At 39.4% G+C, this 68309-nt stretch overlaps 1 non-coding gene across 1 annotated transcript; it reads right to left on the reverse strand.

Annotated features, from left to right (window-relative positions):
• Positions 1–38300: 38300 nt before the first annotated feature.
• Positions 38301–38437, reverse strand: LOC120101323 (small nucleolar RNA SNORA17). The gene has a single exon (XR_015679449.1). It is a non-coding gene; the product is annotated as a small nucleolar RNA SNORA17 (small nucleolar RNA).
• Positions 38438–68309: the final 29872 nt, after the last annotated feature.

Raw genomic sequence — 68309 nt, forward strand, 5'->3', positions numbered from 1 at the left:
CTCTCAATAGCCAACATTATCATCACAAAACCTGTCACTACCAAATCCTCAATATCATTTTTACCTGAAAAAAACATTAACACTTGAATTATATGAATTCATACCAAAAGGATTTTTTTTACTATATTTAAAGAAACAAAAGATGCTTTAAGATCAAGGTCTATACCCTCAGTGAAGGAACAAAAGAGAAGTGATTAAAGATGAACTGATTTTGAAAAGGTTATCCATATATCAAAAGCTTGGAACATCAATATCAAAGAGTCAGTACAATTTGGGCACACTGTAGGATACAATTAGCTTGTCCTCAGAGTATTAGATATTCTCCCACAAACCTAATTGTGTAGTCTTGCCGTGGCTCCTTGGAGTCGCAATAGAGATTAGGAAATCATTAGCTTAGTCGTTAATTGGTAAAGATTTCTGCCTACCAGTGAATTTTCATTGAGTTTTAACACATGATAGACCCCACCTGAAGTAACAAGAAAAGCCATGTGAAACCATGTAAAACCCTGGAAATGTCCTGTGCCTTTGAAACCTATGAAATAATTCCAGGCCAGGTTTCCAGTGCTTTTCTGTACACATGATATTGATGTCCTTGCATTTTATGGGAGATACACAAACCATGCAATTCTGGAGTTTATCAGTCTCTGGATAGAAACAAATCAGTAGAAACCTACTTGAGTCCTTATTTCTTTTTTTAAAGTACGTAAAGCAAGAGAATTTGAGTTATATATGGTCATGTATTTTTGACTGACACCATGAGGTTTTCATCTAAATTTCAAACCTGTCTGTTTGGATACATTTGAAAATTGTTATGTGTCTAGTCATGAGATTTAAATCCTGATAGGGTAATACTAGAATATATGATGTGGCTAGATCAAATGAGAAACCTTTGAAATTCATTTGAATCAATCGCAGTTTTCAAAGGCAGTAAAGCCAATTTTTGCTGCAATTTTGTTTTGAAATAAAATCAAAACACTCCAAATGAAGGCTTCTTTCATCTAAAATGCAATTTGCAGTATATGCTAAATATGTAAGAGAAATAGATAGCAACTCAAATAGACAGATAAAAAACCAAGCAAAGAGGCTAAAGGCAAAAGAAAGCAGCCCTAGAAACAGAATTTTGGACAGCAGGCATCGCAGCCAGTACTGTGAGGATGTGAATAACCCTGTTCAGTAGCTAACCTTCAACTGCACACCTGCTGTACAGGATGCTTCCTTCTCATTAAATGGCTGAAAATGGAATGCTTACTTACATCAGGGAGATGCAGAGTGAGTATCTTGTCAAAGAGGTTCCCACTCACTCTTTAAAGGGAATAGGACTGAGTGGTGGCAGAGAGCAAGAGCTTAGGAGGGTGGATTGCTAATGCTTGCTCTTCCTTATTCTGTGTCTCACACACCAGGGGGATAGCAACTGGAAAGGTAAAGTCTGGGGACTTATGATTTCTAGAACTTGGACCTTTTCTTAAAGAGCAAAATGATAAAAGAAAGGAAGGAAGGAAGGAAGGAAGGAAGGAAGGAAGGAAGGAAGGAAGGAAAGAAGGAAGGAAGGAAGGAAGGAAGAAAAAAGAAAGAAAAAAAGAAAGAAAGAAGGAAGGAAGGAAGGAAGGAAGGAAGGAAGGAAAGAAAGAAAGAAAGAAAGAAAGAAAGAAAGAAAGAAAGAAAGAAAGAAAGAGAGAAACCACTGGGATGGAGGATGTGAAGTTTATCTTAACAGTGGGGATCAGGAATACGTCGGACTTTAATGGGTTAATCATGCAAAGCTGTTAGTTCTGTGTTATTAGTGGTAACAGAACTTCAGAGGTGATCCTTCCATGATACCACTTCCCATGAACGTACACCTTTAAAGATGTTTGCTCAAAAGCTTCCAGCCCTTTGTCTCCCTGGACACAGCGTTTATATATATATATATATATATATATATATATATATATATATATATATATATATATATATATATAAAGGCTCTCAGGCCAGAGTGATGGCTTAGCCAGTATGTGTACTTGCCACCTCGCCTGACAAGCAGCATTTGATTCACAGATCTCACACGGTGGAAGGAGAGAGTCATCTTCCGATCTCCAAACAAGGCATGCACACACACCCGACACATACAAATGGAATAAATGCAATTAAAACTTATTTCTAAATAACTTAAAATCCTGATTAGGTAGGTTACTTCTCAAGAAAAAAAAGAAGCAGAGGGAGAGAAGCAGAGAGTTGGGGTACAGCTCTCCACTGCCGTCTTCAACAATCCAAGAGCTCGGAATGAAGCGCAGAGCAATGGGGAAGGAAATAAAAGGGAAGACTTGGGCAGTCAATTTTCCACAAGAGCATCAACACCTTTCAGCCACGGAAAGTCCCCTCAGATTTACTTGTCTACCTGGCATTAGCAGCCAAGAGGCTAGAGGAACCAACTCTGTCCTCAGACTCTATTGCTATTCTGCTAGTATGGATGACGAGTTCTCACTTTCCAGCCTGACACACCACAGTTCTTCTCCACTGAGGATGTCTTCAAAAGTCCCTCTGCCTAGACAGACTCCTTACCCCCTTTCTCTGATACTTTAGTGTCTCAGAATGCGTTCATGTGAGCAAGTTTACAAGTTGTTTTACTCAACTATTTTTTTAAGACCAAAAGCAACGTGTAGATAATTGTTAGTTTAATCAGTTATTTTTTTTCCATTCTTAAGAACAAGCACATTATAGGTGGTCTGAGATGTTAACATTTTAGTGAACACCTCTTTCTTTTATAATATTTGATGCCAGTTTTCTTCTGTGGAGAAAGTCTTTGTTGATTAATTCCGAGTGAAACAGTCCATGTTTCAGCCTTGACTTAGTAAATCCCTCCCTCACTCTGTTTGCAGAATACAGATTTTTATTCTGGATATATTCAGAATAATATCCAGGCTGGTAACTTTCATGGAAAGAGTGAATTGTGTATATGCTTCTCTGTATTTAAGAATGTGTTGGTTTTTAATGACCTGTGTGTTTGCACTTGAGTGCAGGTGCATGTGGAGGCCAGAAGAGGGTGCTAGATCCCCTGAAGCTGGAGTTGAAGGTGGTTGCAAACTGTTCAAAGAGAGTACTGAAAATCCAATTTCTATGCCCTGCAAGGGCTCTTAACCACTCAGCCATCTCTCCAGACCTTCTGTTTCTATTTAAGTCATGCTTTTCCTGAGTCCTGAGTTCGGTTCAAGAATCTCAAATTCGGTTCAAGAATTCTCAAAATTCCTTCTCTTCAAGAACAGCGTCTCCTCACCTATGGGGCCATGACCCCTTTGAAGGTTGAACAAAACTTTCACAGAGGTCACCCAAGACTATGCTCTACATCAGATATTTACATCAAAATTCATAACAGTAACAAAATTACAGTTATGAAGTAGGAACAACAAATAATTCTATGGTCGGGGATCTCTACAACGTGAGGAATTGTCCAAAGACAGTACCAGTAGGGGCCTTCCTGATTCTCAGAGGTGGCATAGAATGCACAGAAGCAAATCCATGTCCCAGACAACAGTGTGGGCAGTGGCTCACTCAGTTTGAGCTAATTCAAATGGCACCAGGTAAACACTGAGGCTGCTCCCATTTCTAAACATAATGTCTGATATTACAGGGCTGGTAAGAGTCAATTGGGTTTTGCTTCTTCAAATGACATTTTGTTATGAAAAACAAAAGGAAAATGGTCTTAATTTCACTTCTCTTTACGTCCTAAATCAATCAATCTCTCTGTGTCTCTCTCTCTCTTGCTCATTTTGTCTCATTAAACACCCTTTCTCATTCATTTAGACCAAGAAGTAGCCCAGGGAAAAATAAGGGTTTCCATTTATCCAAACACAGTAAGCTGAGGTGATTTTACTAAAATAGTAATTAGAATGTCCAAATGCATGTCTTTGGCATTGATGGGCAAGAATCTTCAGCACACAAGTTTCATCATTGTAGCTGGGAGCAATGCTGCTGGCCCATAGAATTAGGATAGATTCGTCATAGGCAGGGGAGAATGAGTGAGTCTGGTCACTCTAGTGGCATACAGTGGTGTTTCCCAGAGTTCTTATACCTGAGAAGGCACAAGTGAATGCAGCTCCATTAAAACACAGTGTCCAGTGACTGAGGAGTGTCTCAGTAGGGAAAGTGATTGCTGTGCAAGCCTGAATATTTGTGTTCAGAGCTTCAGCACCTATATCAAAGTCAGGTGTAATATGAGCATCTGTAACCCCAGTTCTGCATAGGCTGGGGCATGTGAACCCCAGAAGTTTGCTAGCTAACCAATCTAGCTGAAACAGCTAGCCCCACTTCCAGAAAGTGTCTCTGCCTCAAAAAAAAAAAAAATGAAGCAAGATGTGACAGAGAAATGTACCTGACATTGACCTCTGCTCTCTAGACATACACATGGGCAAGCATACTTGCCCACATATGTGCATAACAGAACACACACATGTACACATACACTCTCATACACACACACACGCATATGTGTGCACACACACAAACAGAGAGAGAGAGAGAGAGAGAGAGAAAGGGGGCGGGGGATAAAAGAAGAGCAGTTTCCAAAGTCTCCCTTATAACTTTTCCCAACAATGGTGTGACTCACTGATGCATTTGGTAGCTAGAAGATGTTGCTATCTATCACTCTATACCCCGCCAGCATCAGAGTGATCACAAGGGTTTTAATGATACACAGTAATAAGCTAGGAAGTATATCTATTGATCTGACCACAGATTACTGGAATGGGGGTGAAATAGACAGATCTCTCAAACAAACGGCCGGAGTGGTCCTCTCAGTCCACTGCCAGAGTTATTCAATAAGTTAACACCTTGCAGAATCCTCATTGAGATCTCACAGATTTCTCTCTCTGGCCCTGTGCGTCAGCAGAGCAGAGTGTCTGTGGAACAGGTGGTCTCCGTGTACACACCCCATTCTTAGCACTGTGCCAGGCTTCTGCTCTCTCACTCTCTTCATGAAAACAGGCATGCTGAAAATATGTTTGCAGATGGCACAGAAATGCTGTGCACATTTTAGCCATCATGTCAAAGCAGGAAAAACTCAGCCATAACAAGTAAAAACAAAAAACACTGAAAAGATCCCCCCTGCACACTCTTCCACCGAACATAGTTATTCCCATGCCAAGATACGGTGAGTCACCAACACATTTTGTTCAGCATCTTTCGAAGAGGAGAGGGGTGGGTGTGACAGGCATAACGACAGGGAATCTTGGAGTAGGATCAGGAGTCGCATGCTGGAACAAAGGCTTTTCTGTGCTTGTCGCTTACAAAACGGGGAGCTTTTTCTTCTGTGGTAAAGGAGCGGAAGAGTGAGAAGAGAAAAACGAGGGATGTAATAAATGTCACCCCATTCCCACTGGGATGTCTGCTCAGAAACTTGATTTGTCTTGTTTTCATTTTAGTGTTTTAAATTATTGTTATGAATAGCCTCATGAAGCAAGTGAAGCTCATGAATTTTAAAAAAATGGCCTGATTAAAACAGTAAACATTAAAAGTAATTAAACCGTGCCATTAGTTAGCTTGCCTGAACATACTACCTTTGAGTCTTACTGAAGACTCCATCCACAGATTTTGGATTACTCAAACATTAAGAAGGCAGGCTTTCAAAAAATAAGGCATAGATACTCTCATATTCTACACAGTAAATACTTAATGTGTACAAAACATTGTAAAAGGCACCATGCTGGCAAGGGTTTTCCTTTTGGTCATAAGCTCTGTGGATAACTAGCCTACAAAAATATTTAGTGTTGAAAAAACTTGATAATTAATTAATTCAGTTTCTCTTACATATGAGAGTTTCTTCAGTCTTGCCACCTATGCCATTAGGTGTAATGGTGATACAGACAATCAACATCCTTCTTGCATCCACACATGACAGGCAATGGGTATTTCACTCACCCAAGAAACCTAGTGAGGCTCATGGATACTTTTTTGAGAATTGAAAAATATAAAAGAGAAAATCAGAAGTCCCTGTCCTCACAGAGCTCATAGCCTAGCTAGGGCATTTGATAAACCATTTCCAGACAAGATGCAGATTCCTGTGAGAGAGGCAACCGACCAGAGCCATTTGTAAACTCACTCTTTACGTTCCCTTTTTACCTTTTCCCCAGCTTGTAATTACATATTTATCAGTATAATTATCACTTTAATTACTGCCTCTCCCTCTCAACTCTAAGCTTCATGCAAGAAAGGACTAAATTTCTCCTGCCCAGCAATTATCTCCAGAGCCCAGACAGTGTCAGAAACATATAATCAATAGATGTGGAATAAATGTGAGCAAATGATTAACTTTAAGAAAGTCACACTTGCCAAGTGAGACTTAGATGGGCTATGGGTGTCTGAAGGGCACACGGAATGTAGGTAAAGGCAGGGGGTAAAAGAGCAAAGAGCACAAGCAGGGCCTGAATGCTTGGCTTGGAAGAAACTTAGGGCAAGACAGGAGAAGGGCAACAGAGAAGAAGGCTCTGTGGACAGTGTGCATCATGAAGAGTATTCTATACTGTGTTAAGAGCTATGTATCTGCCCTCATGGCAGATTGCAAGCATTATGGTGAAAGTGTAACTTCACACCTTAGAGAGACTGGTCTGGCAAGACTGTGGAGCCTGGTTTGAGGCAGAATCAAGGTTCCTGTGCATGAAGGAGGTGAATGTGGAAGTCAAGAGCGTGTGCTTCCAACACGAGAGAGATCATGGAAGTGGTTGTGTGAAGATGAAACTCTGCCTTCCGGATTTTTGGAAGAACTCCACTATGAGATAAAGGACTAGAGGAAAAGGAAATAAATTTTTCTTGGGAGATGATATTATGTAGATGCTACAGTTGACATCCAGATGCTAGCAATTATATAAGTCTGAGTTGAATAGAAATTTCAACTACAGATGGCGCCTATGGAGGGGGCAATATATACATAATCATTAAAACTCAAGCAAGAGTAATTGCTCAGAAGATAAACTATGGAGAAAGAGAAGCTAAGCATGCTGCAAAATGACAGCAAAATGGCTGTCACGAAAGAATAAAGAGAGCAGCACAAAGACTGAACGAACCATCGGGAAATCATGAACTTCTGAAGACAGACAGCAGTTGGAAACAGTTAGTTCTGCCAATATGGCAGTGGGAAGGCAGGAACAGAGCTGAGAAACGTCTAACATATATTTCAAATTTAGCCCCCAGGTGGTTTTAACATGAGTCATGGAAAACGATGAGAAGTTGAAGCCAGAATGCTGACTCTCATTCCACGGTCACCTCTGGATAGTCTAATATTTTCTGTTTATTACTGTGAATCAAGCTTCTCCCTTCTTGTAGATGGTTAAGTATCTAAGGAAGAAGGAAGTGCAAATTTCATGTTTCAATGAAGAATGGAGGTAAATATTTCACTTTGTTTCCACAAATATTTGCCAAGCATCTGCTGTGTGTCAGGCTCTATGCTGGGTGTTAGAGACACAAAGATGGATAAGTCGTGATCTTGGGGGCTCAAAATATGTTTGGGGAGACAGACAAATCCACACTGCTATGTGGTTAAGTGTCATGGTAGAGATGCATAAATGGAGGCAAACACATGAAATGAAGCAGCTAGTTTTGTCTGCATTAGTCAGGAACAGAGGTTACAAAGAAGCGACACTTTGAATGGAACCTTCAAAGCTGGAGAATAATTGGCCATAGTATTGTTTGGTGTAGGTTGTGCTTCTAAAAATGAATGAACTGCCAACAGATGAAGCAATACGAGCCGTATTCTCCTCTTGAATGCTATTAGGAGAATGGTATCACTACTTATTTCTGTAGTACATCATATACCAAAACCAATTAAAATGTTGTCTCTGCTTGAACTGAATGAAGATATTAGTTGTGCGTAAATATGTGCTCTATGTAGCTAAAGGAATATCAATAGGGGAGATTGCGATTTTAGCATTAGATTCTATTAAGTAAAAAAAAAGTATAAAGCCTATTATGTTAATTCTGCTTTCAGAAACTAACAAACAGTTATAGATAATAAAAACAAATAAGCTAGAAAGAGAAAAGTAAAGATCTTATAAGAAAGTTTAAAATTTGGGGATAACTAGTCTTGGGGAAAACATTAGCAAATCATAATTGAGAAAGACCTTGGACCCAAAACACATAAAGAATCCTCAAACTCAATATGAATTTCACAGCCATAAAAAATGAGTTGGTAAAACATCTAAATGTAACTTGGATAAGATCAGTCAGTGGATGGTGATGAAGCACTTAAAAATACTCAACATTAGTCACTAGGGAAATGCAAATTAAAACGAAAGTAAAGGGGGCTGCCATGGTGGCGCATGAACCACTTGTAAAGGCATCTTTTAAGAGGCAACGTGAAAAACAAGTTGAAAGTCACTCTTAGATACCCAGTGAGTGTAAAGCTACCCCATGCTATATGCCGTCCTGTATCCAAAGAAAACTAAGACTAAACCAAGAAAAGGTACCGTTGTATAGCTAGTATAATGGCTACAATTCAATATAGTGATTATAATAATTGCTGGAAAGATGCAGAATGATTGGAGCTCTCATAAAGGAGAAGGTCTTATATGGTGGATATAAGAAGTTACACCTACAGATTTATTTATAAAAAAGGTTAAGAATTGAAAATTATAATGACAGAATAGGATGGTGTATGCTGGGCTGTAGTAATTAAAGGATGAATTGGGAAAGTGGAAGGAGGGGCATCATGAATGCTTTGGGGTCAAAGGCTACGTGTGTTATTTTTGCCTACTAAGATAGTTTCATTATACATGTAAATATGTATGTGTTTATCAAGGTTACTTATACACAGGTCCATCTAAAATCTCTCATGTTTTCCATCATAAATTTGTAAGTGAGCTGACTATCAGTTTGTACTACACATTTCTGCCTATTTGAGCCACAGCTCATCGGAGAGTATGACTGGAGCATGACAAGTGGTCTATCCTAGACACACACAGCTTCTCTTTCCTCTCAATGCACTTCTAACTTGGTGTGTTAGCTGCTGACAAGAAGCAAACCTCCCACAGCCCCTCCCTCACTTAAAGCATGGTCAGGGACTGATGTGAAAGCTGTGGCTGAAAGGCCACATGTAAGTGAGGACTGTAATTCTTCCTTTGTGTTTCTAAGAGAAGTTGTTGCTATTTCTATGCACTTTGAAGATAAACTTTAAAATAAAAAATAAAGTGATTATAGAAGTATCCATGTAGTTCTTTCTCCTGTAGTATCACCTTATTTAACATTTTATTCCTACTGACTATTTTGCTCTCTGGTTGCATTGTGCTTGGAGCCTAACCATATAATTTCTAAGAGTTCACAATACCCAAGCTGTGATGAAATTATTAGAGCGTCATAACAAGTCAAGTAGAAAAATCATAAAGAGACTATTAATGATTTAATAGTTCTAGTTCATGTGGGACTGCTAATCCCACTGAAGTGAAGAAATTATGGCTATTATGATTGAGGATATGGAGAGAAATGTAAAATATGAAATTCATGCTGAAGTGTGATATAAAATGTAATTATTATAAATTGACAGTGACTATATAGTAAAATGTAAGCTAGCTTTTCCAGTAAAACACTACCCACTCTGCTTTAGAGAGATTTTTTATTTATGTATATGTGCTAGCCTACACACACACACACACACACACACACACACACACACACACACATATCAATATATGCCATTGTGATGCTTAGTGGTCACTGTCAGCTTGCTCATAAAATTTTCATAGTGTTATCTTAGTGGCTATTAAATTTACCTTTTGATCAATAGAGGTGGTTTTTAGGTGTGAGGGTTTTTTGTGGATTACTTCTTAGCCAAGAGCAATGAGATTTCTTTACTTTGTGAAGAAAAAAAAAAGGGATGGAGTGAAGGGAGGGAATATATGGGTGAATATAGATTATAGATAGTTAGATAGATAGATAGATAGATAGATAGATAGATAGATAGATAGATAGATAGATAGATAGAGATGGATAGATAGATAGTAAACAGATGATAAATGATAGAGATGATTGACAGATGAACACAAAAAAGAGACACACAGACACATAAAGCCAGATATCATGTACATACTTACATGTAATGTATAATATATTTATAATATGTAAAGAAGGGTATGATTAAAACCATATCTAACCCATGGCATCATAAATAAATAAGTAGCTAGATTTTCAACTTACACTACTGAATTTTAGAACAGAAGAAATACATATTTTGTCTGAATGAGTTAAAAGCTGAGCCATTCCAAATCGTTTGAGCTGTGCTCTCAGAATGCTAATTCATTTAAGCTGTTCAGACTCCATCTCTGGTAACATTCATCATAATAATGCTGACACTTTTAGATCCGGGACACAATTTATCATTTAAACGAAATGCATGGAAATGCTATATTTAAGACACCTTATTTTAAATCACAACAAGTCTCTAAAGCAAACGTCCCTTGCCTCTAGAGCACCATGTGCTAATTCTCCATTAAAATGCATCCTTTCCTCACTTAGAGTTCTAATGAGCCTACCCTCCCACTTACCGTGAAATCATTATTAAATATTGATCAGAACTCTCACTCCATCCAAAGCTATAGTATGTAGTTAATCATCACTTCAAACGGAAGCATTTTGTATTTTAAACACATTTTGGAACGTTCCAAAAAAAAAATCATGGAAAAATTAGGTCTTGGGCTTTAAACAATGCCATTAGCAAAATAAGATTTTCTTTAGAGTGATTTGTTTTAACGTGTGAAATAAAAATTTGCAAAGAAATGAAAGTGTTCTTCATCAAAGCATTTGAAATAAAAATTAATGTTCCGCTTCTTGCACTATGTGTTCCTTTCTTCCTGCATGGCCCTCTATACTTATCAATTGATAAGTAAGTTGTTCCTCTGTTGATCTGATTAAACAATATCTTCGTCACTATCGACCGACATCCTAAGAATCATTTGGCTGGCATCTGTAGAGCTTTACAAGATGCTCAACCCAAGTCTGTCAATTGGGAAGAGGATTATTTTGAGCTTAACCCAACAAGAAGAAGAAAAAGTAGATACAGAGTAAAGTTCTCTGCCATCCTCTAGCTGGCTACAGAGAGACAGGCGTTGCATCTACAAAGGCTTTTTTCTTTCTACTGTAAACAAGAGTACAACTCTAGACTCTGAATCATTTGAAATGAGTCCAGACTAAGAGCACAGAAGACAAGAAAGGGGGACTGCATGACAGTCATTGCTAAGCATCTCCTTAACTTTCAGTATTTTCTGCATATATTCCCTCTCAGAGTTTGCCACCCTTGAATACTGTGCTGGATACTTTTATGTCAACTTGACACAAGCTAAAGTCGACTGAGAGGAGGGAACTTCAATTAAGAAAATGCCTCTATGGTATCAGGCCACAGTCAGAATGAAAGGTATATTCTTAACTAGTGATTGATGGCGGCTTGATTCCATTATGGGTGGGGCCAACTCTGGGCTAGTGGTCCTGGGTCCTACAAGAAAGCAGGCTGAGCAAGGCATGAGGACCAAGTGAGTAAACATCACTCATCTATGGATTCTGTATCAGCTTCTGTCTCCAGGTTCCTAACCTGTTTGAGTTTCTAGCCTGATTTCCTTCAATGATGACTGTAACTGCGAGCTAAATAAACTCGTTCCTCCCCAACTTGCTTTCTGTCGTGATGTTTCATTGCAGAAACCCTAAGACAAGCACATGCTCTCTCTTCCTTCATTCTGACAAGCCTCAATGCATCTGCTACACTTTGGTTGCACTCCAAATCGCCTTTCTGCCCTTCATTAATCAGTTTTTCCAGTGAGTATGTGTAGGCTTCTTTCTTTTCATTTTTAATCCCAAAGGTTCTCATCACAGAATCTAGAAACACAGAGAAATTTGCTTCCCCTGAGTGACCTGCACTTGTAAATGAAGACAGAGTGAATTGTGTAATACATGAGGACTTTCTGGGGTGTTCTTTATTGACTCCTGTCTCTCCTCATGCTATGTGACCAAGTAAAGAGACACAGCAATTAGAACGATAGCAAGCTGAATGACCATCCCATTCCCGTTGTTTATCATTTTCCCCACCACGCAATACATGGAAGAACTATGAACAAAGTTCTCACAATGAAGCAGAGCACACTCTGTCTATTATCCATTCGAGGCTACAAGAGGAATTGTCTAGGGGTCAGATTTGTAGGGAAAAGGTGCTCATACCAACGAGAAGCAGGATATGTGGAGCACAAATGCCCCTGATCATAGGCTGTATCTAAGAAAGTATGCTAGAACCAAGAAAACTTAGGCAATGCAAAGTTTTTATCTAAAGACACCAATTTTGACATGTCCGAAAGAATTCTCCCCTGTGAAAAAGTGTGTTGCCTCCATTTGCAAATATTTTTCAGTATTTTTTGTTATCATAGCGGGTTCTGTTCTTTAGACCTCTGTCATCAACACCTTTTTATATGTGTTTCCGAGTCAGAATTAGGGGTGTCAGTGGGGATCATCTGATAGTCTTACAACAGATCTCAACATGCTTTTAGCTTACTTAAGCCCATGGCCTAGGGTCTCATAATAACAGATATTCAGAATATCTTTAGCACTAGCTTTTACCCAAGTGATTCCTAACCATGTACCTTTACTTTAAGCCTTTTGTTTGATTCACAGTTATTGCTGTTGCTGAAATGTCCATCTGTTCGAAACGTTCTTTCTTCTCCTACATAATTGCCTGCCCAAGAAATCTTATATTTGTCTTCTCAAATCACTGCTTTTATGTGATCTCTCTGAGGAAGAATTTGTTTCTTGATTTCAGCTTCTAGTACCTCCTACACATATCAACAGGGAGCAGTAGATTAAGGACTTAAAGACCAGGGATGTAGCTTGATTGTCCAGCATATATAAAGGTTCAATTCTGAAACACCACATAAACCAGGTATGGTGGTACATATCTGGTAACACACACACTCAGGGAGTAGGAGGATCAAAAATAACTCAAGTTGTCCTTAGCTTTTGGGGTTTGAGGCCAGTCAGGGACACCTGAAGCAATACCTGGAATAATAATCATGAACTGAAGAAAATAAAAACAAAACTAAAACACTTTGGAAGAAGAAATTGGACTCAGTGGAGAACTCATTTTCCCAAATATAAAATGCATCAGGATGGACTTCTAGACAAGAAACAAGGTGGGAGGAAGTAGAGAGAAATTTGCTAGAAGGAAGGAAGCATCACAGGTGAGGAAAGGGCATATACTGGTTGCACCATCTGGACAAGATTATTGATGACAATATCCCACAGAAATATGTAGGGCCAGCTGAAAGGAATTCATCAGACACCAGGATCAAGCAGATATTGAAAGTGGAGATTATTGTTAAACTGGTTTAGCCAAAATTCTACTAAGACTAAATGATACAAAGCCAGTCATACGAGTCTGAATCCTGGGGTTAAGCTTAAAAGAAGCCTCAGAAGTACTTGAGCATACTGTTTTTCAGAACTGTGGATCATTCTAGAAAACATGTGCAAAGAATTCAGAGAGTGGGGAAATGTGAGCAGATGAGGTATGAAGGATCAGAAACTGTAATAAAGGGTGCAGCGTATCGGGTACGTGGATGTGAGAATCTACTCAACTCCATGGAGGTCAGAAAACAATTGGAAGATTCTTCTCTTCATGAATACACTCATATTACTCAAGAGGGAAAAGCTCCAATTATAAGGACACGATAATGAGAGAAACATACTGCAGAGTCAGGCATGGTAGCATTTCTGAAATCTCACCACTTCACAGAGACTGTGGCAGCAGATTCGTAGACCAAGAACAGTGGGAATATTTGGCAAATCTATCTTTAAAAGAAAGAAAAAAAAGGGAGGGAGGGAGGGAGGAGAGAGAGAGGGAGGGAGGGAGGGAGGGAGGGGGAGAGAGAGAGAGAGAGAGAGAGAGAGAGAGAGAGAGAGAGAGAGAGAGAGAGAAGCACTACCTAAAAATGAAACACAAAGGAAAGGCTGGTGGGTTCTGAAACCATACGCCTATCTGCAAACTCCTAGTCCTCATGCTTTAGACAATATTGACAATTCGCTTGACTGCTAGAGACTCCGTGTACTTTTGTGTCAAATCAAAGCAATAATAAAGGTTTACTTAATGTATTATTGTAGAAATTACATGAATCAATATACACAACATTTTCAACAATACAGAACTATTTTATGACCCAACTGTACCACTCACAGGATTTACCACAGTACTCTATATCTTACACTATATCCTACCCTACCACAGACAAACTTGTTCATCCATGCTCACTGCTTCTTCATTCACAATAGCACAGAAATGGAACTGGACAAGATATCTATTAACAGATGAATAGAGAAAGAAAATATGATACATGTGTACATCAAAATTTTATTCAATGTAAAGAAAAATATGAAATCTTTAAGAAGATGATTAAGACAGAAAATGGTCCACTGAGTGAGATAAAACTGCACAGAAAAACAAACACTGCATATTACTGTGTTTCTACATATAGTAGCTTCTAATTTTTATATACTTTTAATTTTTATTTTATGTGTATGTGTGAGTGTCTATGTATATGTATGTATATACCCCATGACTATCCAGTGCTCCTGGGGTCCAGAATAGGGCACCAGATCACTAGAGGTGCAGGTGATTGTGAATAGCTATGTGGTTGCTAAGAACCAAATCCAGGTCCTCAGTAACAACACATACTTTTAACCACTGAGCCAACTGTCTAACCCCCCTATATATAGACTGTGTGGCTATGGAGGTCAGAAAACTAGAAAGGGACTCAGAAGAGGAGGAAAAAAAGGAAAGAAAGGGCTACAAAAAACTGTGAAGAAGAGGCACAGAGAGGTTAGTAGAACACACATGACACAGAAGAAGAAGAAATACTGGAGTGGAAGGGTTTAAGCAGGCCTAAGGCACAGGGTAGTGAAGGAGAAAAGATGGACAGACAAGGATCATGCAAGAAAAGATGAGGATGTAAGAAAAGCCATAAGAAACTTGCTACTTTGTAAGGCAGTTAAAATTTTAAAAGATCTTGATTGTATTTCTGGTTTATTTTACTTGAGATTTGGGGTATGAGGTATGCACACATTCACAGAAGAACAGGTATACAGAGGTCAACACTGGACAGGGAGAGCCCTGTCTCCACAGTTTACTGAGGTATGGGCTGCCACTGCCCCCGGACCTTGTCAATTCAGCTTGACTGATTAACCTGAAGGAACACCAGGGACTCATCAGACTCTATTGCTACCGTGCTGGAATCACAGATGTCAACCATCATGCCTGGTTTTTGCATGGGCCCTGGGAATCTGAACCCAGGTCCTCGTGTTTCAGCAGCAGGCATCTTGCCGACTGGTCCATCTACCCAGAGCCATAGCTTCCAAATCTTTATTCTGAATCGTTCCGTTACTATTAACAATATTACTATAACCATTGTCAAACCCTTGGAGAGGTAGCAGAAGAATTAGACTTAAACTAGGATATATCCTCTAAAGAAAATTAGGATTCGCCATGGAAAATGCAGGAAGACAGGCTTGAGCTGTAAGACCTACGATTAGAGTGGATGCCTTGCAGGATACAGTGTATTCTCTGTTCCCTGTGACACTCAAGTCATGACTCAGATTTCTCACATTGGAAATGTGAGAGTGAGTGTGAGCTAAATTTGAAATCCCCTCTCACCCTGAATGTGTGTATTCTGCCTCAAGGCTACTCCACCATCTAATGGGCGTTAACTGCTTTGCGTGTACATGTTACATATGCTAAAGATCATACCTCCGTCCTCCTGTAGACTGCAGATCTTTGACAAGAAGCTCATTATCAGCTTCATCACTATTTCTCTTTTAACTTTCAACAACTTAGCACCTCATACACAGTAGGACTTGAGGGTGTGTACTTTAAGTAATTGAGCATTCGCTTTTGCACCCACAGGCGGGTTGTTTTTTCCGAGAATTATCTTCCCTACCTGTCCTTGCCTGTGAAGTCCACATGCCACATGTCCCCGAGGGAACCATGAGGCTTGTATCTAATGCCACTTAATTCTTATGTTTATGAGTTGCTAATAGTCAATGAGTTTTACAGAGTGATTCTAGGGATGCTAATTCAGAAAGATAGATCCCTCACAGGTGAGCCCAGGCTAGTGAGGCTTCAGATTCTCAAGGTTTAATTTTCTCATTTACAACTCTAATCAAATATTAGAGGGGCAGTCAGTCAACATTATAGAATGCTAAGAGGGGAAATCAATAAAAGCCCATGTGTTACCATATATAATGATGAAAAAAGAGATAAATAAGCACTGGCTCTTCCTTAGAAAATATTTCTCAGTAATGAAGGCTAAATTGTTAAGCCTCCAACTTGAGGAATCAATTAAAATGAAATAGTACATAAAAAGGGATTGGATTAAAAATGAATCCATTAGATAAACAAGAGAGTCGCTGAAAAAAAGGCACTCACATACCAACCCCCCAAAACTATGCTAAAGGCGGGTGGATGGTCTAGCAAGGTAGCAGAATATTCACTAAGGTCAAAAGGGATGCGAAGTGAACAGCCAGAGGCAAACTTCAGCCACAGAGCCGCTATTCACCCGCCAGGACGCTCCATAAGTGCTGATAAGCAGACACACATGGTCTTCATTGTCCAATATGTAAGAGAGTTTTACCACTTTTACCCTGTCTGGAAAGACATCAAATAAGGCGACTTGTTCTGCAAATGACACAGCACACAGCGGTCATACTCGCTGGGATTGTGGTCCAATTGCTGCATCTGGTTCGTAGCTTTTCATCTGTCATTTGTCAATCAGTCATACAGTGCATGTCCTATGAATCCCCTTCCGTGCCTCAAGTGCTCCTGGTTAACCAGGCCTCACAAAGGTCCCCTGACCTCACCAAGCTTATAATCTACTGGGGATAATGAATGATTCAAGGAATAGAATTCATCCCCACCCATATATATCTATCTGCCTATTTTAATGCCACATAGTATCCAGGAGGTTATGTACTTGAACCAATACATCAGCCTTGGATAATTCCTAAAGTCAACCTGGTTCTGCTCTGCAGCACTAATGAGGCTTTAAAATTCACTCAGCCAAAGCCGATCACCAAGGTGCATTGAACCCATGGTTTGACTTTGCAGACCCTTGCTGAAATTATGTAGAGCTTCTCTGAGAGGCTGGAGGAACAGTAGTAAAATTAGAAGTAGTTTTTCTTTTACAACCTGTAAGTAAATACAAACTGTAGCAATGATTAACTTTTTTAATATTCTTAGTGTTTCAAGACTATTATATTAATAAGGCCATCATGGATCACTGTTGTACTCCAATGGAATTATTAGTCTCTCTATCATGCTAGTGTAATTACAGACTAATGGTTTACACCATTATAAAAGCACTAAATATTTTACTAAACTGAGTACAGTATATAAAAATTAATTTGAATGGCTCCAGGCTTGAAACAATAGCACCAGTGGTGAGAAAGTCTTTCCTCTCTAATAAAGAAACAAAGCTTTGGAAGAGGAATGTATTTAAATATTCGAGTTGAGAAAAAGCTATAGCACTCATTGAAATAGAAGCCTGAATGGCATCTTGGTGTATGTTTGTTCTATATTAGCAAATACTCTTTATAGAACATGGAAAAGAAAAATGTTTTTATACTTATTATTGTATTTATTTTACATTTATTATATATGTGTATGTGTATACACGCACACCCATGCATACTTTTAAGTGTACTCTAGTGTAGAGGTCAACGGACAATCTGTTAGAATAGATTCTGTCTTTCTATCATGTGGGGCCCAGGGATCAAATTCCAGTTGTCAAGTCTGCTGACAAGTGCTCCTACCAGCTGAGCCCTGTCCTGTCTGCCAGAGATTAAAGTTTCTAAGATGGTACAGTTTAGAATCTTTTTCTCTTTGTGTAGCTATGAATACTGCATCCCTAAGAGATTGTGGAAAGCCATGTAATAAGTGTAAAATTTGCCTAAGAGTTCAGTCCTCACGAATGGACAACAAATGGCCAAACTGTCAATAATTTCCTCAGAGATTTCAATGTGAAGTACTTAAATGAGAATAGTCTTGATGTGGGATGATACAAGTTCTAAGTAAATGCAGGGTTACTGATTTAATGGTGACTTTTCAGGAGACAATTTAGAGAATTAGACATCTGCCTATTTTATTATAACACAGGGCAAAATACAAGGAAGTCCCTCACATTTGCTCAAGTTCATGTTCTTTCCTTTCAGGACCTCTGTCATCACCAAATATTTGCAAACTCCAAGCCTTTTCTACTTAGTGCAAGGTTTTTATCCTTGAGGTTAGTTTTGGCGACTACAACTCAAACTCATTGAAAATCCGTTTCTCACTTGTTTTGTATGATTTACCCGAGTCACATAATTTATTAACTTGCAAATTACGCCCTGGACATGGTTTGGCAGCTTTTGAATCATAGCTCTCCCCCCGTTAATTGCTACATTTATTTCATGGTGATGGTTTTTATTTCTTTCTAGGAATTAAACAGCAGCTAACCTCATATGGGTGGATACTAGAAGTTACTGGTTGGGCTGTCCTTTGTATATACCTAATTTGATTGTGCCAGCCCTGTGTACTGTTGCTGGTTCCTTAGCTCAGTGGACAGCCCTGCACATTGTGGCTGCCTCTGTAGCTCCTCACTGTAGTGTTAGCTGCAAGTTAATGTGCATTCTTCAGAAAGGAGCTATAGCTGGAAAGCAGAATGCTTATGGGGCCAGTCTCAGGGAATAGGGAATATATTGGTCAAGCACTCCAGTGTCGTAGCAGATATTAAAAAAGAATCTACCAACCCATGCTAGTGCTGGCATCTGCAAGATATTTTCATCTCAATCAGCAAGGCGTCTCCACTGGACTCCTTAAGCTCCCCATCTCCATCTCACACTGCTGCCTGCCACTCTCTGAGCCCGGCAGCAGCCACCTTCTTGCGACTCTCTTGCTGTGGCCTCTGTTCACAGTCTCAGCATCCGTCCCCTGTGGTTAGAGTCACAACTCCCAGTAACCCTCTAAAATCAAAACTCAATGAGCTTGTAAGTTATCCATCAGATTTGTATCTCATTCCACAAAATATCCACACAATAAACTCTAAACCAATTAATAATGATATAAACTGCCCACCTAGGTAAGACAAACTGTCATGTAGTAATCCGTCCCTTATTAGATTTTCATGGCTACCTGTGTCCATTTAAGGCCACGCGGATCTGGGTCATCTTTCTCTGCCTCCATCTTGGTTCTTCCCCCTTTTCTCTTCTCTCTCTCTCTCTCTCTCTCTCTCTCTCTCTCTCTCTCTCTCTCTCTCTCTCTCCCCCCCCCCTTCAAAACTTTGTGCCCGCCTTGCTTTTTCACTGCCCAGTCACAGGCCTTGCCTTACCTTGTGCTTGCCTTCACGTGCATATAATCAACAATTTACACTCCAGTTTTAACATTTGTTCTAGAGACTCATGGGCAGAACATGGTGGTCCTGGTGAATTCTAAGTTTTACTTTCTGACATTGTCACACATTTATAATGAATTTTACTCATGTTCGTTATTAATTCTATTCCTTTACTCCCTTCTCTCACTTACTAGAATCCTTTCTCCAACCTCTCCTATCTTTCTTTCTTATGTATGTGGCCCATAGAGGCTAACTACAGTTACTTACTCAGGAATGGATAGGAAGTTATCCAGTGGAACAACTACAATCTATCTGCTATAGAACTGAAGAAATGGACACTCCCACCCCCAGCAAGTCCCTCCCACATCCATGATGAAATGTCAAGAGGCTCCATCTTGTGCAGCCATGGACTTGCTCAGTGCTGTTGGTCGAGTGGCTGAGATGCTAATGCCTGGTGACTTCCCACCACCCTGAGCTCTTGCTCTCCTGGCTCTGCCCCCAAACAGATGCAAAGCAGAGAAGGGTGTTCTTCCACCCAGGCTGGCTCACTTGAAATTTGGATGGATAGTCACTGTGGTACCTCCTCCGTCTAACACTGTGGCAAGATGGTGCATAACTAAGATGGGATTAAGTGTTTGGGTGTAATTTTCCATTTATTTGCTCTCATTGGCATCCAGGAAACCAAAATCTATCACCCCATTTATCAGATATTTTATTCATTCACTTGGGTGAAGCAGAGGGTGAAGTAAAAGGTTGAGTTAAAATTATTTAATGATCTGAGATTTTATTGGGCTGTCTTGTGAGTCTTTTTAAACCTAAATTACAACCAACGCAGACTCAGGTTTCTAGTTGAGCCTAAACTTAGATTATCATGGAATTGAAATTACGGAGTAAACTTTTCCATTCTCATTTCCATGCTGGCACCTTCTTGGCGAACCTTTTGCATATTAAACTCCCTCCTTGTGTGGGGCAGAAACACAGAGCACACTGGTGCAAAGCCATCCAGGCAATGTTTCAGGGCCCTGAACCAGCAACTTAGTTCCAGATCCGAGAGAGACTTAGAAGCACAGAGGGAAGGGGGGTTAAACACCTGAATTCACCTCAGATCTTTAAAGCACTAATCCAATTTTTAACAACAGTAGCTACTACACAGGTGCAGGGAGAATGTTTACTTGCATGAAATTAATTGGTTATAAATTGAGAAAATATTTAGGAATTGAAAAGGTAAAGAAGCTTTGGTTTCTCCAGGACAAGAGTAAAAACCAAAACAGAACAAAATTCATCACCACGTACAGTTTAACATTTCAACTTTCGGGTTTTTCGTTGAACTGCATAAGGATGTCTATTTTATTTTGGCTTTCAACAGTAAAAAAATCTCCAAATGTGCCTAAAATAATAAAAACCCATGCTTATTTTGTTAAGAAGTAATTAAAGATATTATTTGCTAACACAAACAAGTATGTGCCTAATACATAAAACAAATTATTTTGAGTTAAGTAAATGTATGTGGCGTTTTAGTGGGTTGCAGCTTTTTGTTTAATTAACAACACACACACACACACACACACACACACACACACACACACACAAACCAAACAATCCCCCGAACTCACAAGAACCTTCATTCCTTCTAAAGAATTAAACAGCCTCTGCTTTGATTTTAAGGAGTTCTTAAAATATAACTCTATTTTCTTTTATTATTGCCACAGTAATGTGGTAAAAACAAATTTCTACTTTAAAATGTATAGCGCACATCTCCTGAGGGAGAAAAGTGGAACCTATTTGTACTGTAGGCAATACAAAGTCCTTCTCCTAAGAACCACAGTGCAAAACAGTGCAGAGTTTGTGCCCAGTGATTTAAGTCAACATTTGAATAAAATCCACCCTTCTCTTCGCTGCCTAGGATACTTTCCTTCATGCTAAATAACCCAGATCTCTTGAGCTTTGCCTCAAAGGACCCATTTTCTAAACTAATCATTTTCAGTCATTCTCTTTTGAGCTCTCTCCAAAATTTCCACATCTTGCTTCAAACAAAGGGCCCAAATTGGACCCTGCACACCCATAAAAGCCTGGTGAATGCTGATCACAGAGCAAGTTCCTCTGGGCTGCTCTTTTCTGGGCAGGAAAATGGGTAAGAAAACTCACTTCTCTGTTGTCCAACACATTACCACCCACTCTCAGTCACAGGATGACAGGAAGCATACAATCCCTTTCCTTTATTTAAGTTCCCCAGTAATGGTGACAATGGACACATTTACTGCTCAAACACACCCCTACACACTGCAGACTCTGTCCTAGGTACGAGCACTGTGCTACTTCTTGAAATGGAAAAGGTAGCTATTTTCACTGTTATAAGAAGAGTGAACCTCTCTGGGGTCACAAAAAGAAAGGGAGTTTAATTCTAGGTATAATGGTTCCAAAGCCCATAGGCACCACAAATACTCCGTATCGTTGCTGAAGGAGTTCTAAGTATACTACGCCAACATGTGCTGCTTTAGAATAAGGAGAATTTTGAACAAAACTGAGACAGAGTAGACCCAAAGCTGTGTTTTGTTCCCTTCTATAACCAGCAAGGTCAGAATGACTTCCCATCACTACCCAAAACACCAAACTCTTATTCTCCACAGACGGTGACCGAGAAAGCTGCACAGCAAAGCTTGGAGTCTAACTGTTCCCTCCGTTCTGTCATTTACCTGTTGAAATGACTTCCTTGCAGTTTTCTGACCCCTCGGTCAAGCTGCTGAGTCTCAATGATCCTGCTCCACCCTTTTCCTTTGTTATCTGACGTTCGCCATCCTTCGTATTTGCCCTATGATGTCACTACATCACTGCAGGTTTGTTTCTTTGTTAAGATGCTGTACAAGACTAAGCTCTAACCACCCCTCTGAGGTCGCCGAGTTACCCATGTGTGGGAATGCGCATTTCACGCGTGTCACTGTCCTTCTGTGAGCGATCTCCTCTCACTCTGTCTCCTCTTTGAGTCACTAACAAAGCCCTAGCTGGAGACGTTAGACTGGCAGAAGGAAAAAGAAACTTCCACCTTTACAATCCCCACATTTAATAACATTGCAACCCTAAGCAATACTCTGAGTGGAGATTAATTCTGGAACTCCCACAATGCAGAGGTGTTTTATGACGAGGATCCATGTTTCCTGACTTGCATACACAGGAGAGGTAACAGCAGGGAAACAAAATGTTTGGGTCCTTATATGTAACTGTAAGACCAAAACGTGGTCTAGCGCCTTCCCTCAGGCATTATTAAGTGGGGCATTATGTACAGAGTAAGGCAACTAGCTCAGGAGAGCCTCAGCAAATTATTCAAACCCACCTACAAGCGTGTTATGAGATAATATATATTAAAACAAAAATTAGATTTAAAATGCAAAGCACCTGAAACAGATGTAAACAAGTCAAAGTCGTCAAAGTCTGCCTCTCTTAAATAAATATCTAGTAGCTGTTTTTGTGCTTTTTGATCAACTTTGGCTTCTCATGTTTTGAGTTGCCTATGATAAGGTAAGGGATACTGACAAAATTAATAGCAATGAAGAAGTATCAGTTATTTAATTTTAGAAATGAAATCATTGAGATCGCAAGCCATTATAAAGAATTTGGTTAACTGTGAATGTGTTTCTTCATTGCTTATTTTAATACATGAATTGCTTTTTTTCTCAGTAAATTTAAAAACTTAGCCTACTTGTAATTACAATGATGTCTAACTCAATTTCAAAAGAAGCCCAACAAAATGCTTAGTTTTAATTCAATTAAGGGTATTGTTTTCATAATAAACGAGACATTGATGGTCATTCGAAGCCTTTATTTCTTCTGCCAATATCAAATGAATGACTGAGCGACAGTGGACCCATTCTCAGATGACAGAAGAAAGAGTACCACGCCACCACAGCATGCCCAGTTTGGTCCATAGTTACAGGAATGCTTATTCCTGCTTATTTTAAAAGACTAAATATCGCCCTCCAGATTTTTTTCTCTTGTTTACTTAGTGTGTAACGTTTGTGTTCTCCTTTTAAATTCTTAAATTCCTGGAATCCACTATCATTCTTCCCGTCTCTTGAAATCGATAGGTATTCACTCACGAAAGAGACACAGCCAAGTTTCAGATTCCATGTTGCTTTCAGATTTGTCCTCGCTTGTGAAACACTCAGATACTATTGTTTTATAGAGACTAGAGACATTCCATTCCTTCCAGCTCACCTCTGTTCTCCCCATCAGTGATGCCTCTGGCCCCTTGGGTCTTCAGCTTCTTACTATCCTGTCTATCCTCTCAGCATTGATTTTTTGAGTGGCTTCTATCCACCTCCCCATAATGCTCTCCTTCTGAGTTCTTAGTTCTCTTTCTGCACTGCAGCTAGTTTGGTGTGTAAAAGAAGGCCCTGCAAACAGAACTGTCTGGATTTCAATCCATGCGCTACTTCCGAGGACTTGCATGGCCAATGAATCCCATCTTTTCTCAGTCTCACTTGAAAATAGCAACAATGGTGCCGACCTAACATGATTGACAGTGACTCAAGTCCACAGAAGAGTTTTGTATAACACATTGTTCAATAATTATCATTATTAGCATTAGTTCTAATTGTGCCTTCTCGATTAAATCAGGAGAAGCAAATAGTTTTGAACATGACTAATAGGTTTAATGTATTTCTCCTCACCCTATCAAAATTCTGCAACCCGAAAATAGGTATGCTCTGAGTGAATAATAAGAATTCAATCATCTAGAGGGGGTGGCTTGAAAAATAGTTGGTTTTTCTTAGATTCTTAAAAACCACTGGATCACGTGAGTTATAAGGAGTATAATGCTGATGAGAAACAAAACACCGCAAAATATCTTCCTCTTGAGTTCTGCCATTCTGACCCACAATTCTCTGGAAGACAGATGCTCCCCCAAATTTTGTCTGCATATGATTGTGTTCTTACAAGCCATCTATATTTGCTAAGCTTACACCTCCAAGATTTTTCATTTCACCCATCCAATCCCATCTCTCACAGTGGCAAGGTTCATGGCAAAGTATCGTTTCTGTCACTGTGATGTCATTGCCACCTTATACTAATGAGTATGAACATCACAAAATGATGAACAGACCCCCCATACTATTAGGAGATACCCATCTGAATTCTGCTTGCCAATTGTGAACACTGGGAAACCCAGGTCTGTAAAAAGATCCAAAGTCCTGAAACAACTTCTCTGGGATGTTTCACAGGCATGGAGAAATTTTCAACATTCCTTGGGAGATTCTAATGTCCAGCCATGGTTAAGATCCATGAGTCAAGTCTTTCTAGTTCTGACTCCGAGGTGGATTTTTCATTTTTGGTGATGGGAAGGTACCTAAAAATACACTCCAAAGTAAAAGTATAAAATCCAATGCGAAGCTCCACAGTGACTGTGTAAGTGGCCACTCTAACTGTATGGGTAGAATTTTAGTCTTTGGATCACCAAAATTTGACCAAATATAACATATTTAACCATGTAGTATGGATAACATATAATCATTTTAATAATAAAATTTTAATAAATTTAACTTTACTTTGATATTAGTTGATAATGTGATTATCATTTAATATTAAATTTAATAAATTTGTTTAATAATAAATCACTTTAATAAAAAATCATTTCAAATATCACAAAGTCTGAAATGATTTTTTATAAGACCTTCAAGTTACTCTATTACTTTCCTTTCTCCAATGTAAATCTTTTACATTCTTCCTTTCTTCTCACATGGGTCTTATGATAGAGACCTATGAGCAAACAAGTGACAAGAGTCACATGCCAAGTTTCCCTTAGTGATAATAGAAGAGAAACATCCTCTGGCTAGTAGTCATGTGTGATTTTTTTTATTTTACTGTTAAACTTTCCTCTCCTTTGCTCACTGAGAATCGATGCCTTTTCTCCTGTTAACTTCCGTGTCTAGATGTTGCTGCAGTGCTCACACAAGCAGCTATACTGTAGCATTATTTGAATATTCTTATGGAACTGTAGATGGGTGTCTTTGTGGGTATGTGCATAATGATACTCAGACTTAGTAAGGACAGCATAATATCAATGTGTATGTTTATGAAGTATAGCTAATATGAAAGATTAAGGTTTTATACTGAAGTAAGGCAGGATCAGGACATTTATTACCTACGACCTTGGGCTTCATCTTTAGAATAGAGATAATGACATTTCTTATGAATCATTATTTCATGTCCTTTATATGTTTATTATATGTTGCTTTATGCATTGTATGATAATTTACTGTAAACTTAAGTTGGCTTAATTTAAGTTGACCATAATTTTCTAACATGTATAAGGAAAATATGGATATCAAATAGAATGCTATATGACTCCAAGACCAGACATCAGAGACAAGGATTCTTCTCTCTGAACTCCATTTGTCTATTCCTTCATTGCTAACTAAGTAATCTATGACGTAATCGAATGTTTCTAAACCCCCAACAGCTCAAACTTTTGTGAGGGTCCTGCCCACTGATAGGTCTTGTCACAACAGCAGCACAGCTTAATGATAAATATTTTTGTTAAAAGAGTAGCTTTAAAATTTCAAATGTAGCTACACTAGCAGTCTATATGCTTCTATTACTGAAAGATGCTGCGTGAGTTTCCAAGACGTCTATTGAGATATCATGAAACTATACTTGAATGTCCTACTCCCTCCTTTTGAACCTAGTGCTTTTAGTTACACAAAGGCAGCCCCACAACTCTTGACTCTGCTCCTCCTCAGACTGTCTGCTTTAAAGAAATATTGACTCTTTGTGAGTTTCATACCATGCACCCCAGTCCCACTCATCTCTGCATCCCTTCAAATGCCTTTGCAAATTCCCCCAAAACAAAAACAAACAGCAACAACAATAACAATAACAAAAACTATGTTCTCACTTTAGATTAAATGACAGCTACACAGCTGATTAACTGTGGCCATAGCAAGCATCTCAATGTCTCAAAACTTGCATTTTACACACATACATATGTACATACACACACATACATCTGTACACACACATATACACATATATACACATACACAATAGCCACTGACTGTTATAACTAATATAACACTGCTATATAAGTTATATAAAAACCACATATGCAAAATAGGAAGCGTTATTACTATGTTGCATGACTGACTTTTCCTAGGGAGACACATACACATCTACTCACTCCCCAAAAGCCATTTAGGAAGCCATTTTAGACTAAAATAACAGTCAGGCCACTGTCCAGCTTGGGGAATCAATGAGGTTTTATTAGACTTCCTAAGAGTGGGTGAGGGGTTACTTACAAGGAGCAAGAATGACCCAGAAGCATCTCCTCACAGAAAACTGCACCCTGACATGGGATAACTAACGAGAGTGGTAACCATGGAGCTTCTGCATCAGGCAGCTCCACTGGAGTTCTGAGTACAGCACTCTCATCCTTTATCCCTTTCCATGCTGTGGGGGAGCAGCAGTCGGGTCCTGAGACCATCCCTTTCTGTTTTCTAGGACAGCACTCTTTGTTTACCTCTTGAGGTTCACGACCCTCTTTCTTCCTTGGGAAGGGAATGTTTTAATTCTGAGAAAACTGCCTTACAGCATGTTGACACAGAGGAAATATTTAATTTGGTTAGGTATTAATACGGCTATATTATTATCATACCTATTCATTATTATTACAATTACAAATCAATATACTGGATTGGTCCTCCTTTCACGAGAGCACTAAGATACCCATTGCCCATGCTGTTTTCTGTGAGAAATGTTCCGAGTCTAGTACTAGCAGCTGGCAGTTCCAGGTCCCACCCAAGAAGACACAATGGCCAATTCCCCTTGCTGTAAGAAAGCTACCTTGAGCTTGTCTTTGAAACATGACAATCATTTGCCTGCCTGTTCAAAGACTGAGCCCTGTGGCTATCCCAGACCCAGCAGGACATGGGAGGGGAAGTAGAAGAAAAGAAACAACAGAAGACTCCCTTCTCTCAAATTCCCTAACACTATTTCTTTAATACCTTTTCAGTTTATGAGATTTGACAAGGAAATAAAGGCGTTGCCTCAGGCCATTCCAATCTCACAATGTAAGTATTCTCTTAAAATTGCTACATCTAGGAAAGCCTTTATATCCATGTCATTACTCAAAAAAAATTGTGAAAATCTAGGAAGGGATGTAGAAATATTATTAAAACATTCACACACAAGGAAAAGAAAGTAGCTCATATCCCTCTGTTGGAAAGACCATCTTCTACTTAGTGCATATCACTCATCAAAAATGTCATAAGAAGTTGGATGATTAGTATCCTTCCAAATGATTTGGAAAGGTGTAGTGAATAAAAAGAGGGAAAATAGAGTAGCTTGCCAGTTGCAGTGAAATAGTCATGAAGCACAGGCTGATATAGGAGTGTATAAGAAACCCACACAAGCAGAGAAATGTAAGAACAGACAGTGAAGGCATATGTGTGAATTAGAAAGAGTCCAAAACCAAGAGTGGGAATAGACTCCTGGAACTGGATATGAATCTCAGTAAAAGAAAACTTTATTAAACACATAGCGCTAGTTGAAAAGACTCTGTGTGTGTGTGTGTGTGTGTGTGTGTGTGTTGCATTGAATATGAATTATAACACCCATTACAGAGAACAATATGAAGGTTCCTCAAACAATGGGAACTAGAACAAATATATATATATATATATATATATATATATATATATATATATATATATATATCACAATAGCCAAGGTAAACACCAAAGTTTTCATCAAATGACAAATGTGTAAAGAAAACATGGCACCTGTATATAAAGGGATGCACATTGTCTTTCTTAAAGAAGCCTTGACCACCTCCATAGATCAAATTGAATTCTATGACTTGATATTTAATTTTTCAAAAGGGACTTCTTTACAGAAGCTTTTATTTGTAATCTTTGAGGATATTCTGTCTATCCTCTTCACTGTCTTCATCGCAATACATGAAAATTTAGTAGTTATTGACTTGAAATTTTCTTTAATGTTTATGTCCCATGGTCTATTTAACTTGGTGTAGAGAAATCACCTTCCTGTGGTCAAGTACATGTCCATAGCTCAAGAAGTTATTTGTTAAAGTAATATTTTTTTCTGAAAAAGAATCAAAGTTCAGTTATTAATGGCCATATACTGGGAGCTGTTGGAGAGACAGAATTTAGGTAGAAAATGTCATGGTTCACTTATAAGCTTGTGACTTCTTGGGTTCCAATACGGGACTGTCTTTGAGAAGTGTTGTCTTTCAAATATCGAATTAAGTAACTTAGAAATTATTCTAGGATAGGAAGATGGGCAGCCCCTTTCTCCTCTATCAGAGGACATCGCTTATAAAAATCTACCTTCTTGGCAACTGTTGATATTTTCACTCTATTCATTAACCAAGAAGGCAAGAGTCTCATGTGCATACAAATATGCAAGGCAGATCTTGTCTGCAAAGAAGCTTCTAGTGAAAGGGGAGACATAGAAATGTAAACTGAGAGGAGCTGTACTGTGTAGGAATTCTAGAAGAGGATCCCAAAAAGGCAGAACCATAAACTATCAAACACCAAAACCAAAGCAAACAAACAAGAGCAAAAAGCAAGGCACGGAAACTTAAATTGGACTTGGAGAAGACTGCACAGGCCATGACACACAAGCCAAGAAGTCAGGTGCCCCAATGCAGATGAACAAAAATGGCCAAAGTTGGGGGTTGAGTGCCTAGAGGTAAAGAGACCCAAGTATGACTTAGAGCCTGGAGGACATTCAGGATCCAGTGCAGAAAAGAATGGGAGGCTGGGGTGACTTTGAAGCCTGGAGATGGGAATGAGAGAGTTAGATTTGAGTCTTAAAAAGTAGACTCCAAAAGCAGAGCTAAGGACTGAGGAGAAAGAGCTGTCAAAACAAACAATGGGTTAAAGGAAAGGCCCTGGAAATGCATTTCCCAGAAGTTTTGCATATTTCCAGTTGGAATTTCAAAAGAAGAAAATAATGATTTATATGCATGGGAAACAGTTATTCTCTCTAATATTTGAGAGCATGTCTACATACATCATTTCCCTTGCAGCAAATTAGAAAATAAGGATAATGATTCCGCAGAACCGAGAGACTGCTGGTGACTCATTATCTAATTAATAGATTTAAATAAATTGGGTGAGTCAAGCTGAATGAGAGGAACTGCACACAAACAGGAAGAGTTATTTATTGGGCTTTGGCTTTTCATCTTAGATTGTCTGTGAATTGGGGGAATTGTTTGTGTTTTGTTTTGTCCAAACTGAACAAAACAAATCCTAGCAAAACTAACAAAACTGAATCTTGTGACACACTGGGTAGAATCAGGCCTAATACATCTACTGGGAACCTGACCAGGAGACATAGCAGGGGTTGGGGTAGGATACACCAGGAAGTGGAGGGAGTCCTGGAAGCTTCTTTGAGCACTTTGATCTGCCAGACACTAAATGGCACATGTTACCTCAGTGAAAAATAACAGAATAGAAGGGCGGTATAATATAATATAGTCATAATATTAACATATTAATAAGGGCACAGAGTATAGAAATGACTTCATTCTCATCACTGTGAAGGCGTGTCTTAAATAGTGCAGTGTCTCAGTTCATTCAGGATCCTATGACAATATACCACAGAGGAGGAGCTTATCAACAACAGATACAAATTCTTCCTGATTCTGGAAACTGGAATATTCAAACTAAAAACATTGTCAGGTCCCATGAACTTCTATGAACTCAGGACAGGCCCAGCTAAGTGCACTGCAACAGAGTAGAAGAGGAAAGCTCTCTAAGTCTTTATTTAAAAAGCAATAAAAAGAACTAACATAACACAATCATTTCTCAAAGTCTCCATTTCCTAATTCTGTCCCATTGGTTATCAGGTCTTCCCATATGAGTGCAGAGAGGGAAACAAGCATTTATATCAAAGAATAGAGAAGTAGTTGAAAATGAAGAAAGGTTACAATACAATAGTTTTTGTTTGGTAGAGAAGATATTGGTGAGCATGCTATTACCCTTGATGGATAAGTGCCTGTCTTCTAAGAATCATATGCAAACAACAAAACAGTCAATTTTGCTTCATCATTTTATTGGTTAATACAGAGTATTAGCATTGAAATGCTTAACAAAGGAAAGAAGAGAAGTGACGCTGAGTTATATTTGGTATTTGTACATTCCGAACTGGGGACCCATTCCATCAGTATTCCTTCCTTTCTTGTTGCTATTATAAAACACCACAACCAAGGTAACGTCTAAAATGAAGGGTTTATTTTGCTCTATGGTTGAAGAGGTGTAAGAATCCACTATGACGGGGAAATATGGTAGCACACATCAGGATCACTGGCAGGAGCAGAAGGCAGAGAGATCTTTCCTTCTCCAGGACAAAGCAGAGAAAGCAAACTGAAAGCAGGAGAAAGGTAGATGCATTCAGAGCAGGATCCCAGTGACATGTTTCCTTCAGCAAGTCTGCATCAAAACAGAGTCACCAACGAGGACCCAATGTTCAAATGCAAATGCCAGAGCATGGTTACAGGGGGCTTTTCTCTTTCAAACCAGAATGGCATCATTTCTACCATTTCCTAAAGCCCATATTCAGGGACGAGGAACACAGGATCTACTCTTTGATGGGAAGAGTGTCACATAATTTATGTTCAGGTTTTCAAAGCATACCAATTCATCTTCAGCCAAAAACTATTTAAACTTTTCCTACAAGCTCCTCGAAGAATCATCAAGTTATAAAATCAATGCCATTCTTGAGGGGCAGGATCAGGTCATCTAAATCAAATTCAGGTATTGCTCAATGTCCTCAGATTTAGTTCCATAGATACAATTCATTTTGCCTTGAAAACGTGTGAGTGGAATAGGAGGCTATTATCCCTACATGCATACCCAGTGTCTACTGATGGGACTAGTATTAGGAAACCATAATAGATGTACTCTCTCGGGGGTATGCAGAAGGGACACAGTGATTGGTCCCTAGCAATTCAGAAATATGTAAGGCACATCTCATCAGTTCCTTGATTAGGGACAAGAAACTCTCTCTGGGAGTGAATCTGTCATCTAGACTTTTGACTCTGCCCTCTGGCCCATCTTTCATTTTACAGAAATAGCTTATGTTTGCAGTTGAGTGATTTTCTTTGTATTCATAGACGTCCAATGACCCAGAGGCCACTTTTAAAATTCATATTGCCTTCATCCTTTTTTCTGACCAAACTGTTATAATTCTTTTAAATAACTTTATGGGATCCTTGTATGTCAATTTATAGTCTGTGTGAGACTAGAAAAAAAAAAAAACAGTAAGTCTTTTCAGAGTAAGTCATTCCCTCCTTGGGCCTTCCTTTAAGCTATAGAACAATGCCCTTGAGATTCCCGAAAGCCCTAATGTGATAGAGACATATACTTTATAGTCCTTAGGAGACATTTTGTTTAGTGAAGAGTCTTGAAGGTGGTGGTAGAAAGCTTTCGAGGACTTAACCAAGGATTTTACAAGCTGTGTTCTTAGTGCTGTGGTTTCCAGATAATGCTCTGTCTTTGACCTTGACTGACCTTGGATGTTGAAGACCTCCCACAAGCTTGTAAGAGAATATCTTGAGGCTCTGTGTTTCCTGAGACTCCTCTTCTCACATTTTTATTATGAACAGCTAAAAGAAGTCCCTGAGTGTCTCCAGGACTCTTCCTCTGTTCCATGTTACTCCAGGAGAAAGTCCCCACCCTTGCGAATTCATGCCCTCAGTGGCAACCCTCTTGAGCTTTGACACTTTTCTCTCTACCACCTATACACAAATTCAGTGTCACATATATCAGGATTTATTGTGGTAACTTCTTCTATAGTCCAAAATATATTTGTTTATCTATTGTGTTTTAATAAACCACAGAGAAATTATTGACAAAAAAGAATTATTTATTTATTTATTTATTTATTTATTTATTTATTTATTGCCAACTAGCCCCATCTCTTGTCACCTAATTATAGCTTGTGGTTCGATGAAGAGATATGTGCTCAAGTCTGTGCGACATGAGGGTGCTGGATACCCCTTTTTATGGTTACCACATTATTCAGTCTTAATGATAAAGGCTGACAGTGGAGGGTCAGCTCTCTGCTAGGACTGGCTGACACAGGTTGGTTGGGAAAACAGAGAGTCCAATTGTCTCATTCAATCTTGTTTATCCTCAGTACACCCAGAATGTGTGGAATTTGGTGAGTCTGTGGTACTTCAGTGACATCAGAGACTTAATGAAGTGGATTAATATCCATAATCCATCCTACTCCATCTAGTCTTAGAGTTGCTGTGATGGTTAATCTTCATCAACTATTTGATGGGTTTAAAATCACCATGAGCCATAGCTTTGGGTGTGTCTCAAAGAATATTCCGAGAAAGATTTATTTGAACAAGGAAGATCTAAGCTGAATGTGAGAGGCACAGTTTCTTGAATTAAGGTCTAGGACTGAAGAGAAAGGGAGAGTGTGAGAGAATGCAACCCCTATTGGTTCCCAGACTATGAATGCAGTGTGAACAGCAGCCTTAAGTCACTACCGCCATGCCTCTCCCATCACAATGGACTGTATATACTCAAACTATGAGACAAAAATAAACCTTGCCCTTTTTTAGCTGCTTTCATCGGGTGTTTTGTCACAGCAATGAGAAAAATAACCACTATACATACTGTGGTGATCAGTTTTGAGTGTCATCTGGGCAGAACATAGACACAGCTATGATTTATCTAGATAAGATTGACCTAGGAGTGCAGCTATGATGGATTTTCTTAATTGGACTAGTCAAATTCAAATGCCCACCCTGATATGGATGGTACCATTTCATGAATGAACGAATGAAAAGGAAGGGCGGGAAGGAACAAGCTTGCATGCACTAATTCACTGATTGAATGCAATGTGAAGAGACACTTCAACCTTCCTTCAGCTTGACTTCCCAGCAAAGGGTTACTAGAACCTAGAGGTTACCCAAATAAACCCATTCTCCCTTAAATTGCTTTTGTCAGAGTCTTTTTATCAGAGTAACAGTAGTAAAACTAACACAGACATTAACAAGGTTTAGAGGTTGAGCTCCTCACTCCCCTACCTCAACCATGGAGGTGGACAGAAAAGCTACCCCTGCCTCATGGCTCTTTTGTTAAGGTTCATACATGATGTAGAGCCACAGATGAGGGCTCTACAGTAAAAAGGTTCCTTTTGTCAGCAAGATAGAAGATCAACTCAGGCATTGCCACAGCAGGAGTCGAATACGCCACCACTTCCAGCTGCCATGAGAAAAGACCAATGAGAAGAGACTATTTGGGTCACTAATGATGTACCCAGCTGCACAGGGAACGAAAAATAACTGCTTGTTCATGTTTCCCTGGGAAATAAGGATGCTGAGGCTTCTTGCCCAGTCCTGCTGACTCTGAAGTGGGATGATCACATTGTTGTTGATGACAATGAAGAGGAGGAGGAGGAGGGGGAGGAGGAAGAGGAAGAGGAAGAGGAGGAGGACTACTACTATGATGATGGTGGTGTCTGTTTGGCAAAAGACACATATTCGTCAAATAACTTCCTATTGTCAGATCACCCTCTTATTAGGCTATGCTTTAGCGATTCGTGGCAGGCTTCTGTTGGAACCATGCTATCAATGACTTTTTAGGTTCTAGGCTAAAGGTTTGGGAGCTTCCTGGAGGAGATAAAAGGAAAATGAATGCCTATCTGTCATGTCACTCTTCAGGTTGGGAAGTCCCCCAGAAAGTTCACTTTCCCCCCATATTTCAGAGTTTCACACTGTTCCTGCATTTGTGTGGGTAGAGTTGTAGTTTCTCAGTATTTATAAGGACCTTGAAGTCGTGGAATTGATTCATCTATGAAGAACCAGAAGCATCCAGAAACAGTTTGACTTCCCAGGAAGACGCCAACAGGTATCAAGTACCTTGATCTAAAAACAATAAAATCAGCAAGCCACAATTTTTTTTTCTTTAGAGACAGATCTTTATTTTAAACTCTGATCTGCCAAATTAGTGTTTCCCACCAACTCGGGGAGCAGAGACCTTCACAGACTTCACAATCTTTTGTTTAGGGGCTGCCTTTGTGGGGACCTTGGCAGCAGCCATTGCTGTCTTCTTTGTGGCCTGCTTAGCCTTTTTTTGCCTCATTGGCAGCCCTTATAGCATGCTGTCACTGAGCCTTACTAACTTCCGGTTTCTAATTCTTCTTGGCCATTATATGAACAAGAGATACACCCATGACGGCTTGCTGGAATTTGACTGCATAGTGGGTTCTTTTTCATTTCTTCCGACCATTTATCTGCCAAAGATCCCTTTGGAAAGGTCTGTGGGGACTAATATTTTGCATTAAGAAACTAGAAACCCTTCCCATTGGTCTTGGCATAATACTGCCTGTGTCCTGGGTGCACCCATTGAAACTTCACAGCGTGACCTTCATGGTGATAGCTGTCGGTCTGCCAGAGAGAAGATGGTAAAGAGAAAAAAAAAAAAGAATCACAGAAAAACCATAAATTTACAACTATGGAAATAAGCAAAATGGTGAGACCCCCATCCCTAGTGATAACAAAGATAAAATATAAAGGTCCAAGGCCACATAAAGAGATGAGGGAATGGAATGGAATGGACTGGAATGGAATGGAAATTACCTTATGCTTGGCCTTGACAGCCAAAATGACTATATTCCTTTGTATTGGGCTTATGAATATGTAGGACAAATAAAGTAATAAGGAATCAGAGTGATGCCTCACTGTAGGATTCTTTCCTCTGTTGCTTTGGGTTTTGTTTAGTTTCTGGTTTACAATAGCACTGTGGGAGTTTGGGTGAAGATTTGAATGAGTCAATTTGAACCTTAATGTTTTGGGCACTGTCTTAACTGTTATATCAAATTACCCAAGATGAATGACTTTTAAACATCATTAAAAATTATTTCTTGGGGTTGGGGATTTAGCTCAGTGGTAGAGTGCTTGCCTAGCAAGCGCAAGGCCCTGGGTTCGGGCCCCAGCTCTGAAAAAAAGAAAAAAATTATTTCTCATAATTCTGAAGACTGGAAATTCCAAGACAGCAGTGCCAAAAGATTTGGTGCACAATGAGGATGCATTTCTTCATCCATAGATGATATTGTTCACCATATTCATAGAAGATAGAAAGTTAAAGCCTTGCTGTGGAAATGTTTATAAATATGCAATGACTGCCCAAAGAATCCATCTTCTGATTTGGGAGCAAGCATAGTACTGGCTATAACATGTTCTTCTGACCCAAAGTCATAGTATTGCATAATAGATTCATTCTATCATAACACACCCCCAAAACCTAAATTAGTTCTAGCACCATCATAAAAAATCCAAATTTCAAACTTTCATCTAAACGTCATCAAAACCACACATACATGAGACATTTAGAGGCCAATTGATCTCTAGTCATAAGCATGTGAAATCCAGTGTGTGATGTGTTCAAAGACTAATGGTGGAATAGCCATGGGAGAGACCATTCAATTCTGATGGGATAAACAAGATAATAAGTAAAGTAAAAGGAGGAAATATGAGCTAAGTAAGTCCAAAGTCTTAAAACTCAAAATGTAATCCCATAACTTCAGGAAGCCCCATTCTTTGAAATCCTTTGAGGCTTATACATTCCATGTGGAGACAATACTGGTTAAAGGCTACCAAAGTTTATATCAATGGCCCCCAGAAGGCCAGTTGTTACAACCTGAACTTCCCCTGCGTCGTCTGAATCCAGGGTGCTAAGAAGAGCAGCCATGGGGTAAGGGGAAATGAACGTTTTGGCAGAGTTGAGCAGCACGCTCTGAGATCCTATGTGTACCCATGGCCCTTCCTTTCATGTTGTCTACTTCCCCCATTCTTGTACTGTGAGTCCCTTATGGCCCTGACAGTCCTAATAATCTTCAAAGTGACTTAGGCATCAGTCTTTCCTTACCTTGATGTGCAGTGTGATAACTTATTAATTTTCTTTATGACACCTTTGTTCTCTTTCAAGCACCCTCCCTCGTTTTTTTTTTAATGTTGACTGATGAGAATTTTTTCAACCTTTATCTCTTTTGATTAGAAATTTTTATCTTTGTCATATTATTTTATATCTACCTAAAATTATAAGAAATACATATAAATATATGTGACTATACACTCTCTCCCTGTCCCTGTCCCTGTCCCTGCCCTCGCCACCCCCCTCTCTCTCTCACACACACACACTCACACACAAACACACCTTAAAGGAAATTAAGCAATTTGAGGTGACAATGCTTTGCAAAAGAACTGTAGCCTAGAAAAAAAATCACACAACCAGCCATGAGGAGCTTCCTTTCGAATGATCAGCCAGTGCCGTCTAAATCTTTATTTTTACTTTTTATTAGTTCTTTGTGAAATTCATATCATGCGCCCCAATCATACTTCCAATCTCTTCCCCTCATAGCCATCCTCCCCTCTTGCAGCCTCCTCTTCAAAAGAGGAAAAAAGTGTATCTCATTGTCCACATATACCCTTTTCTCTACATTCTTTTGCTTGCAAATGTTCATTGCAATGTGTCATTGGCCTGGTACAAGGCCTCTAGTTTCCTCTACTCTATCAGTAGTGGATCCTCACTGGGACTCCTTGCAGATATCCTGTTGTTGCCCTGTGTCATGGAGATCCTGTAGTTTCTGTTCTGTAGAACCAGCATCTTCATATACCCCATTGATGGGGTAGATGTTGGGGTGTGCCAATGCAAAGTTCTGTATCTGGGTCTGAGGTATATCTGAGCTAGACAGCTTTCTTACTCTCAAACCCATGGGGCTGGCTCAAGGCAACCCCTTCTTCCAGATCCAGCTCTACCCTGTTGCTCAGGCAAGGTGCAGAGCCTGCTCGCCCAAGTGCAGCAGCAGATAAGAGACAAAACCAAACCTCTTGCTCTCATGACCACAGGGGCAGCTCTCCAGACTGCTGTAGGTGGCAAGGGTGAGGGTAGGGGAAGGCACCTCTCCCTTGCTCACTCTGTGGCACAGCAGACAAGTTGCTAGACAGGTTCCCCATGCTCTCACTTAGGGCCTGCTCTTCTGTAACTCCTGCAATGTTCAGGCCTACTCTCTAGAGTACTGTACCTGGTGAAGAGTCCAGTCAGCATTCCTGTTCTCAAGTAACCCAGGGACAGTTATCCCTGGTGTTCAGGCAAGGAGTGGGACTAATTCTTCACAACCCTCAGACATGTCCCTAGGCAATAGCCCAGATCAGGGAGATCTGCCCGACCTTTTGTGGTAACAGACCCTCACTACCGCAAAGCAATAGATCCAGATGTGGTCACAGTGGCAGCATAGGCCAGGGCCCCACAGTGGCCCAAGGTGGCATCACGTGCTATTCACATCAGACTGTTCCTCACTGTACTTGAGTTCCTAGTTTCGCCTCTCTTCATTGTGCTCACATCCTTCTGTTTCTCTTTGTCTTCCATTTCTCTTTGTCTTCCACTTACTTGCTTCTCTTTTTTTTTTTTTTTCGGAGCTGGGGACCGAACCCAGGGCCTTGCGTTTGCTAGGCAAGCGCTCTACCACTGAGCTAAATCCCCAACCCCTACTTGCTTCTCTTAGTGGCTCCCAGGCTATCTTGGTGTCTAAGGACATCTCAGGTGTGGTCTTAAGAGTGCTATGACTCCCTCCTGCATTATGGTTCCAGGCAGGGATCTTGGGCATGGTTTGACCTCCTTCCATCGCTCATCTGCATGGCACCAGACTGGTAGCCATCGTAGGCTAGCTCCCTGTCCTGGCCCCATGGTGCGAATCTGGTGGTTGTCTCAGATTTGGTCCTTGCTTGGACTGCCCAAGTAGACCCATGGTCCTCTGCCTCTGACTTACTCTGGGAGGGTTCTTCAAGTCTCATGCTTGCTTCCTATCCAGGGAGGCTGTCTGGACCTGCACAGTGCAGTGCTGGACTGGTGGTCATCTCAGGCTTACCCTATGTCCTGTCCCTCAGGCACAGACTGGTAGTCATCTCAAGCTAGCTTTTTTTCAGGGAGTCTTAGTCTACTTGTCGTTCAGATCTTCACACATTAGAACACCAAACATAGACATATCCTCTCTTCTCTCCTCTCTGCCACCTACTGACATACATGAGACACTGCAACCACACCTAGAATGCCTCTGGGGGCAGGGCAATCTTATATCTAGAGGTAACTGTAGCTACCATTCCTTACCAATGAAGCCTCTCTTCACAGCAAAGGAAGACCTTAACTGAAAACAATGCAGAGATCAACAGATCCTGAGGAGCCAAGCCCCAAGTCTCAATAGACAAATCTACATCCCAGTTACTGAGTCTATGACTCAGTGAACATTGAGAGGAGGCATCAAAAAGATTCTAAGATCCAGAAAATCAACGTATCTCCTTTGTAATGGTCTCTGCTAGGAAATACTACATAAACAAGAGCAGAACAATGGCACTATCAATGGACATGTTAATGAGAAAGGAGGAAATTTCCACAGGGCCCCATCCCTAGAGAAGGAACTACAGGCAACTAGTGACTGCTAGATTAAGGAGACTCGGCCTTTAACAGGGATGAGCCCCTTTGTTGGCTGACTTTCAGGGTGGTCAGCTTTGAAATGATAAATACACACAAACAATAAAAATGGACTCTGTACTCATATATACTTGTAAAAACACCTAACAATGGTAATCAAGAGGCTATCAACTTAAAAGTGATCTTGCATGGGATGAATTTGAAGAAGGATACCTTGGAGGGGCTAGAGTAAAAAAGGGAAAGTGATGTAATTCTATTTCAATTACAAATGGATTCTAAAGAAATTGTATCTTTAACCTGGGCCTGGTGGTACAGATCTACACCCTCAGCTAGTGAAGGGACTGAAACAGGAGAATTAAGTTCAAGACATGCCTGGACTAAAGAAAGATCGAGGCCAGCTGCATGACTAGGAACCCCTATTTCAAACTTTAAGAAAACCAAATCTGGAGCCTAGATCAGTGGTCAAGTACTTTTGTCTGTGGGTTTAATTCCCTGTACCATACACTAAAAAATAAATTATTGACATGTCTATATAATTCATTTCTTTACATTTTTGTCTTAAGCTTTCAGGAAAAGCCAATCTATGCCTTAATATTTAGGCTAGACATTTCTTCAGATAGACATCTGATTTCAAGGTCTAGCTTCCACAAGACACAACCAAAATTCTGACAAGTTTGGTCACTTGACAATATGCACACCCTTTCCTCCAGGTTTCAACAAACTATTTCTAAACTTCCATATGAAATCTCACCAGGAGGTCCTTCTGCATCTATATATCCCCTGCCACCCTGCCTTCACACTTTTAGCAGTAATACAGCAGTGACCTTATAGCAGCTGAGCAGTAACAAATTTGTCTTAGTTCATTCAGCCTTAAGTCTATTCACTCAATGACCCAATCATCATACACTGAGTGGCAAACACTATGAAAACATTTGTTGCTTAGGAATCCAAAAACAAAGTTCTTCAGGGTTGGTGCCCAATCGAGGCCCATGATCCTGTTCATGGATGTTGCTTTCTTGCTGTGCTCCCTCATGGTTGAAGGAAAGAACAGTTACTGGGATTTCCTTAAAAAGGCAACTGGTCTCAATTGGTGAGTCTCCACCACAGGACCTCTTGGAGGGTAGGGTGATCTAAGACCATCAGAAAACACACATATTTACATTATGCTCCATAATATTAGCAAGATTATAGTTAAGAGGAAACAATGAAAATAATTTTATGGTTGTGGTTCAGCACAACATGAGGAGCTGCATTAAAGGGTCTCAGCACTAGGAAGGTTAAGAACAACAGTCCTAAGGCTACTAACCTCCCCTAGGAGGGAGAAACACTAATGAGCCTACCACTGTCCAAATCTTCACCTGCTAACACCATTGCTATAATGGCTGGGACTTAACTTGTATATACTTTAGGGGAAAACATAATAAATCACTCTGACCATGATAAGTGGAATTTTGCTGTAATACTGCTATATTCAAAAGATTTTGTGAGCTTTATTTAAGAAACAAAGACACAGAGACACTATACTATAACACATCAGTATTCAAATTAGCTACTATGTGAGGGTAATTATGAGAGTCTTCAGGATTTTGAGAGACAAGAAGTAGGTTACTTAATCTAAATACTTCATTTTTGTATTCTGTACCTTCTTAATTAGTTTAAAATTATGATATCATAAAAGAGAAAATATTATTGGGTTAAAAGCTTAAAAATGACAATTCTAAATGAAAAGAAGGGAAGTGTAGAAATGATTAGTTCCCAAGACAAAGACTTCACTGCAGTGTCAGAATGTATGATTTCAATAAACAATTTGTCGCACTGTCCTTTAATATCTGAAAAATCTGTTCCTTATGTATTTGAAAATAAAAATGGGAAATGAACACCAGGATTCCTTTCAGGACCCTTTCATGGTCCACCTGCTTTATTTTATTCTTAGGTTTCTTACTTGTCACAGCACAATTATATTTCTATTATTCTTTATGTTTATGAATGATAAACACCCAACTGCTTTATCTAGAAGGTCACCACCTTGCATCAAACCTTACTCCGATTGTGTCTAGGTGATTGAAAGATACCGAATGAATAGAGGCCAAGCAGCAGTGAGAGTTTTCATCCCTGCCTCTGCTTTCATAGAAAATCCCCTGGTTCTGGCTTAGGGCTGCTCAAAGAGAATAAAGATAGACTTGGGGTCACATCTGCCTCCAGATCTGTTCCTAATGCTGTATAAAGGACTAAAGGGCATGTTCTTGAAGTCGCCAATAGATCTGTCCTTCCTTTGCTTGTAGGAAGAGATTACAGCACAATCTATCTTCACAGAAGAGTCTTTGAGGGAGGGCCCTCGAAGCACTTGCTCTCCAACCTCAGCTTCTACAACTTTCTAATCTCCTCTACGATATGGGTCTATTAGGTCATGCTCTGAACCTTCCCACTCTCAGTTTTCCATCTAATAGTGTTTGCCTCTGAGACTCTGGCTTTAGCCTAAGAACTAATTTAATATAAAGCATAATTTTCCAAATTCAAGCTTCTTAGAATAATTCTGGATTGGCTTTGCTTTTAAATTTCTGTCTCTATTTTTGTATAGGTTTAGAAAGCACTTCACAGTGGCTCTTTATTTAAATACCAGGGTTTAAAGCCAGAAATTCACCTATTTTGAAGTAAGTTTAACCTTAGAAAACATTGGAAATGGTTCAGGTATCCCTTTAGTTAGAAATGAAAGGAGATTAGTCAGGAAGAATAGGGAATAAGGTGACCAAGGTCCCATAATGGAGAGGAGGAAGGAGAAGGTGGTAGTAATGGAGGAGGAGAAAGAAAAAGGAAGTGGGGGAAGGTGAGGAGGAGGAGGAGAAAGAAGAGGAAGAAGAAGAAGAAGAAGAAGAAGAAGAAGAAGAAGAAGAAGAAGAAGAAGAAGAAGAAGAAGTCAACAACGATGACAACGAAGACAATGACGATGACAATGACATTATAGTCAGGTTTTAGGTCAAGAGACTCTAGAGAAATACATCTAAAATGGGGATACCCCTCTATAGGATGTCATACAGGTGAAGGCAGATACAAGATAGAATGAGGCCTGTCATTGGATGAGAAGAAAGGATGAGCAGGAGAAAAGTTTGATGAAAGAGGAAGAGACTGGAATGGAAGAGTGGAGAAGCCACCAAGAGAACATGGAGGCTGATGTTAAGATTCCACTCTGAGCGCTTGCCTAGTAAGTGCAAGGCCCTGGGTTCGGTCCCCAGCTCCGAAAAAAAGAAAAGGAAAAAAAAGATTCCACTCTGTACCTTTACAGGTTGTTATGAATATTCTTAAGGGATGGATGTGTACAGGGCTTTGTATGTTTAAGTGGGCAATTATATCTTATCAATTGGATCAGAGGTTATTGTGTTGTGTGTTCTTTCTTGTGGCGATTCAAGTCTAAGAGAGTATGTGGCAGCTGGGACACTAAGTTGCCACGGAATTGGGATGTCTATTTCTGGCATGGTAGCAACATGCCTTGGGAACTAGATGGGTAGAGAGATTGCTGCCAGGCTCAGAGAGAAGCCTTCAGCAGTGTGATATAGGATAGAGCATAGTGGGTGAGAGGCTTTGCTGGCTGAGATGAAGATATCTACCAGATGTCTTGGGGCACTGTGGTGCTGGACCTAGTGGGGGTAAAAGAGAGCTTTTTGTTTTTTATAATTTTACAGCAACACCCCTCCACTCCCTTAGTTTCATCTCCTGTTTGCCTTGACTAAGGAACTTTGAAAGTATCAATTTTGAAAAGGCACTTCCTTTCAAAGGGCTCATTTTGTTTAATTTTATGCCACTCATACCTGCAGACCATTCCCTTCAGATGCTCCATTCAGGTGAGTAATTCTGTTTAAGTTAAGAGCATACCAAGCCAGTATTCTACTTATAAACTGTCATTTGTGAAATTATGCCTCTTACGTGGATAAGGAAATGAACTACAACTCAGATAGATGGGTGGATGATAGATACATAGATAGATAGATAGATAGATAGATAGATAGATAGATAGATAGACAGACAGACACAGACAGACAGATAGATGTGTGGATGGGTAGACAGATGAACCGACAGACAGACAGACAGATATTAAGGATAAAGATACAAGATAGATTCACATGATTATAGAGGTTGAGAAACCCAATGCATTGTGATACACAGACCTAGGAAATGAGCAGTAGTTCAAATTCAAATTCGAATTTTTGGAAAACAGAAGAGCTGATGGTATAATAGCAGCCTTGAGTCTAAAGCCTAAACCTAGCCATGCCCAGTTTGCAAGCAGAAGATGGATGTCCTAACTCATCAAGAGAAAGGCAATTTGTTTCTCTGTCACCTTTGTCCTATTAAGGCTCCCAAAAAATTGGATGAGGCTCATTTGTTATCAGGGAGGTGTGTCTCACTGTACTCAGTCTACCAATCCAAATGCCAGTTCCTTCCATAAATACTCTAAAGACACATCCAAATGCAGTTCCTATCAGCTATCCTTAGCATAGTCGAGTTAATATAAAAATACCCTACCTAAAGTTAGTTAGAACTTGCCTTTACTCTGGCTATAGTATGTTAAACAAAACACACAGTCAAGTATCATAAGACTTCAACAAATCACAAAGGGGAATGTTTGTCTGTTAATAAGCTGTCAATACAGCCTTTGATTGGATCTCCAGAAACTACAATGAAAGGAAACAACAATTTGTCCTCTTACCTACATGCAGGCACCATGGCACATGACATCACCACCACCACCACACACACACACACACACACACACACACACACACACACACACACATAAATAAATGGGGTATGTACATACATACATACACACACACAAACATAAATAAATGGGGTATATACATACACACACACACACACACACACACACATACACACATATACACACACACAAAGGAAAAAAAGAAAAAAAAAGAAGCTGTCAATAAGTTTTTCTGAACCCGTCAAGGTATAGTCTTATCAAACTTATCTGTTTGATGATCTTAAATAAATTAATCAGCAAGAACACAGACATAATTTCTTTAGTCACATGACAGCTTTATCTCACCAAATCAGCAGAAGATTTCTATACAAGAATTTCTTAGGGAAAAGCTGGAGAAAGCAGAGAGGGGGGACCCTGTAAGAGGACCAGCAGTCTCAATTAACTTGGATCCCTGAGATCTCTGACACTGGATCACCAACCAGGCAGCATACAGCAGCTGATATGAGGCCCCAATACATATATAGCAGAGGACTCTCGGGCTTGGGTTCAGTCAGAGAAGATACATCTAACCCTCAAGAGACTGGAGACCACAGGGAGTGGGGAGGTTTGATGTTGTGGGGATGGGAGGTGGGAATGGGGACATCCTTGAGGTGACTGGGGGGAGGTATGGGATGTGAAATAGGGGGTGGATAAACAGTCAGGATGGGAATAAAATCTTGAGTGTAAAAATAAAAAAAATAAATAAATTTATAAAAAGAGGTTCTTATTCCTACGAGACATTTGGTAGTTAAAAATAAAAGAAATTATAGCTCTACCACATGGAACTACCTTTTCAATTGACTGCAGTCAGAAAGGAAGCTCCAGGGATCTCCACCCCTGAGAATCAAGACTGGAAATATCAGGGGTCAGCTCCTGAGACTACACACCCTGTGAGATTCGAGAGGATTTTTGACTTGCTCTATTCTCAAAAGATCCCCACCATAACTACTGGTCCAGGAAAGATAAATTTCTTAGATTATACTTTATGAAGACCAGCGTTGCCTCAATAGAGACTTGGTGTGTCTAAGCAAATAAGGAAGACATGAGGGACTAATGCTTATAAGGTTTATAGGATGGGATAACTTCAGGTAGGTCTTGCAAGTGAGAGAGGAGTTAAGAGTCTGCAGATATGAGGAAACAGTAAACTTGGATTGGTGGCACAGTGAGAAGGAACCTTGAAAGAGGTCTTGATCCCCAGGCTGTATGTCTGGGTAAGTAATCTCTGCCAGATTCAAGTCTTATCATCGAGGAGCAGGTATTTCCTGGAGCAAGGAGCTAAGTGTCAAATCAGTATTGTTTAACACAGAGGTTGAAAAGCAAGGATTGCTTGGCACAGAAGACTGAAGTTTCCATCTCAATGTGCATTTGCATAGAAAGGAGTCTTAAACAGTTCACATTTCAAGATCCTTTATTAATAAATATCATTGGCTACATAAAACCCATGCCTTTTGCATTGTTATTAAAAGAAGGATTGAAAATCTGGGAGGTGGCCAAACAAAATATTCACGAAGGTAAGAAAAAGAAGGGAATTATGCTCAAGAATGTGTGATAATAGCTACATTTATATTGGTGGCTCAAAGACTAAGAAAAAGATTGTATTCAATTGGCACAAGAAGTAAGGTTGTGATTTTTAAGAACCTATATTGCTCAAATGTAGTTTGATTTGGCAATGAGCTTCAAAAGCTCTGTTGATATGGGAGAATGTGTATATCTGGGAATGTGCTATGCCCATCATGTAGAACCATATCCAGTATGGAAACCCAAGCACTTCTCTGAAGGTGGGGATGGGATGAATGGTCATGCGGACAGGTTCTGAGGCAACATTTGTAGTGTTGATGTGTATGGAGAGTCCATGGTCTCAAATATTCATAGTAGAAGAGACACGCCACCACGTCAATGAGTAATAGTAAGAAAAATAAGATATTGAAATCCCAGGGAGAAAGTGAGCTTCCCTCTGAGAGACTGGAAACACTGGCGTGTGGACTTTTTCTTAAAGAATCTGCAACAATCCAATGTCTTCACACTATAAACCTGACGGTATAGAGTTTGATACCTAAGGCACTGAGAAAAGACAGTGAGAAAATATTGGGTATCTTCATATTCTGTAATTAAACCATTCGCTTTCTGTAAAAGCAGAATACTTTGCATGTATAACAAAAAGCCCTAGAATTGATAACATACCATCATCTAAAATCTGAGTTGAGGTTTTTGAAGCAGTGTTTATAGCACCATATACAGTGCAAAGCGTTTATGTTGTATATTCAGAAGTCACGCCCCAATGAGATATTACCATGAGCAAACCCTTCCAGAAAGGCTCCAGAGTCATTATTTGTTTTCTTGTAAGTTAACTTTTTGTAGTGCACTCAGAAATCATCCCCTGCCGCCAAACTCTTTGTGATGACCATCTGCATCACCGAGTGGTACCTCACAGGTTAGGACACTGGATCTGGATCATGTTCCAGATCCCTGTAGAATCTGGTTGATGTGTTTCTCTCCATAACACGGGAAACTGAGGGCTTTGCTCAGTTACACATAAAGATTTCAATACAAAACTAATGAGGTTGTAGATTACCTTAGAGTTTCTATTGCTACAATGAAATATTATGGCCTGCTCAATCTACTTCCTTACAGAAGCCAGAACCACCAGCCCAGGGATGACATCATCCAAAATGAGTTGAGCCCTTCTTCATCAATCACTAATTAAGAGCATCCCCTACACACACGCTAGAGGCCTGCCTGGAATGCTGGCATCTGTCAATCTTGCAGAAGCATTTTCTTAATTAAGGTTTCCTCCTTTCAGATGACTTAGCTTGTGACAACTTGACATAAAACTATCCAGCACTTGGGGCATCCACCAAAGAAGACCACAAGGAAATAGGTTTAAGATAAAAAAAAAGTCTTCATTAGCTGTCTTTATTAGCAACTATATTGGATGTTCAGGGTCCTAGGGTGCCCCAAGCCTTTCTTGGGGTGAGGTTTATAAGCACAAACAAACAGGTCCTGTGTTGCCATACTTCAGTTAGTAAGAACATTTAGTCAGAAGTAGAACTTTATAAGCCAACAAGCACTGTTAGTACATTCACAAGCTATGGACGTTATGGATTAGTTCCTAGTTTTTATTTTGGTTGATGATACTGTCTATGTAATGAGTTTTACAGCCTGAATGTTACTTCTCTCATGGCATCAGTTGTGCTAACGTCTGGGGGCCTACTGAGATCTTGTGGCCTGTTACAACGAGAGGTACTGAAAGTTGTACCTACCCAGAATGCTGCACTTCAGGATACCCCCAAACCTCTGAGGAAATGGACAAGGCCACTGTGTAATTGGGTCCCTCAAGGCTTCATATCCCAGATCTTGAGCTTATCTTGTTTCCTTTCTGTTTCCATAGAATCCTCTGCCTTTTCCAAAGTACTTACGTCTGTTTATTTTATAAGTTAAAGCGCCCTACTTTATCTTTCTTCTCTGTAAGTTGATTGCAGTGTTTAGCCTACTGAAGGAGTAGGGTAAGTGAATTATCTAAAAGATGTCTCTGCTTTTAGCCAGACGCCTGTATAAAAAGTTACCTCTATAAGAGGCAAAGACCAGCTGTCTAGGATGAACTCACTTACTCACTAAATTACCTTGTGAAAGTCATTTGAACATGTCAAGCCTCAACTTCTTGTACATAAAATGGGGTTGAACACATCGAGCACCTTGTGAGTTGTGGTGAAGATACAATCACTGAGCATAGATCGAGTATTTAAAAGTGGTGAGCGCCTGGCTAGCATCCAATAAACGGTAGTTTTACCTACAAAAAAAAAAAAATGCCTCCTGCAATTCCCTTCCTTATTTGGAAGAAACCAGGACAAATGTAAACAGTTCTATTCAATATTTCTTCTCATGCAACAGTAATGAACTTTAGTTTATGGCAAATTTGTGATTAACTTGGCACTAGACTCGTTTCTAATTGAGCACACATACATAAATCGTGACGTTAGCTGCTTGTCTGTTGTGTAACTAGGGAGTATGTATATATTGCCAGTCTGTGCCACTTGGCAGCTAAAACTTTTAATTTAATTTATTTAAAATGGGAGAGAGGCAGTACATGTGAGCGGCGTACTGTGTAAATATGCTTAAGTCTCTTCCCATATGTTTTGTTCAAAATGTTTTACAGAGCTAAGCAAAAAGAGGAAATGTATCTGATTATCTATCACTCTTCTGCTCGAAATGTGTCTACTTGGGTCCCAAAAGAGGGGAAAGTGTTTAAAGTAACAGGGCATCCCTTCACAAGGAAGCTAACGAACAAAGGGAGCGAAACAAGAGCTTTGAAAGTCATCAAAAAAAACAAATAATCCTAAAATGAATCTCATGAAGAGTCTTAGGAAAGCAAATCAAATCCACAGAACATCTACTAAAGATGAATTTTTTTAAAAACGTGAATATTCAGGACTGGCAGGACGGTAAAGGATGCAGAGTCCTATATAGTGCGTCTGTGAAAGCAATTTTATTTCAGCTCTGAGAAATGGAAAGAGATAATAGCCTTTGAAAATATCATCTCGTATACACTTGAAATTTATTTCTCAGAAATAATAGGAAGAAATAAACCAAAAGTTATAATAATGCTTTTGTACATTTTTTGATATATTTCTTATAGTAAAATACTAGAAAGAGCCTAACACTAAGCGACATCAACTCATGGTAATGTACATGATGGTATATATGAAAATGGGGCCTATATAACGAAAAATTATGTCTGTACTCATTCTACTATGGAAAAGGTGATGTGGGAGTCACTATCAATCTGTATCCCTTAAGGATAGATTGTAACACCCCACTGGATGCCCAAATCTATGGATACTTGAGTCCTTATAATAATATACGATTTGCATGTAATCTATGCCCATCTTCCTGTATGCATTAAATCAGTTGTTCTCAACCTTCCTAATGTTGCCATCCTTTAAGACAGGCCTCATGCTGTGATGACCCCCAACCATAAAATTATTTTCATGGCTACCTCATAACTTTACATTTTCTACTGTTATAAATAATAATGTAAATATCTGATGTGTAAGATTTCTGATATGGGACCCCTGTGAAAGGGTCGTTCAAGCCCAAAGGGGTTGAGACCCACCGGTTGAGAACTACTGCCTCATTTCTTGACCACTTCTATCTAGTACATGTGTGTGCTATGCATAGTGTTGCATTTAGAAAACGATGCCCAGAAAGCATCTGTGCATTTTCTTTATTTTTAATTTCTTTACTTTTTTTATTAATCGTTCCATTCATTTCATCTCAAATGATGTTCCACTTCTTGGTTACTCCCTCCAGCAACCCCCCCCAGCCCATGATATCCCACTTCCTGATTACCCCTCCACCAACCACACATCCCACATCCACCCTCCCCCACTTTGCCTGTATGAGAGTGTTCCCCCACCCACCCATACTTTCTGAAATCCACCACTCCAGCATCCCTCGACGATGGGGCATCAAGTCTGCCAGGTACCAAGGGCCTCCCCTTCCATTGCTGTCAGGCAAAGCCATCCTCTGCTACATATGTATCTGGAGCCATGGGTCCCGCCAAAGACACTTTTTGGTGGTCTAGACTCTGAGAGAACTGGGTGGTTAGGCCAGCCTATGTTGTTCTTTCCAGCTTCTGGCTATTATAAATAAGGCTTCTATGAACATGGTGGAGCATGTGTCCTTGTTATACATTGGAGCATCTTTTGCATATATGCCCAGGAGTGGTTTAGCTGGGTCCCCAGGTAGAACTATTTCCAGTTTTCTCAGGAACCACCAGGCTGATTTCCAGAGTGGTTTTTCCAGTCTGCAGTCCCGCCAGCAATGGAGGAGTGTTCCTCTTCCCCCACATCCTCGCCAACATCTGCTGTCATCTGCTTTTCTGATCTTAGCCATTCTGACTGGTGTGAGGAGGAATCTCAGGGTAGTTTTGATTTGCATTTCCTGAGGACTAAAGATGTTGAACATTTAAGTGCTTCTCAGACACTTGAGATTCCTCAATTGGTTGCGAATTTTCTATTTAGCTCTGTACTCAACTTTTTAATAGGGTTATTTGGTTCTCTAGAGTCTACCTTATTGAGTTCTTTGTATATTTTGGATATTAGCCCTCTATCAGATGTAGGGTTGGTAAATATCTTTTCCGAATCTGTAGGTAGTCATTTTGTCCTACTGACAATGTCCTTTGCTTTACAGAAGCTTTTCAATTTTATGAGGTGCCATTTGTCAATTGTTCTTAAAGCATAAATAATTAATGTTCTGTTCAGGAAATTTTCCCCTGTGGCCAAGTATTCAAGGATCTTCCCCACTTTCTCCCCTACTAGATTCAGTATATCTCATTTTATGTGGAGGTCCTTGATCCACTTGGACTTGAGCTTTGAACAAAGAAATAAGAATGGATCAATTTGCATTCTTCTACATGCAGACTGCCAGGTGAACCAGCACCATTTGTTGAAAATGCTGTCTTTTTTTCCCAGTGGATGGTTTTAGTTCCTTTGTCAAAGATCAAGTGGCCATAGATGTGTGGGTTCATTTCTGGGTCTTCAATTCTATTCCATTAATCTACTTGTCTGTCTCTATACCAATACTATGCAGTTTGTAATCACAGTTGCTCTGTGATACAGCTTGAGATCAGGTATGATGATTTCTCCAGAAGTTCTTTTATAGTTTTTGCTATCCTGAGTTATTTTTTTTGTTTTTTTGTTTTGTTTTGTTTTTGATATACTGAAAAAAATCTGCAAATTGCTCTTTCTCACCCTATGAAGAATTGAGTTGGAATTTTGATGGGAATTGTACTGAATCTGTAGATTGCTTTCTGCAAAATGGCCATTTTTACTATATTAATTCTACCAATGAGCATGGGAGATCGTTCCATTTCCTGAGATCTTCTTTGACTTCTTTCTCCAGAGATTTGAAGTTCTTATCACACAGATATTTCACTTGCTTGATCAGAGTCACACCAAGGTATTTTATATTATTTGTGACTATTATGAAGGATATTATTTCCCTAATTTCTTTCTCAACCCTTTTATCCTGTAAGTAGAGGAAGGCTACTGATTTGTTTGAGTTAATTTTATATCCAGCCACTTTGCTGAAGTTGTTTATCAGCTGTAGGAGCTCTCTGGTAGAATTTTGGGGGTTGCTTATGTATACTATCATATCATCTGCAAACGGTGATATCTTGACTTCCTCCCAATTTGTATCTCTTTGATCTCTTTCTGTTGTTTAATTGCTCTGGCTAGAACTTTGACTACCATATTAAATAGGTAGGGAGAGAGTAGGCAGTCTTCTCTTCTCCCTGATTTTAGTGGGATTACTTCAAGTTTTTCTCCATTTAGTTTGATGTTGGCTATTGGTTTGCTGTATATTGCTTTTTATTATATTTAGGTATGCACCTTGAATTCTTGATCTCTCCAATACTTTTAACATGAATGGGTATTGTATTTTGTCAAAGGCTTCCTTTGAGTTTGTTTATATAGTGGATTACATTGATGGATTTTCATATATTGAACCATCCCTACATTTCTGGGGTGAAGCCTACTTGATCATGGTGGATGATCATTTTGATGTGTTCTTGGATTCTTACAATCCGTTTATCATCTTCATGAAATGAGAATGTAGATCTGAATCTTGCTTTATAGGTGTGTTAGGGTATCTGGAACTTCCTGTGTTGCTGGGTTCTGATGTTGCCAAGTCAAATTGGTTTCTGTTCCTTATGTTCTTATGCTTGCCTCTCACCATCTGGTTATCTCTGGTGTTATCTGGCCTCCCTGCCTCTGACTGGAGCCGGTCTTTCCTGTGAGCCTATGATCCAGAGATCCTGTGATACTGTGATCCTGTGATTCTGTGATCCTGGATGTGTCAGAATACCTGGGAAGTGGAACTGCAACTGGCGTGTTGTCTGTGTGGGTTCGGGTCCGATGCCTGGGCTCTGCTCCTGGCACAGGTGGGAACAGGAAGTTGCGTGGGTGGAGAATCCTCGTCCCTTGGTACCAGGGCTCTCGGTGTGCTGGATATTGGGGCAGAGTTTAGGGTATCACCTGTGAAGCTGGATGTGTTAGAATACCTGGGGAGTCGAGCTGCAACTTTGGTGTGGGCTATGTGGGATGGGGTCCAGCAGCAGGTCTTTGCTCCCAGCACAGGTTGGTACCAGAAGGTGCTCAGATCTCCAGCTGGGTGGGGAATCTGCTTCCTGGTCTCCAGCACAGGGCTCTGGGGACAGGGTTTAGGGTCTCACCTATGAAGCTCCAAGGGAAAGAGAACTCAAATTTAGATGTCTTCAAATAATGTTCAGCTGTGGGTCTCTGCGCCTCTCCCATCTGCTGCCATAAGAACCCTCTCGGGTACTGACTGACAAGTCACCAATCTATAATAGATATCATTAGGAATTATTTGCCAGTCATGTTATGTTCTATCCTAGGTCTCTGGGCTATCCAGTCTCTGGTTCCTAGACATCCAGGCAGTGTACGGCATCGGCTCCCTCTTATGGCATGGGTTCAAATTAAAGCAAACGTTGATTAGTCGGTCCCACGAGTTCTATGCCCCATTGCCCCAGCACATCTTTCAGGTAGGCAGGACAGGTTATAGCTGGAGTTGTGTTCAGGCTTCTTCTTCTGTAGCCTGCAGAGTACCTTTTCCTACCTAAGAGACTAGAATGTAAGGATGAAGGCCCCATGCAAACACCAGTTTGACCTTTCTACATTCAATATGCTCTGTAAATGTCCTCAGCAACCGGGCCCTGCTGTCAGTTTTCAGAAAGTGACATTCTATTCTAGCATCAGCCTGGGTTGTTCGGAGATCTCCATGGGACCCCATTGGCCAACAACTCAACCAAATGCAACCCAGTTCTACCAAAGAAAGCCATACCTAGCTACAAAAGTTGGGCAGTTCAGACTCCATATCCTCCATTACTGCCTCCCTAAGGTCACCCTCAAAGATTCCAGGAGGTTTATACCACAGACCCCAAGTGTCACCTCAATTTCAGTTGTGTCGCTCCATGCTCTCTCCCTTTATCCCTTGTCCCCAGTAGCTGATTCCTCTTGCTCCCATCCCCATTTGCCCCAAGTTCACCCACAAAATCTACTTTATGTTTGCCCCATAGCATTTTCTTTTTTTACCTAACCTCTCTGGCTCTGTAGACTGCAGCTCAATTGTCATTTACCTAACAGCTAATATCCATTTACATGTAAACAGATATCATATTTGTCTTTCTGGGTCTGAGTTACCCCACTCAGGGTGATTTTTATTTTTCAGTTTCATCCATTGGCCTGAAAATTTCAAGATGTCATTTTTTTAACAGCTGAGTAATACTCTACCATATCAATGTACCACATTTTTTTTCCATTATTCAGTTGAAGGATATCAAGGTTGTTTCCTGTTTCTCGCTATTATGAATAAAGTTATTATGAGCATAGTTGAGTTAATTTGTTTCTCCTTTTTTCTCCTGGCAGTCTATCTAGAAAAAAATGTTTTAATATAATGTATAAAAGATTTCAAGATGGAGAAAGTCAAGAAACTCACATAGAAACAAAAATGAAAACACTGCCAGTAAAGAAAATTTAGTAACATCTAAAGTGAAAACAGATGGAAATTCTTGGGTCAATGATATTACTGAGGGTGGAGAGTTGTGGTCATCTTAAGGACATGTCAGAAACCTGGGATAGGGGAGGCTTCCAAAAATCAAGGGAACCTTAGCTAATACTAACCGTAGTGAGGACATGGAACTTGTAGAGACTATTTCCTGTAGCCAGACAAGAAGCCCAGCCCCAGTGGGAGCAATATGGACACCAAACCACCCACAAAACTTTTGACCCAAAATTTATCCTGCCTACAAAAAATGCAGGGACCAGAGATAGAGCAGAGACCAAGGGGATGGCCAAGCAATAACTAGTACTTGTGACCCATCCAATGATCAAGCACAAATCCCTGACACTATTAATAATATTGTTATGCTTCCCACCAGAAGTCTAGCAAGGCTGTCCTTTGAGAGGCTCCACCTAGCAGCTGACTCAGACAAACATTGGATGGAGCTTGGGGACACTTATGAATGAGTTGGAGGAAGGATTGCGGGTCCACCAGAAGATAGGAACTCCACAGGAACGCTAACAGAGGCAATTAACCTGAAACCCTTGGGAGTTCTCAGAGACTGAGCCACCAACCAAAAAACATACATGCATTGGACCTACTCCCCCACCCCTTGCACATATGTAGCAGATGTGCACGGGGCCATCATGTGGGTCCCAAACAATTGGAGCAGAAGCTATCCCTAAAGCTGTTCCCTGTCTGTGAAATCCATTTCCCTAATTCAGCTGTCTTGTTTATCCTCGGTGGGAAAAGCACTTAGCCCTGGTTGGGGATACCCAGAGTGAACTTCCACGCTCTCAGAGGAGATAGGGAAGGGTCATGGGAGGAGAGACTGTGGGGGACAGAATAGGAGCAGAGACACCAATCAGGATGTAAAGTGAATAAAATATGTAAAAAAATAAAATAAGTAAAAAGTAAATCAGCTCAAATAAACAATATAACTGAAATGAGAAATTTGGTGGAAGGACTCAAAAACATGTTTGAATAGACTGAAGAATCAGTGAAGTTGGAAACAAGATAATAAGAATTTTCATTCTTACTGTGTTCTGAGGGACACAAACAAAATATTTTAAAGATAAGTCAAAAAAAAACTGAGGAAGCTTGGGAAAACTAGCAAGGACAGCGTTGATCTGTGGAATTTCAAGAAGAGTAAGAAATTGGATCAAAGAGAATATCTCAAAAATAATGGGTGTTACCTTTCGAAATCTGATGAAATATGAATATACGCATCCAATACACTCAACAAACTCTACTTAATACACCTTAAAGACACACACACTGTCATAAAAATAGTTTAAAGTTCTTAAGAACATAAATTACTAGAAGTATATTCTCTTCTTGTGGATTATGATTTAATATGATATGGATAGGAATTCCTGAACAGAAACTGTAGGTCTACAAAGAAGGACTGACTGATTTGGACTGCAGTGATATGTAGAGGTTAGCATGTTGCATGCCCAGAGTCTAATAGTTTCTGAGCTGACTTTAACCCTCTAAATAAAATGTCCTTGACAAGTCTAAATTCGAACTAACACCCTGTGACTAATACATAAAAACCTTTGGAATCCGTTAAATTAGCAAACCACTAGCTTCCATCAACCAAAAGCTAAGAATAATAACAGGTAGCATCTTGAGATGATAGAAAATCTGACTTCATCTTGTAACTACCCTTCTATGTATCCAACAATGTGTTTTAAACTAGCTTTGGTTTTGACTTCCTTTATTCTGTAGAACTATAAAGCATCATGAAACTGCAGGGTTAAGGCAATGAAGGGACAATCCAGAGGAAGTTCAGTCTTTCTTATTTCCTCCTGTCTTGTTGTGTTCTGAAAAACTGCTACACTGTGTCCTTCCCAACATGATGGACAGAAACTACAGAAGATGTGAACCCAAATAAACTCTCCATCTATCACATCAGTATTTTGTTAACAGTGAAGAAAAGTAACTCACACAGCATTCAGGAAAAGAATAGCTTCCCTGAGCAATGATAGTGACAAAATTATATTCATAAGCAAGAGAATGAGTTTTGAACCTGACCAAATCCAGATTCAAACAGTAGCTAAAAATGAACCAAAGCCTTAATTTTAAAACCTACTGTTAACTAAAAAGGAATGTTCTTTTAAAAGCAGAGAGAAAATCTTCACAAAAATAAGTGAAATCATAATTTTTACTATAATACAAAAGTATAAGAAACAAAAGACAAAGTAGTCAAATTGTGCTCCACAAGATCTACCAATAGTAACAGGCAATTTGAAAGTCAGGGGATTAGCATCGATAACATTAGAGAATTTGTAAAATTCAACATATAAGCAAACACTATAATCCAAAAATCAGCAAATGCACTGAAAAAATATTTTGTGAAAGATGTAAAGTTGTAAAAGATAAGCAACATGATTGGTCACCAGAGAAGCACAGTGAGATATAAACTCCACCTATTATGGTGCATCCCATTAAATAAATAAGTAATCAAATAAGCAAACAAATAAATTGAAATAAACATGCAAACAAATAAATAAGAACTTTGTGGAGGATGTGGAGAAAGTGGACTCCTATAACTGAAGGCAAGAACATAAACTATAGTCATTCTTGAAAGCAACTCAATAGTTGCTCAAAAACTAAAATGTATTATTATATGATCAAGTAGTTCCACTTCTGGGTCTACACACAGTGGAATTGAAAAACAAAATCACAAAAAAATATCTGCACATATGTATTTAAAGAAAGATTAGCATGTATAAAGTGTAACTCTTTTTGGATAAACATAAAACCACAAATGTGGCATGAACACACAATGAAATATAATTTTTTTTCTGGAGCTGAGGACCTAACCCAGGGCCTTGTGCTTGCTAGGCAAGTGCTCTACCACTGAGCTAAATCCCCAACCATGAAATATAATTTAACATTAAAAAAGTGCAATTGATATGTGCACCTGAGACAACCACAGAAATGGTTCCATGAAGTTATGCCACTGCAAAATGACAAATGCTATATGATAAACTGAATAAAGTATTACAGAGTCAGAACATAGAATAAATGGTATCTGCTTGTGGGGGTGGGAAGGAGAAAGTATGAGTGGTGGGGCAAGGAATGAGGAGTCACTGTTTAAGAGAAATAGTTTCACATTTCTGTCTGCACCCAGAGTTGAACCTGAGCCACAGCCCTCTGTGCCCAGATCCTGCTTGGAGAGATATGGCATCCCATGAGTGCTAACACACAGATTTAGAGGAGGGTCAGGCCACTGTTAAAGACAGGAAAACCAGAGATAACCAGATGGCGAGAGGCAAGTGCAAGAACATGATCAACAGAAACCAAGGCCACTTGGAATCTCCAGAACCCAGGTATCCCACCACAGCAAGTCCAGGATACCCCATCACACCTAAAAAGCAAGATTCTGATTTAAAATCACATCTTATGATGATGTTAGAAGACTTTAAGAAGGACATAAATAATTCCCTTAAAGAAATACAGGATAACACAGGTAAACAGGTAGAAGTGCTTAAAGAGGAAACACAAAAATCCCTTAAAGAACTACAGGAAAACACGAACTATAGGAATTGAACAAAACCATCCAGGATTTAAAAATGAAAATAAAAACAATAAAGAAATCACAAAGGGAGACAACCCTGGAGATAGAAAACCTAGGAAAGAGATCAGGAGTCATACATACAAGCATCACCAACAGAATACAAGAGGTAGAAGGGAGACTCTCAGGGGAAGAAGATACCATAGAAAACATTGAAACAACAGTAAAAGAAAATACAAAATGCAGAAAGATCCAACCCAAAACATCCAGAAAATCCAGAACATAATGAGAAGTTCAAACCTAAGGATAATAGGTATAGAAAAGAGTGAAGATTCCTAACTTAAAAGGCCAGTAAATATCTTCAACAAAATTATAGAAGAAAACTTCCCAAACCTAGGGAAAGAGATGCCCATAAGCATTCAAGAACTGCAAATAGATTGGACCAGGAAAGAAATGCCTCCCACCACATAATAGTCAAAGCACCAAGTGCACTAAACAAAGAAAGAATATCTTAAAAGAAATAAGAGAAAAAGATCAAGTAACATATAAAGGCAGACCTATCAGAATTACAGCAGACTTCTCAACAGAGACTATGAAAGCCAGAAGATCCTGGGCAGATGTCATACAGACCCTAAGAGAACACAAATGCAGCCAAGGCTACTATATCCAGGAAAACTCAGCATTATCATAGATGGAGAAACCAAGATATTCCACGACAAAACCAAATTACCACAATACTTTTTGACAAATCCAACCCTATAAAGGATAATATATGGAAAACTACAACACAAGGAAAGAAGCTACATCCTAGAAAAAGCAAGAAAGTAATCTTCTTCCAACTAATCAAAAAGAAGATAGCCACATAAACATAATTTCACCTCTAACACCAAAATAATAGAAAATACCAATCATTGGTCCCTAATATCTCTCAACAACAATGGACTCAATTGCTCAATAAAAAGACAAATGGACTGAATACATAAACAGGACCCAGCATTTGGCTGCATACAGAAAACACACCTCAGTGACAAAGACAGACACTTCCTCAGTAAAAGGATAGGAAAAAATTTTCTAAGCAAATGGTCCAAGAAACAAGCTGGAATAGCCATTCTAATATCAAATAAAATTGACTTTCAACCAAAAGTTATCAAAAAAAAACATGAGGAAGGACACTTCATACTCAAAGGAAAAATCTACCAAGATGAATCTTAATTCTGAATATCTATGATCCTAATGCAAGGGGCACCCACATTCATAGAAGAAACTTCACTGAAGTTCAAAGCACACGTTGCACATCACACAATAATAGTGGGAGACTTCAACATCCCACTCTCATCAATGGACAATTCATGGAAACAGAAACTAAACAGAGACAGAGTGAAACTAACAGAAGTTATGAACCAAATGGATTTAACAGACATCTGTAGAATATTTCATCTAAAAAAAAAAGAATTTGCTTTCTTCTCAGCATTACATGGTACCGTCTCCAAAACTGACCATATAATCAGTCACAAAACAGGACTCAACAGATACAAGATGATAGAAATAATCTCATGCATCCTATCCGATCACCATGGAATAAGGCTGGTCTTATTAACAACAAAAAGGACACGTGGAAGCTGAACAACGTTCCCAATGATAACTTGGTCAAGGAAGAAATAAAGAAATAAATTGAAGACTCTTTAGAATTTAATGATAATGAAGGCACATATACCCAAACTTATGACACAAAATGAAACCAATGCTAAGGAAAAAAATTGCATAGCTCTGAGTGCCTCCAAAAACTAACTGGAGAGAGCATACACTAGCTGGTTGACAGCACACCTGAAAACTCTAGAACAAAAAGAAGCAAATATACCCAAGAGGACTAGACAGCAGGAAATAATCAAAGTCAGGGCTGAAATCAACCAAGAAGAAACAAAAAGAACTACACCAGGCACTGGTTCTTTGAGAAAATCAACAAGATAGATCAACCCTTAGCCAGACTAACCAGAGGGCATAGAGTCAGTATCCAAATTAACAAAATTAGAAATGAAAAGGGAGACATAACAACAAAAATTGAGTAAATCCAAAAAATCTTCAGATCCTACTACAAAATCCTATACTCAATGAAACTGAAAAATCTGGATGAAATAGACAATTTTCTAGACAGATACCAGGTACCAAGGTTAAAACAGGATCAGATAAACCATTTAAACAGTCTCATAACCCCTAAAGAAATAGAATCAGTCATTAAAAGTCTCCCAACCAAACAAAGCCCAAGACCAGATGAGTTTAGTACAGATTTCTATCAGACCTTCAGAGAAGACCTAATAACAAAACTCTTCAAACTAGAAACAGAAGGAACAGTACCCAATTTGTTCTTTGCAGTGACAATTAAACTTATACCTAGCCACACAAAGACCCTAAAAAATAAGGAGAACTTCGTACCAATTTCCATCATGAATATCAATGCAAAAATACTCAAAAAGATTCTTGAAAAGTGAATCCAAGAACACATCAAAATGACCATCCATCATGATTAAGTAGGCTGCATCTCAGGAATGCAGGGATGGTTCAATACATGGAAATCCATCAATGTAATCCATTATATAAACAAACACAAAGATAAAAACCACATGATCAGCTCATTAGATACTGAGAAAACATTTGACAAAATTCAATACCCTGTCATGATAAAAGTCTTGGAACGATCAGGAATTGAAGGCCCATACCTAAACATAGTAAAAGCAATATACAGCAAACCAGTAGCCTACATCAAACTAAATGGAGAGAAACTTGAAGCAATCCTACTAAAATTAGGGACTAGACAAAGGCTGCCCACTCTCCCCCTACTTATTAATTATTGTACTTGAAATCCTAGCCAGAGCAATTAGACAACAAAAGAGGTCAAATGGATACAAATTGGAAAAGATCAAAATCAAACTATTTGCAAATGATATGATAGTATACTTAAGTGAGCCCAAAAATTCCACCAGAGAACTACAGCTGAAAAAAAAAACAAAAAAAAACAAAAACAAAAAAACAAAACAAAACAAAAAAAACCTTTGCCAAGTGGTTGGATATAAAATTAACTCAAACAAATCAGTAGCCTTTCTCTATTTAAAGGATAAAGGGGCTGAAAAAGAAATTAGGGAAATAATACCCTTCACAATAGTCACAAATAATATAAAATACCTTGGTGTGACTCAAACTAAGCAAGTGAAAGATCTGTATGACAAGAACTTCAAGTCTCTGAACAAAGAAATTGAAGAAGATCCCAGAAGATGGAAAGATCTCCCATGCTCATGGATTGGCAAGATTAATATAGTTAAAATGGCCATTTTGCCAAAAGCAATCTACAGATTCAATGCAATCCCCATCAAAATTCCAACTCAATTCTTCACAGAGTTAGAAAGAGCAATTTGCATATTCATTCAGAATATCAAAAAACCCAGGATAGCCAAAACTATCCTCAAGAATAATAGAACTTCTGGGGGAATCACCATCCCTAACTTCCAACTGGATTACAGAGCAATAGTGATAAAAACTGTATGTTACCAGTACAGAGACAGGCAGGTATGTCAATGGAATAGAACTGAAGACACAGAAATGAGCCCACACATGTATGGTCACTTGATCTTTGAAAAAGGAGCTAAACCCATCCAGTGGAAAAATGACAGCATTTTTAACAAATGGTGCTGGTTCAACAGGAGGTCAGCATGGAAATTGATTCATTCTTACCACCTAGTACAAAACTTAAGTCCAAGTGGATCTTGGACTGCCACATAAAACCAGATACACTAAAACTAATAAAAAAAGAAAGTAGGGAAGAGCCTCAAACAAATGGGCACAGGGAAGTTTCCTGAAGAGAACACCAGTGACTTATGCTCTAAGATCAAAAACCAATATTGAACCTCATAATATTACAAAACTTCTGTAAGGCAAGGGACACCATCAATAGGACACAATGGCCATCAACAGATTGGGGAAAGATCTTTACCAATCCTACATCCAATAGAGGGCTAATATCTAAAATATACAAGAACTCAAGAAGTTAGTCTTCAGAGAATTAAATAACCATTTTTTAAAAATGGGCTACAGAGCTAAGCAGAGAATTTTCCACTGAGGAATATTGAATGACTGAGAAGCACCTAAAGAAATGCTCAACATCCTTAATCATCAGAAAAATGCAAATCAAAACAACCTTGAGATTCCACCTCACACTAATCAGAATGGCTTTATCAAAAACAGGTGACAGCAGATGCTGGAAAGAATGTGAAGAATGAGGAACACTCCTCCAATGTTGGTGAGATTGCAAAATGGTACAACTGCTCTGAAAATTAGTCTCAAGGTTCCTCAGAAAATTGGACACAGTACTACCTAAAGTCCCAGCTATATAACTCCTGGGCATATACCTAAAAGATACACCAACATATAAAAAAAGACACATACTCCACTATGTTTATAGCAGCCTTATTTATAATAGCCAGAAGCTAGAAAGAACTTAGATGTCCTTCAACAGAGGAATAGAAACAGAAAATGTGGTACATCTACACAATGGGTTACTACTCTGCTATTAAAAACAATGACTTCATGAAATTCTCAGGCAATTGGGGGAACTAGAAAATATTATCCTGAGTGAGGTTACACAATCACAAAAGAACACACGTGGTATGCACTCACTGATAATAGAATATTGGCCCTAAAGCTTGGAATACCCAAGATACAATTCACAAACCACATGAAGCTAAAGAAGGAGGAAGTCCAAAGTGTGGATGTTTCATATCTCCTCAGAAAGGGGAAGAAAATACTCACAGAAGGAAATACGGAGACAAAGTGCTAAGTAGAGACTGAAAGGCCATCTAGAGACTGCCCCACAGGGGGAAGCATCCCATATACAGCCACCAAACCCAGACAATGTTATGGATACTATGAAGTATATGCTGACGGGAGCCTGATATAGCTCTCTGCTGAGAGACTCTGCCAGAGCCTTACAAATACAGAGGCGAATGTTAGCAGCCAACCATTGGACTAAGAACTGAGTCCACACTGGAGGCGTTAGAGAAAGGACTGAAGGAGCTGAAAAGGTTTGCAACCCCATAAGAACACAATATCAACCAACCACACGCCCCCCAGAGCTCCCAGGAACTTTATCACCATCCCAAGAGAACACAGAGTTGGACATATGGCTCCATCCGCATATGTAGCAGAGGATGGCCTTGTCAAGCATCAGTGAGAAGAGAGGCCCTTGGTCCTGTCAAGGCTCAATGACCCAGTGTAGAGGAATGTTAGGGTGAGGAGGTAGGAGGAAGTGGGAGGATGGGTGAGGGAACACCCTCATAGAAGCAAGGGTGGGGATAAAGGGTTTCTGGAGCGGAAACCAGGAAATTAGATAACATTTAAAATATAAATAAAAAATGCAGTAAAAAAAAAAAGAAATACTTTCAGATTTACATGTTGAAAGTTATGAAGAATAGCCATATTATATTATAAATGAACTTCATGCTATAGGCTTGTGTGGTTAAGATGTATGTTTCTGCAAATAGAATGGATCAGTTCTTGAGTGGACTTTCCTTCAGTCTCTGTTCTAAAAGGAGCCTGGTATGGCTGTTCACTGTGAGGGTCTACCAGAACCTGACCAATACAGATACAGATACCATTGGACTGAACCCCGGGACTCCAATGGAAGAGCAGGGGAAATATTGAAGGAGCTGAAGTCAATCTCAACCTCATAGGGAGAACAATATCAACTAACCCAACCACTCAGAGCACCCAGGGACTAAACCACCAACCAAAGATTATACATGAAGGGACCAATGGCTCCAGATACTTACGTAGCAGAGGATGGCCTTATCTGGCATGAATGAGAGGGGAGGCCCTTGGTCTTGTGGAGGTTTGATTCCCCAGCATTGGGGGACAGTAGAGTGGTGAGGTGGGAGTGGGTGAGTGAGTGGATAAGTACCCTCATAGAGGCAAAGGGGGGTGAAAGGGGTTATGGGATGGGAGTACGTGGAGGGGTAAGTGGAAAAGGGGACATCATTTGAAATATAAATAAATAAAATTATTACTGAAAAAATCTTACACTTCATATCATACACATATTTAAATCATCTATAAGTTAACATGTAAAATAATAATATGCTTCATCAGGGCGTCTTCATACAAATGTATCATTCTTCTTTGTTTCACTCCCCTCCTTCCCAACTACAACTACCCATGCCGTTTCTCACTGCCTGTTCATTTGTCTCTGACAATCGGTGCCAAGTTCTGCTTTAATGTGCATGTTTTCCTTTCTCTAGCCCCCACCTCCTTTAAGGATTCTTCCTCTCCTCTCATGAGCCACTTTCAAGTTTCATGACCCCCTGAAACACACACAATACACATGTGACCATCATAATAATTGAATAAAGAGCATTCTGTCATTATTTTAATGACCATGCTACCACTTGAAACCACCATGGTTAGCAGAGCAAAGCAAAGCAATGCATGTTAGATAGACAGTGTTCTCTATCAACCAGCGACAATATTTAATGTTCAGTCAGGTTGGAAAGCATTTGAAAACATACTCAGAATGAGAAACATAAGTGTGAAACAGTGTCCCTGTCACTGCCCACGATACACATAGAGTCCAGCAGTTTGTTCGAGGCCTCAGAGAGAGACTACTTAGTAAGCAACTCAGGTCGTTTGTCCACTTCCTACACCCAGCCACAACTACTGTCCTAAAGTCCTGAGCCTGAAGAAACTGACCCCCTGCCTCTCCAGTCTACACATGCTTATTGCCCTTCACCTTACACTAGTATCATATTCCTCCTCTGAGAAAAACAAGCATGGCTTCCTAGGCTATCAATGAGGGAAGAATCAAATTAGATTCTTGAAATCAGAGAACAAGGAGAGCTTGAAATCAGGGAACAAGGAGGGACAGTAGAGAGTTCAGTCAATTTTTATTCCTTCTATTGTTTTTATTTCATTTTGTAACACTGTATTTGTTTTAATATTTTTATTAATTCTTTGAGAATTTGATACAACATATTTTGACCATATTCACCTTCCACAACTCTTCCCAGAACCATCCCCATCTTCCTACCCAACAAGCCTTGCATGCTCCAGCCTTGAATTTCTACCCCTGTGGCATCTCCGTTCCACTCATCGTGACATACTGAGTTTGAAACATTCGCTACTCAAACTTCCACACACACTGATGGGACTTATGATCACTCCAGTGAGCTATGAGCACACAACAGAGATACATCAGGCTGAAATTGGAGAGTTGTCTTTAATAACTGGACCCTAAATATTAAGAAACCTTGCCAGAGTGTTCCAACGTCCCGTACAGCACAATTTCCCTTACCTGGCTTGTACTTCCTATAAAAGAGTCTACTCTCTTCCAAGTATCTATTTGCTAGATAATCTGAAATTTATCTATCGAGGCTGGAGAAATGGCAATGGAGGTAAGAGTATTGGCTGCTCATGCAGAGTTTGTACTAACACCAACATCGCGTGGCTCACAGATGCCTATAACTCCAGCTCCAAGAGATCTGACAGCGCCTTCTGACCTTTGTAGTCACAAGGAAGCACATGTACACATACATCCACAATCACACCCACAATCACACACACACACACACACACACAGAGAGAGAGAGAGAGAGAGAGAGAGACAGACAGACAGACAGACAGACAGACAGACAGACACAGATAGACAGACAGAGGGAGGTGGGGGAAGGACGGACGGACAGACAGACAGACTTTTATTTTATATCAAGGGGACTGGAGAATTGGCTCAGTGGTTTAGAGCTCTTAAAGACCCAGGTTCAGTCCAAAGCAGCTGCATGGTAGCTCACAACCATTTCTTACTACAACTTCAGGAGATCTCATTCCCTCTTCTGAACTCCTCTTGCGTCAGGTGTGCACATGCTACAAATACATACATGCAGATAAAATTCCCATACACATAAAATGAAATAAATAAGTCTTTAACACTAAAATAAATGCTTAAAAAATAAGTGAAGCATAGAAAAAAAGTAGCCATTTTCTTTTGTTTGTAAGATGCTATATATGTATTAGCCTCTTATGGCTGCTATAACAAATGTCCACAGGTCATGATGATACACAAGAGAAACTTGTTCTTTCATGACTCTGGAAGACAGAATTCAATCCATGTAGTCACATGTCCTGATACAGATGTAGAGAAGACTGTTTTCTTTGCTTGTAGCTCCATTTTTCCAATCTCTCCCTTCATGACCACAATGTCTCTTCTTCCCAAGTCCCTCAGTATCTTTCCTACTTTGACATATAGGAAGGCTTTAAAATTTACCCAGACAGTCCAGTAGAAGGTCTTTCTCCCCAGGAAACTAACTGAATCCCATCATGTACCCTAAAAGACAGTATTCAGGGATCTCCGGCATAGGAGGCAAATGTATCATATGAAGAGTACTGAACATCACTGGACCAGAAAAAAAATAAATTTATCTCATAATTGCGTAGTGATCACCTGAGAGGAATAGGGAGAGATTTCTGTACTAGTTACTTCTAGATATTTTTTGAAGTCGAATGCTCTTTGTGACAGTACAATTAGGTAGACATTTATTCGAACAAAATGCAAAAATCAAGCACAAGAGAAAAAGATTAAACAATGCAAAAAAATTATCCTGTTATTCATCCCCTAAAACATTAGGGTCCCATCAATGCTCCCACACATAGCAGCCACAGCTAGGCTTTTGAGATGTAGAGTAGTGTTTTGAAGTGTTCCTGGTTAGGAGGGAGTTTCTAATTTTAAAGCAAAATCTTTTTTCAAAAATAACTGCGTATGATTCACCTTCCTCTTTATAGTGATTTTTTTTCTTTACACAAAAGATTTTTGGCTTCATTTCTGCCTTTTTGAAAAAAAAATGAAGGAAGCAGTGTGAAGGGTTCGTGGAGGGAAGGAGGAGGCAGGCTCTGTGAAGTGAGCAGCTGGGGTGTGCCTGATCTGAGGGTGGCTGCTAGTACTACATTGTCTAAAATCCCAGGGAGAATTCAGCTGTGATCATGTTCTCTCTGCTCTTCATGTGCAGTGTGTACAAAAGAAATAGTTATCATTTGCATATTGGAATTCCACATGCATTTTGTATTCATTTGTGAGTGTCTTTCATTTTTCTTCTCCAATTTGCTTTATAAAAATAGACCCCCTTCCCTGAGCTAGGGGTGGGGGAAAAATCCCCGCACAAAATAATCTGATGTGTTTATATTTGAGTTTCTAAATATAATTCATACCATGCTCATCTATCATGGGCTCATTTATCATTTATTCTTTGTAGTGTGGTTACAATTACAACATTCTAGAAAAAAAAAGGCAGCTTTCTGACTCTTAAATGCCCCTGGGTCTTTCATGGCTCGCTGAGCAGTTATAAATGAAATACATTTAACTCAATGGGTTGGAGATTCCCGCAATGCAATTTCAGTTTACAGGTAAAGCCGGTTATCTCTACAAGCTGATAAACCGTGCTGGCAGAGTCATTTACAAGGAACTGCTTCTATTTTTTCGGCGTTCTTTATATTAACTCATAATTCCATAATACAGTTTGTAATTTACGTTTCTCATATTACCATGATGGCTGTGACTTCACCTTTCCTAACTCCAGGGACTCAAGTGACAGCAAGTTTTGTTTTGAAACATGGAGGTGGTGGTGTCACTTCTGTTGTTGCCATATAGCTGACCTAGTGCATATTCACTGAGAGTGGACCGAAGTGCCCTGCACCAGGCATGGACAGCCATTATGAGTGTCCTCCTGCATCTTCTTTTAAGTGCCTAAAGTCATTGGTCCTGAGAGACCTGGAAAGTATTGTGTAGGCACACTGGAGCCATTTTCCTCTTTGTAAAAGGGCTATCATTTTCTTCAAGTAATTAGCAAACATTTTTTCAGCATTTTTATAAACTAGGGGCTGGGGATTTAGCTCAGTGGTAGAGCGCTTACCTAGGAAGCGCAAGGCCCTGGGTTCGGTCCCCAGCTCCGAAAAAAAGAACCAAATAAATAAATAAATAAATAAACTGATAAAATTATAGGTGTTTATTTGCATAGCATGATGTTGAATGTATGTTATAGAATTGCTAAGGCTAGCTAATTAACAAACACATTACCTCACATGCGCCAAGAAATGTAAGTCATTGAGACGTAAGCATTGTATCTTATTCAGGTTTAATTTCCCCACCATGCTCACAGTATAATATACATTCAAACATCTAAGATATATACAGTTTAGGTTCATTAAAAAGGAATAATTAGAATAATTAATTACCTTATTCTTATTACTTTTATACTTTTATTATATTATATTTCACTATATTGTATTACTTTTATAACTAATAACTAATAATGAGATCACATGATTCAAGTTCACACATCAACTCCAGAATACAGTTTCTAACATTTTAATTCTGAAGATAATTTCCTGCATTTGATCTAAAATTACAAGTTAATTCTACAAAATGTAATGAACATGACAAAATACAAATATTTAAGATGTTCAGTTCAAGATTAATTACTTTAACAAATAATAAAACATAACTAAAAACAGAAACCAGCAAAGTAACAAATGCCTTAATTTCAGCTCTCATGAAACTCAGCCAGGAAGGTCAAGCATTCATACTAAAGCCAGGCCAGATTAAACAGAGAGGTGTTGTTTCAAAATTCAAAACCAACAAATGGTAACACTAAAATCCCAACTATAAGAGACTACCTGCAAATAAACCATAGCATACACCATCATCAGAAGACAAACAGTAAATGAATATTTTTCACATGGGAAGCAATTTAAATTTTAAGTTATGAGAGATAATTAACAATAAGCCAAGGGTTAATTTTCATGCAACTTGAGAAAAGCCAAGACTTTGTGTCTGAAAGCAATTGGTAAGATCCATCACCTCAATTGGCTAGAAAGAAAGGCTATATGATCGTGTCAGAGAGGGGAAAGCAGTGTTTGAAAAATAGAACAGATTTTCAAGTTTAAGAAAAAACTCAGCTGAAACTAGAGAAGCTTCCTTAACTTAATAAGGAGTATCTATTAAAATTCACAATTTATTTTATACTTGGTGACACAAGGATACTCTTCATCATCATTTTTTCGATATCTTAGTTGATGCAATGATATAAGAGAAGCTAATAAAACATCTATAAATTGGGGAGGAACTAAAGCAGTCTTTATTCACAGATTAAATAATTGTCTATGTAGAAAATCCCAAAGAAGTAATTTAAAAAGAAATGTTTGCTCATGCACTGGTAATGGACAATTGGAGGTTTGAAATAAAAATGCAATATTTTTCACATCACCAAAAATGTAAGTAAATCAGTGAAACACTTAACTTTGGTATAGCCAAAGTATGTGGTTCAAAATTTATAAAAGGATGAAGACAAAACAAAATGAGTTGTCGCCTGAGTAAATTCAAGGGTAGTTAGTGCATAATGTAGACCATGCCAACTGTGAGCTGTGCCAATGTAGTCTGAGCTCACTGGAGTCTGAGCTCACTGGAGTCTGTGCTCACTGGAGTCTGAGCTCACTGGAGTCTGTGCTCACTGGAGTCTGTGCTCACTGGAGTCTGAGCTCACTGGAGTCTCTGCTCACTGGAGTCTCTGCTCACTGGAGTCTCTGCTCACTGGAGTCTGTGCTCACTGGAGTCTGAGCTCACTGGAGTCTCTGCTCAC

This window comes from Rattus norvegicus, chromosome 2 (assembly GCF_021556685.1).
Source record: "Rattus norvegicus strain SHRSP/BbbUtx chromosome 2, alternate assembly SHRSP_T2T, whole genome shotgun sequence".
NCBI classification, from domain to species: Eukaryota; Metazoa; Chordata; class Mammalia; order Rodentia; family Muridae; genus Rattus; species Rattus norvegicus.